Here is a 72,089-nt window from a genome sequence, read left to right as displayed (position 1 = left end):
TAACAAGAAACCCAGAATTGCTAAAACAATCCTCTACAATAAAAAATCTTCTGGAGGTATCTCCATCCCTGATCTTAAATTGTACTATAGAGCAACAGTTTTAAAAACTGCATGGTACTGGCATAGAAACAGAATGGTGGATCAATGGAACCGAACAGAGGACCCAGAAATAAACCCACACACTTATGGACACCTGATCTTTGACAAAGACGCCAAAACCATACAATGGAAAAAAGATAGCATCTTTAACAAATGGTGCTGGTCTAACTGGATGTCTACATGTAGAAAAATGAAAATAGATCCATACTTGTCACCCTGCACAAAACTGAAGTCCAAGTGGATCAAAGACCTCAACATAAAACCAGACACATTGAATCAGCTTGAAAAAAAAGTGGGAAATACCCTAGAACTCATCGGTACAGGGGGAAACTTCCTGAACAGAACACCAACAGCACAGGCTCTAAGAGCAACAACCAATAAATGGGACCTCATGAAACTGAAAAGCTTCTGTAAAGCAAAGGACACCGTCATCAAAACAAATCGACCACCTACAGATTGGGAAAGAATCTTCACCAACCCTTTATCAGACAGAGGACTCATATCCAGTATATATAAAGAACTAAAGAAGCTGAAAAGCAGCAAACCAAGTAATCCACTTAAAAAATGGGGAACAGAGCTAAACAGAGAATTCTCTGTAGAGGAATACCGAATGGCAGAGAAGCACTTAAAGAAATGCTCAACCTCATTAGCCATTAGGGAAATGCAAATCAAAACAACCCTGAGATTTCACCTTACACCCATGAGAATGGCCAAGATCAAAAACTCAAGTGACAACACATGCTGGAGAGGTTGTGGAGAAAGGGGAACCCTTCTGCACTGCTGGTGGGAATGTAAACTTGTACAACCACTCTGGAAATCAATCTGGCGCTTTCTCAGACAACTAGGAATAGCGCTTCCTCAAGATCCAGCCATACCACTACTGGGCATATATCCAAAAGAGGCTCAAGTACACAAAAAGGACATTTGCTCAACCATGTTTGTAGCAGCTTTATTTGTAATAGCCAGAAGCTGGAAACAACCCAGATGCCCCTCAACTGAAGAATGGATGCAGAAATTGTGGTACATCTACACAATGGAATATTACTCAGCAATGAAAAATAAGGAAATCATGAAATTTGCAGGTAAATGGTGGGATCTGGAAAGGATCATCCTGAGTGAGTTGTCTCAGAAGCAAAAAGACACACATGGTATATACTCACTCATATAGACATACAACATAGGACAAACCCACTAAAACCTGTGCATCTAAAGAAACTAAGCAAGAGAGAGGACCCTAACTAAAACGTCCAATCCCCATCCAGAAAGGCAAAGAGGATGGACATCAGAAGAAGAAGAAAACAGGAAACAACCTAGGAACCTACCACAGAGGGCCTCTGAAAGCCTCTGCCCTTCAGACTATCAAAGCAGATGCTGAGCCTGATGGGCAACTGTTGGGCAGAGTGAACAGAATTTTAGGTAAGAACTGGGAAATAGTAAGAGCTGGAGAGGACAGGGTCTCCACAAGGAGAGCAACAGAACAAGAAAATTTGAACATAGGGAACTTCCCAGAGACTCATACTCCAACCAAGGACTATTCATGGAGATAACCTAGAACCCCTGCACAGATGTAGCCCAGGGCAGTTCAGAGTCCAATTGGGTTACATAGTAATGTGAAGAGGGACTGCCTCTGACATAATCTGATTGGCCTGCTCTTTGATCACCTCCCTCTGGGGGGGGGGGGGAGCAGCCTTACCAGGCCACAGTAGAGGACAATACAGCCACTTTTGATGTGAACTGACAGACTAAGATCAGACAGGAGAGGAGAACCTCCCCTATTAGTGGACTTGGGGAGTCACATGCAAGCAGAGGGAGGAGGGAGGGTGGGATTGGGGATGGGAGGAGGGAGGGGCTTATGGGGGGATGCAGAATGAATAAAGTGTAATTGATGAAAAATTTAAGAAAAAAGGGAAAAAAATAATTTAAGAACCTTAAATGACTTTCAAAATTGGAGGAAAACATGGAGTTAGTCAATTGGCATGGAGCACGTCTCGCCCCTGGGGGCAATGGTCTCCTGAACCTACTCAGACCTCGGACACCACCACTGCTAGTTCTAGAACTGACGCAGGATGTTCCAACGAGGGGTTAAGGCTTCTCATAATATTTCCTATAAGCCCACACCTGTTTGTCTATATCCCCCATTTTTATTCATTATTAGCCAGATAGAGCCAAGTAATTGTGGTAATGATACTTGCTTTTTTTTAAGCCCCAATGCTAGTAAAGTTAGGTATGCCCTGGTTACTCGCATGCCTCACTGGGTGCCTATGCCCATTGATGCCCCTCACGCTATGACTCTCTTCAGACAGAAAAGGGATCTTGGAACTACAGCCACCATTGTTACTACCATCTCATTGACGGCTGTTGGAGCTACCACCAGGGCATTAGCCATGAGTCATACTGGGCAGACTGCTCAGACCCTGAATAATCATTTAGCCAATGTAGCTCATGCCTTAGTTGTACATAAAGGAATTAATGCTCAACTAAAAGGAAGCTTGATGGTGTTCAATCAGAGGATTGACCTCTTGCAGGAGCAAATTGATACCCTATGGCAAATCGCTCAATCTGGCTGTCAATGAAAGTATGCTGGACTTTGTGTCACTAGCATACAACATGAGAATTTTTCCTGCGCTGCAAATCTGTCTAAACAATTGTCGAGCTATATTTTAGGTAATTGGACTGGAGAATTCGATACTACGATGGAGCAGCTGAGAGTGGCCATTGTCACAGTAAATTCTACCGGAGTGGACGCAGGACTAGCCACAGGATTATCAACATGGATTGCTGCAGCCATGAATCATCTGAAGGAATGGGCGGACATGGGAGTGTTAGCAGGCCTTCTGGTGTTGGTCTCCTTGGTTTGCCTGTGGTATATATGCAAGATTAGAGTCTCACAACAGTGTGATGCAGCCATGATCATTCAGGCCTTTACAGCCATTGAAGCAGGACATTCTTCCCAAGCATGGTTGGATACCATAAAAAGCTAAAATGATAAGCTCAGGATGCGAGGCTAAGCACTGCACTCAGGGTCAGCCGCTTTGGACCCAGAGAAGAGCATGTCTGATTGCATGCGGGTTGATGCCCCAGGTCCCGCCTCTGAGAAAAAGGTATCGGACGGGTCTGATGCTCTTTGGGTGGATGACACCTAAATGAACATCTGTACAAAGTCCCAATTTATTTCTAATATCAGAGATCAGACCTCTACTCTTGCCTGATGCGTCTAAAACAAAAAGGGGGAACTGTAGAGAGCTGCGGAATGCTATGCCTTAAAGATGGAGCTGGTTTCCGCCTTCCACCTTCCCGATGGTGAGTGCTCTCTGTCACGAACAACTCCACATTTGGCTAAGGCCGAGGATCTGGCTTGCTTCCATGTAGGTGGACCTATCTGCATTGCCCCCGTGGCACGCCTGGGTTGGCTACCCAGAGGCTATTTAAGCTGTGGGCTGGCTTTCCCCGGGGTCCGAGGATTGTTCAATGTTCCTGAATAAACTGCATTGAAAAAAAAAATTAAAATCTGCCACATACAGATATAAAAAGTAATTTTAACTTTGAGGCTCTGAGAAACAAGTCTTCTATAATGAAGAATCTCCCAGATTGATGACTGATCAGAATTTTGTAAACGCATAGAGTTGGAATAGTGTATACCCACAGGATATTTTATCTTGGGTTGTCTTTATTTCCCATGGCAGCTGCTCATTGTTTACCTCTATGCCTGATCTAATGTTGTTTTGAGTATTGGGCAAAACCTTTGTTATATATAATAAACAATTGTATTGCTACAAACAGTATCCTGGTAGTCTCAGTGATAAAAATGAGATCATCAGGCCTATGGCAAGGTTTGAAAACAGAAGGAGAAAAGATAGACTAACAACTGTACAATGTATTTTTTAAATTTTTTTTTTTAATTTTATGTATATGGGTATTTTGTCTGCATGTATATTTGGGTACCACATTGCCCACTTAGACCAGAAAGGATAGCGAATCCCACGTAACTAGATTTAAAGAAAGTTTTATGCCACCATCTTGATGATGAGAATTAATTCTGGATCCTGTGGAAAAGCAGCCAGTGCTCTTAACCACTAAAACATCAATCCAGCCCCCAAATAAAAACTTTTTAGAAGTACTGTCATAAATATGCATAGATCCTGAGTAATCTAAATTTTCTAATCTCATGTATTTTTCTCTAAGCTTGTCTTGTTATCACCTCTTTTACACCCTCTCCTTCTATCCCTGTTCTTACCATGTACACAGAACAAACTCTGCGTCAAAAAAAAAAAAAAAAAAAAAAAAAACTGCTATTAAATGTTTTAATCTAAAGGTTAAGGGGAGAATTGATCTTGGCACTCTCTGGACAAAATACTGGTTAAAATATGCTTGGGAAATCATCTGGTGCTTTCTCAGAAAACTGGGAATAGTGCTAACTCAAGACTCAACTACAACACTCCTGGGCATATATTGGAGAGATATTAAACCATACAACAAGCACATTTGCTCAACTACATTCATAGCAGCTTTATTCATAATAGCCAGAATCTGGAAACTACCTAGGTCACCCTCAACCAAAGAATGAATACAGAAATTGTGGTACTTGAAATTTTTATCATACAGGTCTTTCACTTGCTTGGTTACAGTCACACCAGGATACTTTATGTTATTTATGGCTATTGTGAAGGGTGCTGTTTCCCTAACTTCTTTCTCTGCTCTTTTACCTTTCATATTATTATTATTATTATTTAGTTAATTTTGTATCCATTCACTTTGCTTAAGGAGTTCTCTAGTATACTATCATATCTTCTGTTAATAGTGATACTTTGGATTCTTCCTTTCTGATTTCTATCTCTTTTGTTTTCTTATTTTTTAGCTAAGATTTCAAATACTATATTGTAGAGATAAGGAGAGAATGGGCAGCTTTGCCTTGTCCCTGATTTCATAAAGTATGGGTCAAATATCTTTAAAAATAAATACTGTCATAAAGAGAAAAGTAATGAGACAAGGACTACAAGTGACCAATATCTTAAATATATAATAATAAACTTTTATCTTTTTTTTTTTCAGAGTGTAGCTCACAATTTACTGAGAGAAAAGGAAATGCTTAAGACTGGAATGAAAGAAACGCTGGAAGCTGTTTGTGACTGGCCCTGGAACTTCCCATTAGTTATTTGCTGACTGTCTCTTTTTTGCTTAATTTTTTTCTGATGCAGAACTTTGCAAGAGTAAAGATGCAGGTAAGCATGATACAGACATCCTTGGTAGGGAAAGCACCAGACTTCAACAAAGAGCACCTGAGAAGGTCCTTGAGGACAATTCTGGCCTATTCAGAAGAGGACATGGTCATGCAGACTACTCCTTTTTCATGGAGGTAGACCCGTGATTATACCTTTTCTTAAGCCTGAGTTTGAGACTGACCAGTTATAAGCATAAACATTTGTGGGTTTGCATATGAAATTATATATTGTATATACATTCATACATATATATTGTATAATACACATAATATACATGTATAATATATATATATATATATATATATATATATATATATATATATAACCTGTCCTGTATTTGTATGTTCTCAGTGCTTGAGAAATGGAATACACACAGTGCTGTCCTCAACTTCAGACACCAAGAATCTATTGGGAGAGCATAATCCCAAAACAATAAGAGCTTTCACATGAAAAGTGGTAACAAATATTGTATAAGATTTCAGAAAGGAAATAAACTAAATAAGCCAGACTTCAGGGGCTAGAGAGAAACCTTAGCAGTTGAGTAGTGCATGTTGCTCTTATAGAAGAACTGAAGGTCTTTCCCTATACCCTCATGCTGTGGCTAATGACTGACTGTAACTCCAGCTACAACGTCATCAAATGCATCTACCCTGGGCAATGTATCTATCATGGGCAAGTGAATTCAAAGCCATGTACCTGGGAAGGGACACACATCCACATATTTAACTAAGATAAAACAAACAAACAGCAAGGCATTGTCATACATATGTACAATTCCAGTTCTAGGGTAATGAAGACAGGAGGATCAAGACCCTGTGGTCATCCCCAGATACCGAGACGTCCAAGATGAGACTTAATTTGACAATATAAAATAAAACCAAGAAATATAAGTAATTAATCCCTTGAAGGATATTATTCACAGCCATCAGGGTCATTACATTTCAACAGTATTAATTTCTTAAAACTATTATGGTGATTAGATTTTTCTTTTTAATATTTAAAAGTTTCATATATTTATATGATATATATTGATCACATTTACCTACTTTCTTTCTCTCTAGCTTTGCCTACTACTTTAATCCTTTTTCTGTACAAATTTTTGTCATCTTTTTACTATTGTGAAAATGTCAGGAGTCTACTTAGTACTGCCTCTCTGTGAAACCCTAGTTTCTGTCTATTACTATAAAGAAAGTAGAGCAGGAAACCTGTGATGTGGTGGAGCATCTTTTGGTGTATACCCAGAGGTGGTATAACTGGATCTTGAGGCAGAATTATTCCTACTTCTCTGAGAAACCTCAAGATCAAAACCTCAAGTGACAACACATGCTGGAGAGGATGTGGAGAAAGGGGGACCCTCCTCCATTGCTGGTAGGAATGTAAACTTGTACAACCACTTTGGACATCAATCTGGTGCTTTCTCAGACTGATGTCCAAAGCAGTTATACAATTTTGACTACCCTTAGAATGGAGGAATGTTGCTTTTGCTCCAAATCCTCACAAGGATGTACTGTCAATTTTGTTTTTGATCTGACTGGGGTAAGATAGAATCTCCAAGTCATTTTGATTTGCATTTCCTTGATGACTAAGGACTTTGAACATTTCTTTAAGTGCATCTCAGCTATTTGATATTCCTCTGTTGAGAATTCTCTGTTTAGCTCTGTACCCTATTTTAATTGTATTGTTTGGGTTTTTTGGTATTTAGTTTCTTGAATTCTTTATATATTTTGGCTACTGGCCCTCTTTTGGATGGAGGATTAGTGAAAATCATTTCCCAATCTGTGTGCTGCTGTTTAGTTCTATTGACAGTGTTGTTTGCCTTTCAGAAGCTTTTCAGTTTCATAAGGTCCCAGTTATTTTTTGTTGATCTTAATATCTGAGCAGTTCAGGAAGTTGTCTACTCTACCAATGAATTCAAGGCTATTCTCCACCTTTCCTTCTATTAGATTTAGTATATCTGATTTTATGTTGAGATCTTTGATCCACTTGAATTAAGTTTTGTGCAGGATGATAAATATTGATCTATGTTGGGGTTTGGTCTGGTGCTAATTTTAATCATTTTTCTCTTCAAGGTCTGCTTGCTGTCTTTCATTAGCAGATACTAACATACCCATAATGATACGGTCTATCCTGTGCCTCCAAAACTATCCCTGATAGGCTAAATAAAGTTGTCTACGTGCCTGGCAGGGCAGAAATGAGGAAGGGAAGCCAAAGCTCCTAGGCTTTAAGGCCAGAAGGATCATGAGGAGTGAAACATATATGAGAGAGGAGAAGAAGAAGAAGCAGACCCATCATGGGTTAACATGAACAAGTAATCACATGGCTACCAAGAGGCATTTACTCAGAGGATTCCTGATAGAGAGAAAGAGCTCAGATGAGAAATGTGCAAATATTTGTAAGTTATTGGGTGAGAAGAAACACAACTAGGAATTTTTAGAGCAATTGACATGGAATATGAGGCTGGGAGGTAAAAGATGATTTAAGGGGGCAATTTCTGCCCAGGCCCAGTGTATAGGTTTATTGAAAATCTAATAGGTAGTCGTTGTCTTATAGTGATAAGATTGCAGGTTAAATAATTAACCAATTGTAAAGTTATATAAATTAATAGTAGATATCAATAATCAGTTTTCTACAGCACATCTATCTGAATACTTCCACATGCTCACAAGCAGCTAGATCACCACCATTTGTTGAAGATGCTTTCTTTATTCCATTGTATAAATACATGTATTCATGTATTCCATTGTTTTGGTGTCTTTGTCAAAAATCAAGTGTACATAGGTGTTTGGGTTTATTTCTCAGTCATCAATTCGATTCCATTTACCATGTCGTCTATTTTATGCCAATGCCATGTGGTTTTTATTACTATTGCTTTGTAGTACAACCTGAAATCAGGGATAGTGATACCTCCAGAAGTTTCTTCAATTCTGTTTTAGCTTTCTTGGCTTTTGTTTTATTTTGTATGTTTTCTTGTTAGGTTTTTTGTTTGTTTGTTTGTTTGTTTTATTCCATATGAAGTAGAACATTGCTTTTCAAGGTCTGTAAAGAATTTTGTTGGGGTTTTGATGGGAATTGCTTTGAATCTGTATACTGCTTATGGTAAGATGGCCACTTGTACCATGTTAATCTTATTGATCCATGAGAATGGGAGATTATTCTACCTTTTGATATCTTTTTTCAAAAACTCAAAAACTTGAATTTTTGTCATACATGTTTTTCATTTGCTTTTTTGAGTTACACCAAGATATTTTATATTTATTTTGACTACTGTGAAGGGTGTTGTTTCCCCAATTTTTTTCTCAGCCTATTTATTATTTATGTAAAGGATGGCTACTAATTTTCTGGAGTTAATTTTTTAAAAATATGAAAAAGATAAATTAGCATATTTTATGTTTTATATCTTTACTGGTTTTAATCCTTTACCCTAGAATGGAATTATATCTCTGTATTTATTTTATTTTTCTACAGTTGCATCTTATGGATCTCCTAAGCACTGATCTATTACAATTGAGCTTGCATGAGCACAGTTTTACAAGAATTAGTAAAGCTCTGTTTTCTACATTGTATTTTTTTATACCCTATCACCTCCAAAATACATTCTTAAGAGTTTCCTCATTTATTAATCTTTTTTAAAATTTAATTTTTATTCCAACAAATGGCTTCCTGGCATAGGAAATGGATCAGTTAGTCTACACCACCATCATGAGGACCTGAATTTGAATCTTTTACTATGGCTTTACATTTGTATATAACTGTAATGTGAGGTAAAGGCATGATAATTCCTTACCCTTTTTAATTTCCTCAAATGAATAAAGCAGAGAGTAAGAAAGACAGACACCAACATTCTCATCTAGCATCAGTATTCTCATGCATGGGTGAATGCAGATTCACACATATGTGCACATAGACCACATAGATACACATTATAAACACACATGCACACACAAATACACAGAATTAATTTTTCAAGAGACATTCTTTTCTTTTTCTATTTTATAATATACATCTCAAGAGTGTTAGTTAATACTGAATAAATAGAGTAAGTGTTATCACCCTTCAAAAGTATAATAGTATCATCCCGCATTTGGAAAACTCAAAGTAGTCTGATACTCGATAGAACTAGTGAGAATTGACAGAAAAAAATTAATGAATTGTATCAAACCAAATTTATTTTCAAAAATCCTTATATTATTCACATTACTAACTTTTTACATTGTAATTTGTTATGATTTATTTTCTGAGATCTTCACTGAACTTTCTACTATTCTACAGGCTGTTGCTATTTTAGCCAATGGGATTAAGTTTATCTCATTTTGTTACAGCAATTACTACCAGGTAGTCTCCTTTTGCTACATTTCTAAACTTGTCATATAATCTTGATATTTTTCTTGTTCCTTCTTTTTCTTTTAATTCTTTCTGCTGTTGTCGTTTTGACAGAGTTTGAAGACTGAGCTTAAGTAAGCAATTCTAGTCACTAATCCTTCTACTTCTACCTCCTGAAACTGTGAAAGTAAACAACCAAGCCTCATTTACTGGCTGCTGGAGATTGAATCAAGAGTCTCTCTATCATTACTCTTGTCCTATACCAACTAAGGTATGTGCCTAGCCCAGTTTCCTAGTATCCAGATAGAAATTAAAAAGGAGAAGTTGGTAAAGGATAGGTTCAATTACAATTTGTCCATAATGGAAGGAGTTTAATTTTCCCCCATACTGTGCCTGTAACCATCTTATAATTTGTAGAATGCCACAAGGCAAAGGCTAAAACATTAGTAATTTCCACTGTGATAATCTAATTGTCCCTTGTCTAAGGAGATGGCCTGTGTCTCACTTTATCTCTGTTACAAAATATGGTTTTGGGAATGGAAAATTACTTCTCTAGCTTTTCTGTTAAACACATTAATTTTACAAGTCAATATAGACAAACATTTGATATCAAAGCAAAGTGCCATTTGCTGGAGTATCTCCTGTCCCATGAAAGCACAATTACACTGAAATTTTATGCATATAAACTAACCACTAAGCATAAATGGGCATTTCATTGAAATAAAGACTATTTCTGATGAGACTAGATAAGCTAGGGTCAAATGGAAGGGGAGGAGGACCTTCCCTATCAGTGGACTTAGAAAGGGTCAGGGAACAGATAAGGGAGGGAGGGTAGGATTGGGAGGGAATGAGGAAGGGGGTTACAGCTGGGATACAAAGTGAATAAACTGTAATTAATATAAAAATATATAAAATAATATTTTAAAAAGAGTAGGAAATGCATATGAGCTCATCAGCGAGCTTATATCTGTTAAAGGAAAATATCAATCACTCATTAAATGCATACTTATTGAGCACCTATTCTGTATCAAATATCTCAGTTATAGAGTTCATTGGAAAACAAATACATAAATATTTCTTATAAAAGAAATGAATAACAATCAAAGACTTATGTTATAAATAAGAAATTTGAAATAATTCTCAGAATGATCAAAAAAAGGAAATATTGGCAGGTAGAAATCAAACTATCAGATATAATTTTGCTGAATAACAACATTTTTAAGATATTTTTACTTTTACTTTTATTAATTACAGTAATAACATTTTAACATGTTTATTCACTTTCTCATTTAATTCTCCTTAACAAATATATTAAATTATCCTGTGACGGGGTAATGACTCTAATAAGCTTCAAATTTTTGACAGTAGATTTCTTAAGTAGAAAATATAGTACACTGAAATTTATAGCAGCTCATTTCATGTATACATACTTATACATGTATGTATGTATGTATGCATGTGTGAATGTATTACGATGGTCACAGATGACAGCACCTTACCTTTCAGATATATGAGAAATAGGGATATTATAAGATTAATGAGATATTCTGCAGTGTTATGTCCCAAGTAATTTAAATTATTCATTTCATATCCTAGTTTTTCCCCACATATGCTGTTTTATTGTTTTAAACTAGTTGATTTATAAAAGTGTCATCAGAGTAGTGCAAATTAATGATTGTAGCAAAGCACATTTGCAATACCTTAGGTATGTGACAGGCAATTAAAAAAGGTTGTATTGATTTGTCTAAAATGTTAAATGACATAATAGCCATACAGTAAAGTATTGAATAATTTAAGTAAATCAATGTTTTCTGAATTTTGTAGGAGTACAAACTGTCTTGGGTGCTAAGGTGAATCAATATGATAAAATAAAAATGAAGCGGTTTATAATGATGAATGTAGAGGTTGATAATAACAAGAGGTAGAGTCTCATTTAGCTATTGTAACAAACAACTTCCAGGCATTCTTTGTGCATTATTCCTATCAGAAAACATGCTATTATATAGTCAATTGATTTTAGCACTTAAATAGCTTTTCATTTGCAAGACACCTAGCCTCAGTCTAAACCAAACATCTCACAGAGTGTCATTAGTTATATCTTGATTTAGAATGACAATACATGTTTACCACCATTAGAATTATTTTTTGTGTGTGTTTAGTGTGGTCTGTAAATAATGTAAGAATTTATTTAGATATAAATGTCCATTCATCGAGCTGTTATATGTATGAGATTTTGAAGTCAGCATTATTGTACTCTTACTGATATTTCACTCTCATTTCCTGTGTCAGATTTCTATTTACTTCTCGTTTCACCTCTGTGAAACTTATGCACATTTCCCTCCTTGTTTTGCTTAGAAAGCAGATGTGTGGCAAAATAGAAACACTCAGGGCCTTGTTTCTTAAATAATGTATTTGCAGTTTACAGTAATTTTAACAACCAATGCCATCTGCTGACCCTTTCTATTGAGAACACATTGAAACCTAGACACAGTGTTGTACGAAAGTTAAGAGAATCAACTCATATTTTAGATTCTAAAAAGTAGGAAAATGATCAGGAACAGCAGAGCTCTACAAGGACCAAATACATCTGTGCACAAGGGTCTTTTGTGAGACTGTTTCTCCAACCAAGGACCATGTATGGATATAACCTAGAACTCCTGCTCGGATGTAGCCCATGGTAGTTCAGTATCCAAGTGGATACCCTAATAAGGGGAACAGGAACTATTTCTGACATGAACTCAATAGCTGGCTCTTTGACCTCCCCACAACACCAGAGAGAGGAGCAGCCCTGCTAGACCACAGAGGAGAACTTTGCAGCCAGTCCTGAAGATACCTGATAAGCTAGGGTCAGATGAAAGGGGAGGAGGTCCTCCCCTATCAGTGGACTTGGAAAAGGGCAGAAAGAAGATGAGGGAGGGAAGGTGGGATTGGGAGGGAATGAGGGAGTGGGATACATTTAGGATACAAAGTTAATAAACTGTAACTAATATTAAAAAAATAAAATTTTAATTAAAAAAACAGCAATGATTCTGTCTACTGGCTCAGTTCAAAACGATAAAAGTGACCAAGTCTATGTGCAACATCTGAAAAGGGGTTTTACGTCTTCTGGATGCTTTGTCCTTGGTTGGGACATTGTCCTTGCTATCATTCTCTTCAGGGCCCCCAGGACTTAGTTTATTTGGTTCTGTTGATCACCTTTTGGATTTTCTATCTCCTCCAGGTCTTTATATCTCCTCCTTCTTTCATAAGACTCCCTGCACTCTGCCCAAAGTTTGGCTATGATTCTCAGCCTCTGCTTCGATACCTTGATCAGTAGAGTCTTTCAGAGGCCTTCTGTGGTAGGCTCCTGTCCTGTTCCCTGTCTTCTCTTGCTTCCAAAGTTTTCCCTGCTGAATCAGGATTGAGCATCTTCCCTACAGTCTTCCTCGTTGTTTAGCTTTTTTAGGACAGATTTTAGTATGTTTATCCTATATTGCATGTATAATATATGCCCATAGACTCAGTGTCTAAGTGGGCTATCTAGGAAGGGGAGCGGCCAAGTGGGGTATCTAGGAAGGGGAACAGGGGTTTTCTCTGGCTTGAACTTAATGACAGGCTCTGTGATCACCTCCCCCTGTGGGGTGCAGCCTTGCCAGGCCACAGAGGAAGACAATACAGCCACTCCTGATCAGACCTGATAGGCTAGGGTCAAACACAAGGGGAGAAGGACCTCCCCTATCAGTGGACTAGAAGAGGGGCATAGGGAGAGAAAAGGGAAGGAGAGTGGGATTGGGAGGAGACAAGGGAGAGGGACACAGCCAGGATACATATTGAATAGATTGCAATAAATGGTAATAAAAAAAGAAACAGAACTAATTACAAAATGATAAAAGCGTCTAAGTTAACTGTTACAGTACCTGCCAGGTTTACCTACTGTCTAAACCAAGGGTTCTCAACTTGTGTGTCACAACCCCCACATGATTCACATATAAGATGTCCTGCATATCAGATATGTACTTTACAAATCATAACAGCAGCAAAATTGCAGTTATGGGGTAGAAACAAAGTAATAAAATGGCCAAATTTTACCACAGCATGAAGGGTATTAAAGGGTCATAGAATTAGAAAGGTTGAAAACCACTGGAAATGGTTCAGTACTGCCATGAGAAGATCACATGGAAAGAAAAGAGAGTACAAATGAATCCTTCCTGCGTAGAGAGCAAAGTGACCAAAGGCTTAACATAAGCATTACAGACATGAGGCTGAAACAGTTCCTGAGCCTTGGTTGTGAATCACGGCAGAACAGGCAAAGGCTCAGGCTGTAGCCTGCCTGGGACTGGATCCCAACAAACTACTTTATATTTTCCGGTGAAATTGAATGGATGACTTTGCCCTCACTTTCAAAGTCAGGCTAGTGGAAATTATTTCATATACCTAATACTGGAATAAAGTGGTCAAATCTATGTGAACACTTAGTACATGCTCCAAGAATTACATGAGAATATAAGTTCTGAACTCCAGAAATATTGTTATTTTTGTTTCAGCCTATACTTTGGGAATGGCTTATTTTTAGATAACAGAAGAATTATGAAATGTTTCTTTGTAACTCTCTTCTTCACTTTTTTATAAGGAAGACAACTATAACAATCTTTCCAATGGAAGCAGAAAAAAAATATCTGCATATGGATACAAAAGTCAGGTGGACTCAAAGTTTTTGGGAAAAATGAAAAGTTTCTGTGACAAGGGCAGTTATAACCATGGCTTTCTTTTCCCAAATCCTTTTGTATGCAGGACAACTTAAGCTTGGTTGATCCATATAAATCAGGATAATAACAGGTCTGTAACTAGAATCTGAGCATAAAGCCAAAAGTAGAGAAAAACCTTCTAGTAAGAAAATTCTATAAATCTAAGAGATCAACTCAGAAACAGAATATTTAAAAACAATAAATCCCACCATATAAAATGGATTATACACATTATGTTATACATAAATAATAAATATACTTGAATGACTTGAGGTGAGAGGATTGCTATAAAAGAGTACATAATAGTCATTTAAAATTAAAATGCTATTGTGAGAAATAGAGCAAGTTTAATAATAGTCTGAAAGGCAAAATGAGAACAAAGAAGATTTAAAAGTACAGACACAAGAAAATTCTATGTTCAGAAGACATTCAGAAAATAGAAAAAAATCATAGGTATGAAAGAAGCGTTATAAATACCTCTTTTAGGTACAATGAGGTCAGGAGTAGCAAAGCTTAAAATCAGAAAAATAGTTAATTTAATCTTTAACATCCACTATATGAGACTATGAGTATAAATACAATATATTAACAAAAATTACAGAAACGGTAAATTATTGATATCATTTAACCTTCAGCTCTGCCATTAAAAAGTCTATGTTTTATTGATCAGCTCCACGTGTACAGCTCACGTACCTCTCTCTGTTATAACACTGAACACAGATGTGGGTGAGCACATATTTATTTGCCTTCCTCTGTACCTTTATGATTTTATATATTTTATTATTTCTTCCTAGAAGCATCTCAACATATCATTCTTTCTCATATTATAAGAAGCCAAATTAAATAAACAGCAGCAAAATCTTTCTCGGCATTATTTCTTCTGTGAAACTACAAGCCAAGATATTTTCCCATATTTTCCAAGCCCCTTCTTGTTCTTTTCAATTCACTCAAAATTGACTTTTCTACCATTAACCTACTAGAGTACAATTTTCAGGCATAGAGTAGTTAAATCACGGTAAGAATATTAAAAATATTCCTTTGGTTTCTTTCCAAAGCTTCTTAACTGATAATTATACATTAAGTATAAGAAATTGTATAAGGAAGATTAGGAATTGGAGTAATGTGCCTCATTCATCATACATGTCTAGGGATATAGAGAAATAAAATATTTGATTTTTGTCAAATGTCAAAAGAAACAAGACATTTGAATATTTATTTATGTATTGCACACTGTTCTTCTGACTTTGGAGGAAAAGCTGTACAAGTCAACAAATGTGATAAGTGATGTGATATCCTTTCCTAATTTAATTATGTCCAAATAAAAATATGAACATATATATTCATATATTTACATCCGCACATATACATATAAATAGCTCTATGTGTTGGTCAACAGTATTTCATTAATATCAGTTCATTTAAAATGTGTGAAAAACAGAAATTCATATGTTAATTGTGAAACCCATTCAGGAGCTGAGGTAGTCTTCAGATTTCTACTGCTCAGTTGCTTAGTGCACAATGCATAAAGCTATCAGTCTCAAGGTCCTAGTTTCAGTCCAGATGAGCAAACATAGATCCAGAAATCATTTATTTCTATGTAATACAACTATGCTTTTCCCACAGCCACACCCCTACAAGGGCCTGATAGAGCTAGTTAGTCCCTTGATATTTGTTCAACTTTAATAACTTCTCAGAAACAACTTATCTTAATAGCAGTATATATGTTCATTTTCCCAATTAGAAATACTTAAAAGAAAGGAAAATTTTGGGAATTTCATTTATAACAAATTTCTTTTATGCTTATAATATATAAAAAGCTGCACTTTTAAAGTATCTGAATCCCACTAGGTACCTTGAGAGACAGATGTAATCTTAGTAAATACTCTCATTTAAAAAGATTTAAACATTTCTTATGTTTGTCCTACATCTGAATTTTTAATCAAAATAGATGGAAAATATGCATTTAAATTCATTTTACCTTTAGAGTCTAATAAAACTGTCAGCAAATAATCAAAAAGTGAATATGTTTATAATGACACTGAGTTAAGTAATTTCCAAATGCTACATTTAGCTCCAACTTTTATACATTGTTGTTTAGAACATTTAATAGGGCTCCAGAAATAACTAATTTTTTTTAAAAGGCATGGAATTTACTGACCTAGATATACAAATTTAAATTTTCAAAGCCTCATGAGGAAAACAAAACAAAACAAAATAAAAATCATATGTTAAAAAGAAAGAAAAAACATAGGTAGCTCCAATATTGCATGGGATGAAACAATGAAAACAATTTTGTAGGAAAGACTGAAAATTAAAGGGGCATCAAGCTGACGCTGGCAATCAGGTCTGCTAGATTCTGTGTTGACTGGCAAATATCTTTTAAATTGCACAACTATTGTAGTTTTCTGTCATCTAAGAGATGCTGAAGGACAAATCACAGGCAGAAAAAAAGAGAAAAACTTGACTACAGAAGGTGAGGGTGCTCACGTTTAATTTCTGTGACCAGATGGGCTCTCTGTCTGGGGTTATTTGCACAATAAATTGACAAAAAGCAAATAGATTGGAAAGCTGCTTTCTTTTAGCTTGAAAATGTAATTTTAAAGAGACTGCATGTTAGACTCTAGAAGCCTCTGAGTATTCTCTCTCAATCTGCACCAGGAAACACTTAGCATCAAATGATCTGCACATCTCAAAATGGGGACAGAGGATAATAGAAAAGGAAGGACCGCTTACAGAGCAAAATCAAGGTCAGTAGACAATGGATGGAGAAGTTCCTCCCAGGGAGCAGAACAAGGCTGACAAATGAGCTTACCAGGGAAATAACCTTGCCTTTCCTAGAACTCTTCAAAATTCAAGTCCAGAAAAATATATGAAGGCCACTTTTACTAGTGATGTTGTTGTATTATTTCTTTTTTTTAAATTTTTTTCATTTCATCAAATGATATACTTCTTGTAATTTTCGTACCCAAAGTATTGCATAGTTGGTATGAGTAAATAGTGTGCGATTATCCCATCTTTTTTCTTTTTGTTTGTGTTTAAAAATAGTGTGTAAAATCATTTCTTTTTTGTTTGTGTTTAAAACGTTAGAGTGTATTCAAACCACATGAATGTCAAACAGCAACAAGGAAACCCCAATAGAAACCGTACAATGAGAAAGTATACAGTGGCTGCTGTGGGAATATAATGATATTTAGGATTTCTTAAAGGTTCTAAAGACAGCAAACTACAGTACAGACAGACAAATACATACCCTATATGATTGCTTGTCACAGAAGAGCTCTCTTGACTAAAGAGAATTTCCCAACTCTCTTGTAGGTGGGTTTAGATCTGAGTCTACGTTTTGACCATAACACTATAATATAATTTCCTTCTTAACACTGGGCAAACCTTCTTTAAGCTACCTTCTTAAGCATCTTTTCTTTCTTTTGTACAGAAAATTATATAGTATAGAGAATTGAAGTCGATTACCAAAATATGTGAATGGAGCAATGTGCTCAGGATATCAGAGCTATGTGAGAGGCTCTCAAAATTCTGAAGTTCCTGTATCATCAAGCACCTGTCAGGAATTATGTGCCAGGCTTCTATAGTTTAAAATCCACTGCTACTGCATGCAGAAGAGCATGTCTATAATTCTATCATTCAGAAGACAGAATCAGGATTGCCATTCAAGTCAAGGCTACTCTGGGATATATATCAAAGCAATTCTCAAAATCTAAATAAATACAAGATAAAAATCTATTCGGTTAACATGAAAAGTATACAAAACATTTCATGATACAAGAATGATAGTCATATGCTTTCTTTGTACAAAAGCATTAACTAGACTCAGAGAATTTTTATTTTAGAATATTTTGTAATATTTTTTCAAGTAGTTATATTGTGACTGGAACATAATTTGATTATTTAATTTTCTCCCCGCCAAGTGTCACAGTAACTTCTGGCAAATGAAGCTGGGAGGGAGTTTCCTTGTCAGTTTGAAATTCATTTCTCTATGTCTTTTATCTAAATGAAATGTTTCTTTAGCAACAGGGATTCATCATCTAGTTACAGTGAGCAGTCCTCTCTGACTAAAAACTCATAATAAGGTAACCTGTGCCTGGCACTGAAATTTTCCCAGTGCTTATTTAGGTATTCCTGAGAAGCACTATTCACCCACAGAAGATACTTCTGTTCAAAATCTTCCTTTTCATGTAGGAAATATTTAAATTATATTACTAACTAGTTGATTTTCCATAAGGATTTTCCATGGATTCTTAGTTTGGGATTATGTAACCATTACTGTCTCTTCTCTGTTATTCTTCTTTCACAAATTAAAATGTTAACCATGATTATTCCTCCCATTTCTTTTTATGTCACATTTGTTCTATTCTTCCCTTTAATTATATTTTGAGCAGACTGAAAGATCTCAACTGACCACACATTTTTTTTTTCATTTGGGTTTATCCTTCTGCCTATAGTTAATTTCCCCATCTCATTTAGCCTCCATCCTGGAAACTTCTGTTGTCTAATATTTTTCCTATTTTCATTTTGCTTGTATTTTAGTGTTCCACCTATCTTGAAATGTCCGCGGCCAATGGCCCCTTTTTTTGTTTGTTTGTTTGTTTGTTTCCTGACTGTCAGATGCATTGCACACAAAATAAAAGATTTTAAGCTAGGATCCACATATGAGAGGATGTACGTGGCATCTTATTTGGTACTGAACCCTATTTGTTACAAGACTGACCTGCTGAAATTTATATGCAGTAGTGCCATGATGACTCTGGGGTAACCAACTTCTTCTGTATTGGATGTGAAATGCTTCAAAAGATGAATTTTGAGCAAGAGACTATAAATTTACTCAAAGTCCATAAGGGGGTGGGCGATCGTAAGCTCCAGGGGCAATCTAGCTACTGCTGTTTCCCAGATGGTCGTGCTGTCAAACAGCATGTAAAACATTGATGTTTATACCCATGAACTTGTGCTGCTCTCAATCTTGAGTGAAGAAATTCCTTTTTATAGTAGGTAGTGACTAATTCTCAAACTCATAACCATTCACACTGACAATTATATTATACATAAAAAAATGACTGCTCGATTGTAATCATGTAATTTATGCAAACATTCCAGCACCCATGGCTCAGGGAACTTTCTAGAAGAGTGGGTGACAACTGTAAACTAGTGAGAATGGAGAGGAAAGTTATCAAAGTCTGACTTCTGGACATGACCTGGCGTTTCCCAGACATCAAATTGTCGGATCCACAGTTACTAGCACTAGACAGTAACAAGATCTAGTCTTAAAATTTTCAACACCAGGGAGAGGAACCTCTGATGCCTATTGGAGTATGGACAGGTGATTGTGGCTGAGAAAGGGAAAGTCACTGTTTTTTGGAAACATAACCTCAGTAGGCTGCCCATTCCCCAGTATACGGTCACAAAGGTATGCGCAAAGAGACAGTACTAATTAAACTCATGACATTAATCACAATAATAAAAAGGTGAAAAAATGTACAGAAAAAGAATGAAAGTACTAGGCAAAGCTAGAGAGAGAGAAAATTGTAGGCAGACATGATCAATATACATTGTATAAATATATGAAACTTTTTTTTTTTAGTTATTGTTTGTTACTTTGTATCTTGGCTGTAGTCCCTTCCCTCTTCTCCTCCCTCTCCTGCCACCCTCTTCTGCCCTATGCACCTCCCCTAGTTCACTTATAGGGGAGGCTCTCCTCCTATTGTATCTCACCCTAGCCTATCAGGTCTCATCAAGGCTGGCTGCATAATCATCCTCTATGGCCTAGCAAGGCTTCACCCTCCCATGTAGAGGTGATCAGAGAGCCTGCTTCTGAGTTCATGCCAGAGATAGCCCCTGCACCCCTTACTAGGACACCCACTTGGATACTGAGTCTTTAGACATTTATGTTTGATGAGGCACATCTATGCACACATAAGACTGACTGAAGCCCAGAAACTGATTGTAAGAGAGAGAAAGACAGATGCAGAGCAGGTAAATTCACTGTGTATAGTGCATGGTCTCTTAGTCCAGCCTTACTTCTTCCTGAGGATTGCAGCTCTCCTCTGCAATGTGGTTTATTCAGAGGCAATATAAGGGGTGATATTTTAGGATCCATAACTTCCTCAGAATGAAAGTAATTATAATTTCTGTGACCATCAATGGTGATGAGGGATGGTTTCTGAGACTCTTAGAAAGAAAAAAAAAATTAAAAAAAAGGAGGTCAAAGAAATTTGCCCAGGGTCCTTATGACTTCCTTTTGTTCAAAGAATTCAGCTTCCCTGGTGACACACATAGGTTATCATTTTGATGAGCACCAAAGTCGGAAACCTTAACTGCAGCAAAACAAAAATAAATCAGAAAGTTGTAGAAAGCACAGTTATGATTATTCCTTTTGTTGGTGAGGGAGAAATAATGAATAACATCAGTAAGTGAATTTATCTAAATCTTATGAATATTTAAAAAAACTAGAAACTATTTTAAATGAACAAGGTATCTGTAAAAGAAACCGCAAATAATATAACTCACACATTTTGAAGAGGAGGAGAAAGATAAAAGCTATGCTAATTTGACTTATGTCTTTCAAGGTGTTCCTTTCAGAAACAATAACAGTGGGCTGATTTTTACCATGTGGCACAAATAGCTGAAACGCTTTGTGCATGCTAATCTTCAATTTCATGCAACGACTTATAGAATGTGCAGTCTGATGATTCAAGGCAAGAACTACAGAATATAGAAACAGAGCATTTGACTATTTTCTTCAAGGCCCACACTGTCTCTAGAGTATACATGTGTATGCTTGCTTGCTCTAAGAATTGAAAGGCAATATGCATAGTTTAAAATTCTTATATTGAATTTTAATTTCATTTATTAAAATTATAGTGGTAACGTGCAAATCAACTACAGGATATTTTAAGGAGAAGTATCTAGCAATGTTGCTATCATTTGGAGATTATGGAAGCAAAATGGTTCTAGCTTTATAGTTTATTTTTACATGATTAGCTAACATTCTTTTACCACATGAGTATGAATTATGGTAATCAATATTGCTTAGGCTCTATTTTTGGAATAATACTATATTTCTTGTCATTTATGTAACAGTTTTTGAAATTTCAATGTTTCATATAACAGCAAACATTTATCCATGCTAATTCATGCTTTACTTTTTTAATTACAAATACTAAATTATTATTTAAATCAAATTTAAATATAATGGAACTCAAATGTACATTTTACTTTTCAACAAACCTACTTTTCAGACAGGGAAAGGTAAGTAAAAAAATAAGTTAGGTAGTTTGGGCTTCTAAAATAAAAATCTTCCATCTGGCTCTCTAAAGGACTAACAACATCAAGATTAATATATATATAGATATAGATATGGGTATATCTATACCACTGAGAGAGAGAGTGGTCTCAGATAACCTGGCGCGTTCTTACTGGGAGGAAGGCTGAGAGAACAAACCATGTGACCAACTAACAGAGATTGTGATATGTAAGTATGCAATATTAACACTCGAATATCAGGCCCTGAACACGACAGAAGGTGAAAATGCTGAATTGGTCAGAGTAGTGCCAAGAACTCTGTGAATTTTTTACCTTCTGCTTTCACTAGGGAAGGAGATGATGTTTCTTTAAGGATGTTGCTTTCATAATACCCTATATTAACTCTTTGAGAATTCAAATAAAATGGACACTACTCTAAATATTTACCACTCTCTAAATACTGTTCTGCTATGTATTATCCAATCACTCAGTCTTGAATATAATTACATGTTCACAACATAATCTTTGCTACCAGCTAGACAATAGATATTATAAAGAAATGACAAGTATACCCAAATCTACTACACATTTGAATCTGGAAAAGAAAAGGTAGCTAGACTGTCTGCCTCAATATAGGCCCAAGTAAAAAGGTCTAGAGAACTTGGAATTCAGATCTCAGGAACCAAAATTGATACCAATGTTAACTTTTTAAAGCAAATGGTACACTTACTCATGATGTATGACTACACATACTACACATACACATGACTACACATACACATAACTACACACCAAGATAAATGCACATAAGCTCTGAGCATTGACTACAGACATAGTAAAGACATGATTTCAATTTTAACACTTGTTAATCAGACCTCTCCCTACTAAGGTTAATAGTTTTTAATTTCCCTATATTTCTCTAGACTTACCTTCAAACTTTGGTTTGAATGCCTTTCTTTAAAAATAAAAGTATACCATATGCTTCTTTCTGCTAAGTACTATTTGGATAGCATTAACCATCAGTAATGTTAAATTTAAGATGAAATCATTTATCATTCTTCTGTTCTCATTGTTTTCATTCTGTGTATATGACAATGTATCGATCAACATCATTACCCCTTCATGGAAATTTTAATAAAGTTCAGACAAATGAGCAGCTTCAAAAACATTTTAATTCCTCATTTATTCGCTTTAAGGCTGTGTCTAATTTTGTAACTGGTACTTGACAGGGCAATGAGTCTTTCTGCTAGCCTGCTGCTAAAATATTACTTTTGTGTGAAATTCCCATTGGAATGATATGTCAAGAAATAGGTTTCAAATTTTCATTTTTTTCTATGATGGAAAAAATTACTGTTTCAAAATATTTAGCTACAGGAAATATGGAGCATTAATATTTTCTGAGACAAGGTCTCATGCAAACTTGTGTTGCAGCTGAGGCTAGGTAAGACGTCTTGCTCCTCGTTGATTCTGCTTTCAGAATGCTGGAATGTGAGGCATGTACCACCATACCTGGATGGAAAATCAATTATGCTTCAACATCCATGTAGGGAGTTTGAAGATAATCTATTGATTTCTGAAATCACTTCATACCTGACAAAAGGCCCACAAGTGAGAAAGAGTAAAATATAGTAGAACTATATATTCTACTTCACATCAGTGTATGGACACCCAAGTGCATTGGTCTCACGCTATCCTCATTAGCAGTGTAATTTTTTAACCCAAAGGTAGCTGTACAGAACGATCTGAATTGGAATAATCAACAGTGCACTTTTGGTTATTTTTCTGCAGTTTATGTTCACATGTTACTTTGTGATTGTGCGACCTCTCCCTCTCTGAGTGGTGTGTGTTTCACACAATCATTAGTACGTTAAAATCATCACATTATGCTGTGTTCATATAAGCTCAGCAAAATTCTATGATAAATTTTATACAGCATTAACCCTGCATGGCTTAAAATATATTAATTCTTATTTATGGAATTTTTTTTTATCCACAGGAATTTATTGTGGATACTAGGCTCTGGGTGAATGACAATCCATATTATTTAAATTAGTCCTCAAAATAATAAGCATCCTCAGGTTGTAAGTAAGGAAATTTAGATGCAGTAGACCAAATAAATTTGGTCCATGTCATAAAACAAGAGGCTATGGAGATATATTTTCACTTAATGCCTTTGGGGACTCTATATTGTTAACCACAGCAGCAGAGCCATAAGTGTAGAAGAGAAAATTAACTTGCTCTCTTGGATGAAAGGCTGCATATTGTCACATGCCAAGACACATTGAGGAACTGGGCATCTTCACTTTTTAGGTCAGGCAGAATTTTCCATACAATCTTAAATGGCTTTGTTTTCCTAGATCCTATTCACATATCAAATTCATAAATTACAGGTCATAAGTGATTTCTAGCATCATGTACTGAGATTCAAAGTTCATGTACTGATACAGGCTTTGTAACACAAATGTTTTTGTTTGTTTGTTTGTTTGTTTTAATCTTCTATTCCCAGTTTAGTTATACCCAACTAACATGCACATATATTTTTGGACACCTAGAAGTTCACTTTAAGTACTAAATCTAAAGACTAGACTCCCTTACCAGGCCACAGAGGAGAACAATGCAGCCAGTTTGGCTGAGATCATGAGATCGGATAAGCTAGGGTCAGAAGAAAGGGGAGGAGGACCTTCCCTATCCATGGACTTGGAGACAGGCATAGGAAGAGATGAGGGAGGGAAAGTGGAATTGGGAGGGAAGGAAGGAAAGGCCTACAGCTGGGATACAAAGTGAATAAACTGTAATTAATAAAAATAAAAAGACTAGACTCAATTAGAATTAAATAGTCAAAGAGATGTTTTAAACTGATTAGGAAAAAGGGAAATAATAATAGGCTCATTCCTCCTACACACCTTCCACTATATTCTGTCAACTCATTTCCTTTCAGTTCTATCAATTTCCACTGCCAAAATTTTAATGCAACTTTTCACTTCCTCCTGCCTGGAAAGACTTCCATTTGTCAGCTCTTCTTTATTTAAAGAACAAACATGCCTACCCATCCTGCACCAGATGTCTGCTAAACTACCAAATAATCAGAGCACATACCCTGATTCTGAAATTTGGAAGGGACTGAGCTACAGTGCAGGGCAGGAGATAGTGTGAAAGGCACTGTCATCCAAACTCATGAACATAAAATTGATTCTCTTATTTACTATTTTATCTTGCTCACGTTCCTGCCCTAGAAAAGTTCTGTCTTGAGAGTAGTTGAAAAAAGCAAAATTTAGGTGTTTTGAAAAAGTGCCTTGAGCATGGCAAGTGTACAAGTGTGATGGTGTCTTTGTAGTGTGTGTGTGTGTGTGTGTGTGTGTGTGTGTGTGTGTGTGTGTGTGTGGAAGGAGCAAATCACCTGGTGCTAAAGAGAAAACAGTGGAAGTTTCACTGCCCTCATCTGTAGGGTACCAAAAACCTTGAAAGCACTAAAAAATAGCAAAAGCAGATTAAATGAACTAAGACAAAATTAGAAATGCTCTACTTTTAGTATTTTAGACACTAATTTGCTTCAGTAATTTAGGTGTTATATTTCATTTAAAAATTATTAATGCAACATTCAATTGCCTTTAAATTTACCATTTGTCTTCCTCAAGCAGCACCTACACTAGGAAATAATGTTTTTTTTTCATGGAGAGTAAGAAATATACTTCTTGTTTTGTTTTATTATTTTCTGTTTTGTTCTCTTCATTCTGTAAGTATGATCTTTAGTCCTTTCAACCTTAATAGTACAGTGATACAAAGGTGGAGCAGAAAAAGGAAGAGAGATTTGAGCTGACAAGACTTCTTTCGCTTTGTTGTTTCTTCCTGTTGCGTAAGAGATATCCTCTGAGAATTGGTCTCCTCAGACACAACGTGAGAAGTTTTTTAGACTGGCAAATTAATTTTCAGAAACATGACTTAGATGTTTTGAAATTTCTAATTTATTACAACTCATTTCTTCATGAAAGAGAGCAAATTAAATTCTTACTAAGGCAGTAGTAAAACTTACAATCTTTTTTTTAAAATTTTTATTTAACTTTTATTAATTATACTTTATTCATTTTATATCCCCCAGAAGCCCCTTTCTCCTCCTCTCTCGGTCCTACCCTCCCCCCCCCTTTCTGCATGCATGCCCCTCCCCAAGTCCACTGATGGGGAGGTCCTCCTCTCCTCTCCTTTCTTTTTTTTTTTTTTTCTCAATGCAGTTTATTCAGGAACCTTGAACAATCTTCTGACCCTGGGGAAAGCCAGCCCACAGCTTAAATAGCCTCTGGGTAGCCAACCCCAGCGTGCCACGTAGGCAATGCAGATAGGTCCACACACATGGAAGCAAGCCAGATCCTCAGCCTTAGCCAAATGTGGAGTTGTTTGTGACAGAGAGCACTCACCATCTGGAAGGTGGAAGGCAGAAACCAGCTCCATCTTTCAGGTGCGGCATTACGCAGCTCTCTACAGTTCCCCTTTTTGTTTTAGACACATCAGGCAATAGTAGAGGTTGGTTGATGCCCTAGGTCCCGCCTCTGAGAAAAAGGTATCGGAAGGGTCTGATGCTCTTTGGGTGGATGACACCTAAATGAACATCGGTACAAAGTCCCAATTTATTTCTAAAACTTACAATCTTAATAAAACTATTTTATGACTCATTGAAGATTTTTTGGTGGGGCATCCATATAGTATTATATTGATGTTATTATTATTCATTTGAGAATTTTATATATGAGTCCTGTATTTGCATCATTTCCAGGTAATCTTCCCCTCTTTTCAAATTGTCCATATATCCTCAACTCCCTCTCAAATTAATGGACTTTAAATTTAATTAAATTCTTAAGTGTGTGTGTGCATGTACAACCTGCTAGGTCCATTTACTATTGCATATGTGTATATGTGATGAGGGATGAACACCCCATACTGCATAACAATTTAATTGGCTGATCCCTGGAGAAAACTGAGTCTCTCTCTTTTAGTAGTCATCAATTGTTTATAGCTTTTCATCTAGGGGTGGACCTTAGGATATTTTTTCCCACCTACTTTTTCATGTCAGCTGGTGTCATCATTCACCTCTTGTATAGATAAGCAGTGTGTTTATTGTTATTTCATGAGTGAAGCTTCTTCAGGTCTTACTGTGTTGAGGCTCTCTCTTCTATAATGTTCCCTGAGCATTTGGTGTATGGGTTGTGTTACAGATCTATGGACTGTTTCAGGGTAGTTCACCTCTGCGTTTTGATCAGTTCTGCGTTCCTGTTAGAGTATCTGTCTGCTGCAAAATTAAGCTTTTTGTTGTTGTTGTTTTTCTGTGTTTTTTTGTTTTGTTTTGTTTTTTTTTTTTTTTGGTAAGGAAAGACTACTACACTTATCTGTAGGTTTGTTTAAAAAATAGAAGTAAAAGTGGATAAAAAATATATCAAAAAGTGTTCAAAGCCCTTGGCAATTAGGCCAATGGAAATTAAAATGACCTTGAGATTTCATCTTATCGCAGGAAGGATGATAAAATTATAAATGTCAATAAACAATGTGTGGAGAGGCAGAGAGAACTGTTCCTAAATTGCAAAGGAGTGCAGCCGTTCTGGAAACAGAATAAAGAAAAATCAAACACTAAAAGGAAGTCTGCCATATGACCTAGCTATATGCTCAAAGGACTGGATAGGTTACTCCATATACACTTTGTTAGCCATGTACATTACCTCTGTGTTCAAAATACATATGAAACAGAAATGTCTCTCAACAAATAGGTGGATAACAAAAAGAGTATATACAAGCAATGAAATTATACTCAGTTGTCAGGCAAAATGAATTTTTCAGGTAAATTGATGGAACTAAATGTATTATTTTGGTGAAGTAATTTGACCTAGGAAGAAAAACACCACATGTTCTTTCTTATTATACCTGGACTTTTAGAAATGACTAAATAACCTGGAAAGACCTCAGAAGTTATGATGGTTAAAGGGTTCCTTTTAGTGGTGGTAGGTATCTATTGAGGGAGAAGATATGTGTGAAGAAGGAGGATTGGCGGAAAAAAACTGGGTGGGAGCTTTATGAGAATTATGGGAAGAGAGATTAATACTGGGTAAGTTGTGGTAGAGAAGATAAGTAAATAACATCAATGAAAATCTGAAAAATCAGAGACTTGTGTTTTTTCAACTAGGTCCTGAGAGCTATAACTTTTCTTTTGAAGTCTGCATTTTAGTGTGTGCCAGAGGTTTTGTGTATTGGGTTTTGGTTTATATTTACTCCAGGAATTATTTCATTTTTTCTTGATTTCTCTTTGATAAGTTCATCATTCAGAAATGTGTTTTTTAATCTCCATGATTTTATGTGATAACTAGAAATTCATTGCTACTTCTATTAAGTTTGAACTATGTTTTCTCAGCTATTTTTTTTTTTTCAATGCAGTTTATTCAGGAACCTTGAACAATCATCTGACCCTGGGGAAAGCCAGCCAACAGCTTAAATAGCCTCTGGGTAGCCAACCCCAGCATGCCACGTGAGCAATGCAGATAGGTCCACATACATGGAAGCAAGCCAGATCCTCAGCCTTAGCCAAATGTGGAGTCATTCGTGACAGAGAGCACTCACCATCGGGAAGGTGGAAGGCGGAAACCAGCTCCATCTTTAAGGCGCGGCATTACGCAGGTTTTCTCAGCTATTAAGGTAGTTATACTTACCTGCTTCTTGTTCCAATTTACTTAGCATATTTTTTTTCATATGATTACTTAAAATTGGTATCTTTTTCTTAAGCTAAGAATAGTTTCTTTGGCCTGGTAAGGCTGCTCCTCCCTCAGGGGGAGATGATCAAAGAGCAGGCCAATCAGATTATGTCAGAGGCAGTCTCTCTTCCCAATACTATGTAACCCACTTGGACACTGAACTGCCATGGGCTACATCTGTGCAAGGGTTCTAGGTTATCTCCATGAATAGTCCTTGGTTGGAGTATGAGTCTCTGGGAAGTTCCCTGTGTTCAAATTTTCTTGTTCTGTTGCTCTCCTTGGGGAGTTCCTGTCCTCTCCAGCTCTTGCTATTTCCCACTTCTTACATAAAATTCCATTCACTCTGACAGTTGGCCATCAGGCTCAGCATCTGCTTTGATAGTCTGTAGGGCAGAGGCTTACCAGGCCACAGAAGATGACAAGGCAGCCACTTCTGATGAGAACTGATAGTATAAGATCAGAAAGAAGGAGAGGAAGACCTCCCCTATCAGTGGACTTGGGGAGAATCATGCATGCAGAAAGGGGAGGAAGGGGGGATCGGGAGGGGAGGAGGGAGGGACTTACGGGGGGATACAAAATGAATAAAGTGTATTTAATAATAATAATAAAAATAACTCTAAAAATTTTTTAAAATATGTTAAAAAAAGAATAGTTTCTTTTAGAAAGCAGGAAGACATATTTGTTTACTTAATACACTCAGCTAACCTGTGGTATTGGACAGAAAGTGGAAGTCATCAGCGTTTAAATAGATCATCTAGAGAGTGTATTAACTGTTAGCATCTCACTGTTGTTTTGCTATATGAGTTCATATTTGGATTCTGTGTTTCTGTCATCAGAACTCATTTGTTTTCTTTTTTTAATTAATTTTTTTAATATTAGTTACAGTTTGTTAACTTTGTATCCCAGCAGTATCCCTCTCCCTCATCCTGTCCCAATCCCATCCTCCTTCCCTCATCTCCTCCCTGCCCCTTTCCAAGTCCACTGATAGGGGAGGACCTCCTCCACTTTCATCTGACCCTAGCTTATCAGGTATCTTCAATACTGGCTGCAAATTCCTCCTCTGTGGCCTACCTCGGGTGCATGGGTGGGTGGGGGAGGTCAAACAGCCAGTATTAGTTTTCTTTTTACGGTCACTTACTCATGTGTTTTCCTTACTTTTTTCTATAGTATAGTTACCAGTATTCTCTTTAGGGCTAATTAGAGACATGAATTCTATTAGTCCATTTATATAGTAGTAAAATTTATTTCTTCAACTATTGTAGATAGTTTTGTTGGGCACAGTAGTCTCAATAAGCATCTATGATATTTTAGAACATGGTAATATTATTCCAGTTCTTTCTAGCTTTTAATGTTTTCATTAAAAGGAGGACATTGCAGCCAGTCCTGATGAGACCTGATAAACTAGAGTCAGACGGAAGGGGAGGAGGACCTCCCCTATCAGTCAATGGATATTCTGAAGGATTGTCAATTCAATATGATATTTTTTTCCTCTTGGAACTTTCAATACTTGTTCTTTCGTATATTTAGTATTTTAAATATAATATGTTGTAGGGAATTTCTTATCTTGTCTATTTGGTGTTATGTGTGTTTCTTTTTTTATTAGTGAAAAATGGTAATAATGGTATAGTGGTAATTCATTCCTTATTTTAGGAAGTCTTTTACAATACAATATTTTTGAATATCTGTTTCATGCCTTTGACCTGGTAATAATAAAAAAAAAATGTATCAACTCTGGACCCCAAAAACAAAGTTTTCAGATCATGTTCTCAGCACAAAGGAGAGAGGGCAAGAGCAAAGGATAAAAACTGGAAATAAAGGAAGAAGGAGAAAGAGAAGGGAACAAAGGAGAGTGGAGAAGAGAAGAAAAGGAGATTAGTGTGGGATATTTGTCCTGGAGTGGGACAAATAACTCCCTCTAAATAGAGAGGAGACAGACATGATACATAGAAAAATGGCAGTTTACAAAGGTAAAATAGAAAACCCAGTATTAGGAAGAAGTGTTTAATTTTATTTGGCTATGTTAATTAGGTGAGACAAAGGGAACATTTTTAGTTAACATTTTTTAATTATTTTATTTTTATTAATTACAATTACAATTTTATTTTAATTATTAAAATTTATTACAGTTTATTCACTTTTTATCCTAGTTGTAGTCCCCTCTCATGTGTCCTCTCACTCCCACCCTTTCTCAGTATTTTCCTCTCATGCCCCTCCCCCAGTCCACTGATAGGAGAGGTCCTCCTCCCCATCTTCCCTCTGACCCTAACCTATCAGGTCTCTTCAGGACTTGTTGCATTGTTTCTTCTGTGGCCTGGTAAGGCTGCTCCCACCTTGGGGGGAGGTGATCAAAGAACCAGTCACTGAGTTCATGTCAGAGACAGTCTCTGTTCCCCTTATAGAGTGCCCACTTGGACAATGAGCTGCCATGGGCTACATCTGTTCAGGGGTTGTAGGTAATATCCATTTATGGTCTTTGGTTGGAGTATCAGACTCAGAAAAGACACTTGGGCCCAGATTTTTTGGTTCTGTTGGTCTTCTTGTGGAGCTGCTGTTCCTTCCAGGTCTTTCTATCTCCCCATTCTTTCATAAGATTCCCTGCACTCTGCAAAAGTTTGGCTATGAGTCTCAGCATCTGCTTTGATACCCTGCTGGGTGGTCTTTCAGTGGCCCTCTGTGGTAGGCTCCTGTTCTGTTCCCTGTTTTCTCCTCTTCTGATGTCCATCCAAGCCATTTACCTTTCTGAATTACAATTCATCATCTTACCCAGTGTCCACCTTCTTGCTTAGCTTATTTAGGTGTACAGATTTTAGTATGTATATCATATATTTATATGTCTAATATCCACTTATAAGTCAGTATATACCATGTGTGTCTTTCTACTTTTGGGAAACCTTACTCAGGATGATCTTTTTCCCACCATTTCCTGATAAATTTCATGATTACCATGTTTTTAATTGAGGAGTTGTTTTAAATTTATGGTGGGAATGTAAACTGTATAACCACTTTGGAAATCAAACAGGCACTCAGAAAATTAGGAATAGTGCTCCCTCAAGCACTATAACACTCCTAAGCATATATCCAAAATATGCTCAAATATACAATAAAGACAGTTACTCAGCCTTGTTCTTAACAGCTTTATTTGTAATAGCCAGAATTTGGACACAACCCAGATGTCCCTCAACTGAAGAATGGATACAAAAATTGTGGCACATGTACACAAAGAGGACTTTTGATTGCTGGTTGTCAATATATTGATAACGGGACCTTGGTAATCGGCATCAAGAAGGAAATAGACCAAATAAGGAAATAGACCTTGGCCAAATAAGGAAGTAGACCTTGGGGGCTAGCTTGAGGAATGTAATATAATGTTTTTTAGCATAGTAGAGGTAAGTGGGGAGACGCCTGCCAGAGCCATGCTCACCTAGGTCAAGCTCGCCGGAGTCCCTTCACGATAATGCTTTATCTATGCATGTAAGTCAAAGAATCTGTCTTTTCATGGTATCCTGCTTTTCTTACATAGTCTATTCCTTGTTTTCTTTTTCTCTTTCCCTCTCTCTTAATTTATTTCTTTATTTTTTGTGTACTTGAACTTTATATTTGGGTTTTTTTTCTATTTCATGTCAGGTTGAGATAGTTTCAGAATTTCTATCTCTTTATAAAATCAAATTTTTAAATCCAGGATTGTGTTTGTAGAATCACACAACTACAGTTGTGTTTTCATGGACATCAATGGGGCATTTTTTGTTATCCCCTTCCAGTTTGTTGAGCTGTTTTTTTTTTTCTTTGTTTGATGGTTTGTTTGTTTGTTGTTGGAGTTTGGTTTCTTTATGTTTTGTTTTGTTTTTCCCCTATCTTCTTTAAACTCCCTGAACTTATTGACGAATTTCATAATTGTTCCTTTCCATTCTGTGTCCTGGATTTCATCTGGGTAATTCTCATTGGAGAACCCTTATATGGGCTTGTTAACTTTTGGAAGAGACACACTGTCCCCACCCACCCCCTTTTTTTCACCTTTGACAAGAGATGTGGACTTCTTTATGGTTTATGTTTCTGATTATAGATTGTTTCTGTTGAGACTAAGGTTTGTTTGTTTTATGTTGTTTATACCCAAACTTGGATAGCTTCACCTCAGATATGAGGAGTTCATAAGTAAGTCCATCAAATACTCTATGTTGTTTCTGAATTGGAAGAACAGAAATGATCCCAATGGGCCCAAAATCTAGATATTTTCAAGAAAGATCTCCAAGAGGTACTACATGAGCTATACCTAGTATACTCTCTGGGGGTCACAGTCTTGTTCTGTTATGAGGTAAGGATAGTGTAAATGATGTGTACTAGGTACAAGCCTCAGGAAAACTAGGCAGGAATGATCAGATTGGGCCTATGCATAGGAGGAGCAACCTGGACGCAGACTTGGGGTTGAGAAGGTGAAGTCTAGACTAACCAGACATATTGGAGGTAAAATATGTGTGCCCTGAGGGTTGGCCTTGACACTGTGTGGGGTTCAGAACATGACAGAATGGACTTTGGCAGAGGTGTGTCCTCATAACACTTAGAGGTTGGACATTTGAGTAGACACTGTTTTCTCCATTCTAATCATTATTATTTGCCTTCATCAATGGCTTTGGAAACATGTTTGATATTTTAACAGTTAGTGCTCATTTATTTGATTGTAAAGTTAATTTAGTGATTTTAAATTTTTCTTGATTTTTAATACATCAATAAATTCTCAGTATTGCTTTTGGGGAATACAATTTTTGGTAATTTTTATTAAAATCTATTGATTTATAATATATGTGAATATATAAACAAAATTTAAAAAGTGTACAGTGATTTTTCTCATATTCATTATGTGTTTTAAAATATGATCAAGAATTTTTATAATTTGATGCACTTTCTAAGTTTTAATTTCATAAATGACTTTTACTTTTATGCCTGTAGTACCAGACAAGGTAATTTATTTCCCTATATTAATTAAATTCATATTTATGTTAATTATAATTAAATATATTAATTTATTGAGGATGGGCAGGTGTCTCACAGGTTAGGAAGGCCTGTGACTCTTAAGAGGTTATAGATTCAATTCACAAAACTCACATGACAGCTTTCAGCCAATTTCCACTCCTTTTCCAGAGGATTTGATGCATTCATTTAGCTTCCATGGGCACCAGATGTGTATGTGGTCCACATATATAAACGAAAGCATAAAATTCATACACATAAAATACTAAAGAAGTTAATCTATTTAAAAATAATTTGTGGCTCAAGATATGTTCAATACAAAAAAAAAAAAAAGCTGCTCATGATTACCGGAGAGCCTGAAATTAAAGTCTGCATTGTTATTAAAAGGTTTGGTGAATGTTCTTTAGTGTCCTTTAGACCTTGTCATTTTATCATTTAGTTCCCCTTTCCCTTATTTATTTTATTTATGGATGCTCTACCATTTTTTGTGGGTGGAGTATCAGGTAGTCAACTGTCATTGTAGAACTTCTTTCTTTAGTATTGTCACATTTTGATGACATGTCATTAACTCTAGTATACTTATGTGCCAGAATTTATATGTTAGGTCTGGTATACTTAATATAATATTCTATTAATGATTATTTCTCTATTGAACATAAATTACTAATGTGTAATGTCCTTTTGATCTCTTGGAAGTTTTTCCTTATGGAAAAAGTTTTATGGGCTCCTATATATAGGTATGTACACAGGAGTGTTAGGTTCAGGTTAAGCTAAAGCTTCTTAGTACCTTTCCAGAGAATGGAGAAATGTGACCCTATCTGTGAGGACAGATATAAAAAAAAAAGCGAGCAAACAATGACCTTCACTCAGCAAAAAGAAGGACCAGACCCTTGTCTTCGAGATAATGTTTCTTAGCAACCAACCCAGATGGCCTCAATCCTTCTGAGTAGCTACTGACCTCCAGCCAAGAGCCTGCAGCCCTAATCTTCAAGGATGAGCTAACCACCTCCACCTTCATTTGCAGCTGCATCCACACTTGGCAGGACTGGCCAAGCCTGAGCACCTAAGACTAACCAATTATCTTACTTTATAGCTTCCTCATCCGATCCTAAATTGCCAAAACTGCAACTTCAAATTTCCCGCAATTTTTCTTTTAAAAACCTAAGGCTTTTGTCTCCCAGTGTCACTCTTTGCTGACTGGCAGGGGTGACCAGTGATTAATAAACCTCTTGCTTTTGCAACGAGTTGTGGTCTGCAGGAGTTTCCGGGAAGGGCGCGATCTTGAACTCCTGAGCTGTGAGACCCCAGGTCTTATAATTTGTACTACATATAGAAAAAAAAAATTACCTGTAATTTACAATGAACATTATTTAGCATATTTTAGTAAATAATGTTTTAATATTTATTGGTGAAATTTATGACAGAGTTGCATACCACATATATTTTATAGCAAGCAAAGGACAGTGATGAAATTGATGAGTTATTATTACCATTATTATTATTTACAATTACTTCACTATGTATCCCAGTACTAGCCCCCACCCTCATCTCCTCCCTCTCTCCCTCTTCATCTTATCATTTTTCCCTAGTCCACTGATAGGGGAAGTCTTTCTCCCCTACTGTCTGACCTTAGCCTATTAGGTCCCCTCAGGACTGCCCAGATCCTCTTCCTCTGTGTGCTGGCTTGGTCACCCCACTAGAAAGAAGTGATCAAGGAGCAGGTAACTGAGTTCAAGTTAGAGACTGTCTCATCTCCTCTTACTAAGAAACCTGCCTGGAGACTGAGCTGTCTATGGACTATATCTAAACAGGGGGTCTAAGTCCTCTCTATGTATGGTCTTTGGTTGTCACCCCTGGGTCAAACTGTTTTTTCTTTTATTGGTCACCTTGTGTGACTCCTGTCACCTCTTGGTACTTCTATATACCCCTTCATTCTTAGGAATCCCTGCACTCTGTCCAAATTTGGCTGTGAGTCTGTGCATCTGTTTCAATCCCCTTTTGGGTGAAGTCTTTTAGAGGAGATCTGTGGTAGACTTGACTCCAGATTCCTCTCTTCTATTGCCTGAAAATTTCATAATTCCCCTATATTAATAGCTGAGTATTATTCCATTATGTAAATGTACCACAATTTCTGTAGCCATTCTTATGTTGAGGGACATCTAGTTTTTTTTTTTTCCAGATTCTGGCTATTAATGAACAAAGTTGCTATGAGCATAACTGAGCAAACATCCTTGTTGTAGGGTTGAGCATCTTTTAGATATATGTCCAGGGGTGGTTTAGGTGGCCTTGAGGTAGCATTATTTCCAGTTTTCTGATGTTGATAGATATTAGTGACCAAAGATTGTTAGTTCCTTTTATTGTAGAGTTGGTGGTGGTCTTATGTTTGTGTGTCTGTTTTTCCTTTGCTTTTTTTTTTTTTTTTTTTTTTTTTTTTTTTTTTTTGTCGTGAAGGTATCTTTATCCTGTGTTTTCTTGGCTGTAGTTGACCTTGTGTTGGAGTTTTCCTTCTAGTACTTTCTGTAAGACTGAGTAGCTGCGTATAAATTGTTTAAATTTAGGTATGTCATGGGATGTTATTTTTTTCTCCATCTCTGCTGATTGAAAATTTTCTTGGCTATAGGATTCTGGATTGACATCTGTGGTCTCTTGATATCAGCCCAGGCCCTTCTGGCTTTCATAGTCTCTGCTGAGAAGTCTAGTGTGATTTTGATTGGTCTGCCTTTAGATGTTACTTGGCCTTTTTCCCTTGCTGCTTTTAATAGTTTTTTTTTTTTTTTCTTTCTATAGATTTAGAGTTTTGATTACTGTGTAGCAGGAGGAATTTCTTTTCTGGTCTAGTCTATTTAGTGTTTTGTAAGCTTCTTGATGCTAAAAGGCATCTCTTAAGGTTGGAAAATTTTCTTCTTTGATTTTCTCAAAAATATTTTCTGGGCCTTGGAGCCTAGAATCTTCTTCCTCCTCCTCCTCCTCCTCCTCCTCCTCCTCCTCCTCCTCCTCCTCCTCCTCCTCCTCCTCCTTTTCTTCTTCTTCTTTTTTCTATTCCTATTATTCTTAGGTTTCATCTTTTCAGGGTTTTCTTGATTTCTTGGATGTTTTGTGTCAGGAACTTTTCTGTTTTTATTTTTTCTTTCAGAGATGTATCAATTTCAACAATTATATCTTCAGAGCCTGAGATTCTCTCCTTCATCTCATGTATTCTGTTGGTGATCCTTACCTATCTGGTTCCTGCTTTCTAAGTCCTCCAACTCCAGGGTTTTTCAGTTTGTATTTCCTTTATTGATTCTAACTCTGTTCTCATGTCTTTAAAGATTTTATTAATTTCTTTCACGTGTTTGATTGTGGATTCCTGTTTGTTCATGATGAAATTTTTTTGTTCATTTCCTCTTTATGTGCCTCTAATAACTGTATAATCATAAATTTAAGAATATACTTTGTGTTTCAGGTACATCATAATATCCACTGGTTTGGGGAGATTCTGGTGAATACATGATGTCTGGCTTTTGTTGATTGTATTCTTATGCAGGCCTCTAGCCATCTGGTTTTCTGTAGCCTTTTCTGTTCCTGAAGCCTGTACTGAACACTGGGCCCACCTGTCTCTGGAGTTGAAGGTGAGAGATGTCCAGAGGCTCAAGAATGGATGCTGGAGATTCAGATGCAGGAAAGGTGGTCTGCGGAGTTCACTGTCTCTGCTAGCTCATTGTTTGTGACCTATGTAGGCCATGCAGCTGGGGTACAGGTTGAATGATCTCTAAGTTTGGAGCTGCTACGGTGTCCCCCAGGCTTCTTTGAGATGGTGAACAACATGACTTGTGTCCCAAGCCTATCTCAGCTCCAGTGGGTTCACTGTCTGTGCTAGGCTCGCTGTTTCTTATCCAGGTGGGGAGCAGGCAGAGTGGAACCGTGCCCCATTTTCAGTACAGGAAGTTATCCACTCCACAGGATAATGAGAGTGAGTATCACTGGCTGCTGTGACCAAGATGGTGTCCACAAGACCATGAGAGTGGGAGTCTGGGCTTGGAGTCTCACCCCCAGTATCAGTGAGATGAGTTCCCAAGGTCAGAGCTGGAACCACTGGTAAGAGGAAGGTAGCCACAGTTGGTGGGCTTAGGCAAGTGGCATAGGACTGTGGCTGTGCTGAGCAGGAGCCCAAGAATTTTTCCTGGTATTAGCTGGGTGGCCTGAAGATGGACCCTAGTGTTCTCCGTGGGTTCTCCTCTCATATGAGAAACACAGATGTTGGAATTTGGGGGTCCACAGTACAGCCTGCTGGTCACTCTGCTCTCACTGCTGAGCTGCTGTTCAGATACCCTGGGTGGTCAACGCTACTGTTTTGGATCTCCTGAACTTGGCCTTTTCAGTTTTTACTTTGGGAAAAATAAAACAGACATTTAGCTACAGCCTCTTTCTATGAACTAATAGTTATTTAGTCATACAATATAAAATTAGCAATCATATGGCAAAGTAACAGCTTTGAAGGAACCATAAATAAAAAAGCCACTTGAAATAAATATATTAGCTAATAAGGAGAAATCCATGATTTTAAGTAGTATGTTGTTTGGGTAACTGTGACTTTCCAAACCTTAACTTTGTAGATTCTGACATTGAGAAGCCTTAGAATCGTGCAGTTATTTTTGGTTGTGTTTTACACAAATGTGTTTCTCCATCTGGCAGTAGACACTGAAGTGTTACCACATTCTTCTCAGTGACACCCCAATTGTTAGCTTCCTGCTGATAACCCTAGCATAAGCTTCACCGGGAAACCCCACATGTTTGAGAATAATCATTATTTCAATTACCCATCGGAAACAGGTGGTAGATTATTGTTTCAGTGTCGGAAATCTTATACTTCTATAGAACATCAATGAAAATATTTAAAAAGTGGTATTCTGTTTAGTAACTTGAGGTGAGCAAAATAAAAATAAACCTCATATAGCAATATTTTTTGATATAGAATGATGATTTTTCTTCTAAACCTTATTCCTCTTATTTGATGTTTAGATTTTTATAAACACTGAAATCTATTACTTCCCATTACAATTTCTTAAAAGGTTAGACTTTAAAAAGCTTCTTTATCAGCACTTGATCTGAATTTATATCAACATGTTTATCATTTAATAATTAATTACTTCACATCAGAAGCTCATGATGTATATATAAATTATCCTTATAAATATGATCAATTATTTTTGTTTAAGTATGTATCACTTAGTTTTTAATTTTGTATAAAACAAGTCATTTGGAAAATTAACATTAAATGTATTATATATGCACATTTTTGAAAAACATTGGTAGTTTTAAATGTGCTGTTTTAATTAAAAATACAAACTCTTTATATTGATAAAATTTCCCATAAACAAATATCCAACATTCATTTTTATTTTAAATTAACAAAAAATAAATAATTTAAAGTAATTTTTTAAATGAAAAGTATGTTCTTAAAATAAGTAAATGCTTCTATTTATGTTTCTAAGAACATCTTATTTGATGTCTAAGAGATATGCCAAATTAAGCAAATATTGGATATAAGCATTTTCAATTGCTTGCTACATTCTTCTGTGGTAACTATATATAGGTATATAATACAATTCCCTTTTTAGCTTATTTAAAATGACAATTCATAATACACAAACTAGTGCTAGCATTTTAGTAGTATTCTCTATTCAAAAGCCAATAACGCCATGAGTTATTAATTCATAGCAATAATATATGTTTCAGTATATTAAGAAGATAAATATTAAGTAGAATTATTACTTTTTAAAAAATGTGTACTTGAGCATCTTTTGGATATATGCCTAGGAGTGGTATAGCTGTATCTTGAGGAAGCACTATTCCTAGTCTGAGTAAGCTCCAGATTGATTTCAAAGTGGTTGCACCAGTTTACATTCCCAACAGTAATGGAGGAGGGTTCCCCTTTCTCCCTTTCTCCACAACCTCTCCAGCATGTGTTGTCACTTGAGTTTTTGATCTTAGCTATTCTGATGGTTGTAAGGTGAAATCTCAGGGTTGTTTTGATTTGCATCTCCCTGATGGCTAAGGACATTAAGCATCTCTTTAAGTGTTTCTCTGCCATTCTATATTCCTCTACAGAAAATTCTCTGTTTAACTCCGTACCCCAGTTTTTAATTGGATTGCTTGATTTATCACTTTTTAACTTCTTTAGTTCTTTATATATTCTGGATAACAGCCTTCTGTCAGATATAGGGCTTGTGAAGAGCTTCACAAGGACCTAATATATCTGGGCACGGGGGTATTTTATGAGACTGTATCTCCAACTAAGGACCATATATGGATATAACCTAGAACCCTTGCTGTGATGTAGCCCAAGGTAGCTCAGTATCCTATTGGGATCCATAGTAGGGGGAATAGGGACTGTTTCTGACATGAACTCAATATCTGGTTCTTTGACTTCCCCCCTCTACTCCTGAGGGAGGAGCAGCCTTGCTAGGCCACTGAGGAGGACCTTGTAGCCATTCCTGAAGATACCTGATAAGCTAGAGTCAGACAGAAGGGGAGGAGGTCCTCTCCTTATCAGTGGACTTGGAAAGGGGCAGGGAGGAGATCTTTTGGGAGGGAGGGTGGGATTGGGAGGGAATGAGGGAGCGGGATACAGCTGGGATACAGAGTTAACAAAATGTAACTGATAAGAAAAAAAATAAAATTAAAAAAAAAAAGATCTTACTTTTTCCCACTTCTTTCCTAAGATTCCATGCACTCTGCCCAACAGTTGGCCATAAGTCTCAGCATCTGATTTGATAGTCTGCAGGGCAGAGTTTTTCAGAGACCCTTTGTGGCAGGTTACTAGGTTGTTTCCTGTTTTCTTCTTCTTCTGGTGTCCATCCTCTTTGCCTTTTGGGATGGGGATTGAGTGTTTTAGTCAGAGTCCTCCCTCTTGATTAGTTTCTTCAGATGTACAGATTTTAGTAGGGTTATCCTATATTATATGCCTATATGAGTGAGTATATACCGTGTAGGTCTTTCTGCTTCTGGGACAGCTCACTCAGGATGATCCTTTCTAGTTCCCACCGTTGACCTGGAAGTTTCATGATTCAAAGTGGCCATCTTTTATGATGTGTACATTGATCTGTAACAGGAGATGTCATAAGAGAATGGCACTTCCCATCCAGAGGAATGACGGAGGAATCAGGCTGCTGCTGAAAGACTATTGTTAATCACAATAAAAGATTCCACTCTACTTGTTTATTCACACTCAGCAAACCAATTTTACTCAAGTGTACCCCATAATTTTAGATCTTATTTACTAATATATTCTTTTCTGTATTTGGAATGAAATGCTCTGGCAGCTTTCTAACTCACCATATCTAACTCTCTTTCAAAGTTCTGCCAAAAACTGAAGCTGAAAATATTTCTTCTAATATATCTATCATTCTGTACATTGTTTCTTTGTATGATAAAGTACAGCATTTTTGAGGATGAAAAAATAAAAATAAAAAAATAAAAGGCAGGTAGTCATTACTAAATACAAATTGGTAAACCAACTTCTGAATTGTTAGAAAAATTTAACAAGGTGTTAATATTGATTACTATTTAAATTTCTTGGTCAATTTTCACTATTGTAAAGCTTTCCAAATTCCTTTTTAGTCTAAAGACTGATGAGAAACAAGTAAAGTAATAATCAAAGGGAAAATGTTTAGAAAAGACTACATAATATACAAAATACTTTAAAATTAATATAAAGTTCTGCATTTATATTAACTATATATCATAAAACATAAACGTCTAACAATAAATGAGAATTTTTAGAATAAAGTTCCAAATTAAGTGAAAAGAAAAAAAAAAAACAAATCTTAACCTTCAATACACAGAAAAGAGAAAATAAGTACAAATAAAAGCATGTACTAAAACTAATGAAATCTCACTGAAAAGCTAGACTGAAACAAACAGCTGGGTTAACTCAAAACAATACAACATAGCTGGTACCAGTCAGAAGAAAAATAAACTGACACTTTAAGTTCTAAATTCTTTGCAAACATACAAACATATTAAATAAGACATAATAAAACACATAAATCTAAAGAACCCAGTTGTGAAAGGTAAATTAAGAAAAGTATGAAGAATCTGCTATCTGCTTTAAAGTACAATTTGATATTAAGTTCTTTTCCCAGATGACGTAACTTTTAGGGTCAAGTGTTTCATATTTAAAGGAACAATACAATCCTATTTGTGTAAGCTCTACCATGTACAGAAAGATATAGCAAAAAAAATCTCATTCTGAGTCAAAATAACTTCGATATTAAAATCTTACAGGATGTCACTTGACACAAAATATCAATTCTGTTATCTTGTTATAAAAGATACAAAATTTCTAAGCAAATATCAGCAAAACAAATCTAGTGATATATTAAAGTAATATGCTTGAAATAGAAGTCATAGAAAGACCTAACATGACAAAGTCAATTGATTTGATCACTATATTACAGAATAGGACACATATATAATACATATATAATTTGAACCTTACAAAAATTTGGGGAAAGAAATGAAATGGAGTACTTTCTTGAAGAAAATCTTACCAAAGAGAAGTAGAAAGAGGCAGAAAAAGACAAAACAAATTGGATGGCTATTACTGTAGCTGAGATGTACTCTAAGCAGGCAAGCCTCTGTGTGCTCCTGTGGTTAGGCCGAGAGCTCCATTTGATGATTCCTGGCCCAAAGCCTGTGAGTGAAGCATTTACCAGCTGGAGCATGATCCTCCAGTTGTCCCGCTTTCACACAAGCAAACAGAAGTTTTGCTGTAAGATGCAAAAATCACAACATTCAAAAGACCCTGCTGAGCTATAGTGAACTTTCGTATTATTTCTGTTAGCTGCTCAGAAAATATTTTCTCACTTTAATCTAGCACAGCAGAGAAGCAAATTTTCTCAGTCACTGGGTTTATTTTGTTTACGTTTTCTTTTAATAAAATATTACTTGCATAAAATTTGAAACCATAGCTAGTGAGCATATATACAAAATAACAGCAATACCAAAAGAATAAAGAGGGGACAAACTATTAGCATAAAAATTTTTAACAATGATACATAACACAAGTGATCAATCATCATAGATATTATATTATAATGTGGATTATAAGATATGATAATGTGGATTTCTTTCAAATGTTGTAAAGCAATATGATCAGAAATTGTATCCGTATAAATAGAAATAGCTTTTCAAATTTGCATTTTAAAATCTGTATGTAACATAGGATATATAACATATTTGGGACATATAACATAGGATAAACATACTCCTAAAGAAGCTAAACAAGGAAGACCTTAAGGAAGATGTTCAATCCTTATTCAGATGGACAATCTCAATAAACATCTGAAACACGAGAACACAGGGAACAGGAATGGAGCTGACCACAGACAGTCTCTGAAAGACTCTACTGATCGAGGTATTGAAGCAGAAGCTGAGTCTCATAGCTAAACTTTGGAAGGAATGCATGGAATTTTATGAAAGAAGGGGTAGATAAAAAGACCTGCAGGAGACAGGAACTACAAAAGGAGACCAACAGAATCCAAGTGGATCAAAGACCTCAACATAAAACCAGATACACTAAATCGGTTAGAAGAAAAAGTGGGGAAGAGCCTAGAACTCATTGGCACTGGAGACAATTTCCTGATCAGAACACCATCAGCACAAGCTCTAAGATCAACAATCAATAAATGGGACCTCATGAAACTGAAAATCTTCTGTAAAGCAAAAGACACTGTTGTCAGAACAAAACGACAGCCTACAGCCTGGGAAAGGATCTTCACCAACCCTATATTTGACAGAGGGCTAATATCCAGAATATATAAAGAACTCAAGAATTTAAAAAGCAACAAATCAAGTAATCCAATTAAAAAATGGGGTACAGAGCTAAACAGAGAATTCTCTGTAGAGGAATATAGAATGGCAGAGAAACAGTTAAAGAAATGCTCAAAGTCCTTAGTCATCAGGGAAATGCAAATCAAAACAACCTGAGATTTCATCTTACACTCATCAGAATGGCTATGGTAAAAAACTCAAGTGATAACACATGCTGGAGAGCATGTGGAGAAAGAGGAACCCTCCTCCATTGCTGGTGGGAATTTAAATAATAATAATTAAAATTTAAAAAAATTAAAAAAAATCTGCTTGGTCAGTGATAAAACATTGGCATGCACATATAAGGTTGTGGTACTGTACCCAGCACGGAAAAAAAAATTCTATTCAATTAAATTTAAAAACCTGCTTAGCATATCAAGTTGCATTAAGACTAGGCACATCTTCTATGGAGACTGTTTGATAGCCATTGGAGGCTTCCTTTATATGAGGGGAAGCGAGGAGAGAGGTGGATGCAGAGAAGGGGACGGGAGAGGAGAGGAGAAGCTGTGATGGCAATATAACGTAAAATCAATAACTTAATAATAAAAAATAATGGAAAATCCTGCTTACTTTGCATTTACTTTATCTTTCATGTTCTATACAACTAACACATGCAAGATTAGATTTTTTTAAAAGGCACCCAATGACTAGACTAGGCTCCTAACACAGGAAGGGGAACACCAACCCACCTACAAAAACTTAGACCCCACATTTACCCTGCCTCCAAGATGTGCAATGATAAAGATAAGGCAGGTAGAACAGAGATTGAGGGAATGCCCAAATGATGCTTGGCTCAACCAAAGATCCACCCATTACAGAGTGCGAACCACTGACACCATGAAGGATACCCAGCTAAGCATGACCAGAGCCTGTCAGATTTGTCCTCTGAGGGACTACCCAGCAGCTACTCAAAGGACATGCTAAGACTGAGCCAAACATTGGGTGATGAGTAGGGATTCTTGGGGAAAACCAAGACATTTTTCTTCTCTAATAATTCTCTTATTTTAATATTATTATTATTATTTATTACAATTTATTCACTTTGTATCCTGGGTGTAATCTTCTTCCTCATCTCCCCCACCTGTCCTATCCTCCCTCCCTCTTCCCCTCTATGCCCCTCTTCTAGTCTGCAGATAGGGAAGGTCAAGTAATCTAATAGTTCTCTTGAAGTTCCTGACCTGATTAGTTCTAGAAGTTTTCATATATACTTCAGTTTAATTCTACAGGAAATTGCCCACACAGTATATATACGCATTGCACTGCTAGTATCTAACAATACTCAATACTTGGCTCTCTGATTATAACATTCTATTTTTCTAAGTGTCTCAGATACTTAAGAGAATGATTTGCTATTGATAATCTCATTCTAGTCTTCAGGACATTGATTCTTCGCTGCTTTTCCACCACACTGAATCTTTATTTCCTTTGCCATTTGCTATAGTACAATGTGCATTGTTTCTGACTCTTTTGAATGGATACTTAAAATACTTAAAATGAGATACTATACATTGTCAGGTAGCTTTGCTATAGCAGAATGCCCAATAAAACCATCATGAGAGGGAAAAAGATGTACTTAGCTTAAAGTTTCAGTGCTTAAAGTGGGGATAGCTCACATCATGGCAGAGAGGGAGCGACCAGGATGACTATTTCAGCTATTTCGTGAGTACTGTAAGTAGTGAGTATATATCAGGTTTATACATGTACAAACACATATCTATGTTCATATCTATATCTATATATTTAGCTAATATATATTTGATCACAAACAACCAAAAAATCACCAGGTTTTCCACATTTTTCTTACTTATTTATAAAAAGATAGAAGTAAAATACAGATGAAAGGGAGTGAGTATTTTGGTAGTTATACAAATTATTTTCTAGGATATTACTTTTAATACATTGATCTGTATTAATTGACAAGGGGCTTGAAAAATGTGTAAGCAACATACAAAAGGCCTGAAGTTAAATATCCAAGTATGAACAAACAAACAAACTAACTAACTAACTAACTAAACAATCAAACAAACAAATAAATCTAATAGCGATGTTAACATTATCACAAAAGACACAGGCAAGAATATACATATGGACACAAATACAAGGTCTGCTCCCACTCTCCCTCTCTCTTCCTATCCCTCTCCCTTAGTCCACTGATAGAGGAAGTCCTCCTCCTCTACTGTCTGACCCTAGCCTATCAGGGTCCATCAGGACTCCTTGGATCCTTTTCCTTTGTGGGCTGGCTTGGTCACTCCACAAGGGAGAAGTGATCAAGGAGCAGGCAACCGAGTTCATGTCAGAGACTGTCTCTTCTCTTCTTACAAGGGAACCCACATGGAGACTGAACTATCTATAGGCTACATCTGACTGAAGGGTCTATATCCTCTCTCTGTATGGTCTTTGGTTGATGAAGCAGTCTCTGCAGTACCCCCCTCCCGCCCTGATTTTATTTTTATTTGTTTTTATTATTTTATTTTTATTTGTCTCCTTATGGAGCTCCTGTGTACTCTGGGTCCTTTTATATCCCCCTTTATCCATAAAACTCTCTGTGTTCTGTCCAAAGTATGACTGTGAGTCTCTCCATCTGCTTCAATCCCCTGCTGGTTGGGGTCTTTTAGAGGTCTTCTATGGTAGGTTCCAGTTCTGTTCTTTCTCCTCTGCTGCTTCCAGTGTCTATCCTGTTTACCCTTCTGAATGAGAATTAAGCACCTTCCATAGGATCCTCCTTGTCATTTAGCTTCTTTTGGTCTATAGACTTTAGTATGTTTATCCTATATGATGTGGCTAATATCCACTTATAACTGAATATAATACTTCCCATGTGTGTCTATCAGCTTCTGGGATACTTCACACAGGATATTCCTTCCTAGTTCCATCCATTCGCTTGAATATGTCATGATTTTCTTGTTTTCAATAGCTGAGTAGTATTCCATTGTGTAAATGTGCCACAATTTCTGTATCCATACTTTTTCTGAGGGTCAGCTAGGCCCAAAAAAATCATAGAAGAAAACTTCCCTAACCTAAAGAAAGAGATGCCTTTGTACAGATGTTCATTTAGGTGTCATCCACCCAAAGAGCATCAGACCCGTCCAATACCTTTTTCTCAGAGGCGGGACCTGGGGCATCAACCCGCATGCAATCAGACATGCTCTTCTCTGGGTCCAAAGCGGCTGACCCTGAGTGCAGTGCTTAGCCTCGCATCCTGAGCGTATCATTTTAGCTTTTTATGGTATCCAACCATGCTTGGGGAGAATGTCCTGCTTCAATGGCTGTAAAGGCCTGAATGATCATGGCTAATGAACATCTGTACAAAGTCCCAATTTATTTCTAATATCAGAGATCAGACCTCTACTCTTGCCTGATGCGTCTAAAACAAAAAGGGGGAACTGTAGAGAGCTGCGGAATGCTATGCCTTAAAGATGGAGCTGGTTTCCGCCTTCCACCTTCCCGATGGTGAGTGCTCTCTGTCACGAACAACTCCACATTTGGCTAAGGCCGAGGATCTGGCTTGCTTCCATGTATGTGGACCTATCTGCATTGCCCCCGTGGCACGCCTAGGTTGGCTACCCAGAGGCTATTTAAGCTGTGGGCTGGCTTTCCCCGGGGTCCGAGGATTGTTCAATGTTCCTGAATAAACTGCATTGAAAAAAAAAAAAATGAAAGCATGTCCAAACTAAAAAAAAAAAAAAAAAAAAAGAAAGAGATGCCTATAAAAATATAAGGAGCTTAGGAACACCAAACGATTGGAGCAGAGAAGAAAATCCTCCCTTCATATAATGATCAAAACACTAAATACAGAGAACAAAGTAAGAATATTTAATGCTGCACAGGAAAAAGGCCAAGTCACATATAAAGGCAGACCTACCAGATATATACCTATCTTCTCACCAGAAACTCTAGAAGCAAGAAGGGCTTGGGCAGATATCTTCTAGTCACTGAGACCACAGATGTCAGCCCTGGCTACTATACCCAGTAAAACTTAGAATCATCATAGATGTAGAAAACAAGACATTCCGGACAAAAACAAATTTAAACAATTCTTATTCATAAATCCTGCCATAGAGAAGATACTAGAGAGAAAACTCCAATCAGCGGAGGTTACTCACACCCAGGAAAACACAGGATAAATTAACCCACAACAGCATAACCAAAAGAAGGAAGAAACACACACCACACACACAAACACATACTCTACCACGATCAACATCAAAATAACAGGAATTAACAACCAGTGGTCATTAATATCTCTCAAAATCAATGGCCTCAACTCCCCAAGAAAAAGACACAGGCTAACAGAATGGATGAGGAAATAGGACCCAAAAAAGCTGGGCTCAGAGTTCTTTCTTAAGATTGATTCTCCAATCAAGGACCATGCAAGGAGATAACCTAGAACCCCTGCACATAAGTAGTCCATGGCAGCTCAGTCTCCAAGTGGGTACCCTAGTAAGGAGTACAGGGGCTGTATATGACATGAACTCAGTGGCTGGCTCTTTGATCACCTTTCCCTGAGCAGGGAGGTTAACCTTACCTCTACAGAGGCTACAGAGGAAGACAATGCAGCCAGTCCTGATGAGACCTGATAGGCTAGAGTCAGATGGAAGGGGAGGAGGACCTCCACTATCAGTGGTCTAGGAGAGGTGCATGGGAGAAGAAGAGAGGGAGGGTGGGATTAAGGAGGTTACAGCTGGGATTCAAAGTATAAAAGTTATAATAAATGAAAAATAAATTCCAAAATATTTTTAAAAGGTGCAGAGATAAAGAGGGAACAGAGATTGAAGGACTGTCCAGACAATGATTGGCCCAACCTGAAGCCCACGCCATGGTAGACAGTCATCCCTGTGTGCTATGCTTGCAGACAGGATCCCAAGTTAACTGTCCTCTGGGCCACTCCACCCAGCAGGGCATTGAGCTAGTAGATACTGGAACTTGCAGCCAGGCGTGGAACAGTTGGGGGAACAATGGAAGGACTGACAGGATAAGAACCTCACAAAAGTACCAACAGAGACAAGTGACCCAGACCCATAGGAGCTTATAGAGACTGAGACATCAGCTAAGAAACATGCATGGTATGGAACTAGGCCCTCTGCATGTATGAGGGATGGGCAGCTTGGTCTTCATGTGGGCCAGGTGGTGAGTAGAGGAGGGAGGCTTCTTTCTTTCTTTCTTTCTTTCTTTCTTTCTTTCTTTCTTTCTTTCTTTCTTTCTTTCTTTCTTTTTCTCTCTCCTTCCTTCCTTCCTTCCTGATTTATTTATGTGTATGAGTGCTCTATCTGTATGTACACCTGCATGCCAGAAGAGGGCCTTAGATGACTTATAGATGGTTGTGAGGCTCCATGTAGTTGCCGGGAATTGAACTCAGGACCTCTGCAAGAGCAGACGGTGCCCTTAGCCACTGAGTCATAGCTCCAGCATGTTTCTAACGTAGACTCTATTGCCTGCTTTTGGATCAACTCTCCCAGGGCTGACTTGCCTGGCCTTAGTGGATGCGGATATGCTCAGTCCTGATGTGACTTGATGTGCTGGAGAGGATTGATACTGGGGAGGGCAAACTCTGCTTCTCTGGGGCAGAGGAAGAGGGGATGCGGGAAAGAGAAGGAGGGCTGAATAGGAGGAGTTCCAAGACACCTATAGCGTGTACTGGATTAAATTTCTTTTGGTTTGAATTTGTAAAATTCACTAAACAGTTTCTGATTTTTCCCACATAAATTATATACATTAGCCTTGTTTTCTGTTATTTTCATTTTAGAAGTAATGGCATTTTGTTTTGCCAAAACATTGATTTTTTTTATAAAGCATTTTTATCAATTATAAATTTTGAAAAGTTTACATCATATATAAAAAAATCTGTTTTTATGATCACTTGTATGTGGTGAGTGGATGAAAAAATGGTAACTAATAGTAACAAGAAGCAGATTTATTCAGAAAATTGTACCATACATAAATTGCACTGGAGCGCAGCATTTATTTCTTTTTAATTCGTTATTATTTAAAAATGATAACAGAAACTATGTTAAAAAATGTATGCTTGCCTACACGGGTGGAAATTGACATGAAGCCAGTAGAAGCAAACATTTTGTTTAAGGAAGCCGTACTTCTGAGAAGCTAAGAACAAAATAAATATAGGTAATAATTTTTCTGTTTGCGACCCTACTTTTCATGTGTGCTCACGCACACATATATCATTAACCATTACATATGGATATTAGAATGAGAAAAATATATTTATATATGGAGATTCATTTAAAAACACATCATTCTGCATTGACAGATGATGCAGTTGGTTATGAATTTGTAATAGATAATGGGATTTATACTACTGAGAATGGGGTTGTTCAGAAAGTAGCTGTGTGGAAGCATTTAAGATATGAATCTATTCACTTTTAAATATTAAAACCCTATTTATCAACTGTTGGAGTTAATGTAAGAAATATATTCCACTCATTTCCATATATGATAACATTTACCTTTATTTATAACTATGTTCATGTTCATAATCAGTTGATATGTGACATAGCATCACATCCACCTGCCCACCTGGTAAACAGGTGATTTTATTTGGATGGCTCTCTGAAAAAATCTAGAACATAAATTTGCTACAAAAATAAATGTGTCTATTTTATTGTGCTAAATAGAGAAATTCTTATTTAAACATATAGAAGGTTGTTATTTTTACATTAGACATAAGTCAGCTGAGGCCAAGATTCAAAGTGGGTCTATGTTTAACTTTATTTTTTTGGTCTTTATTGTTTTATTTTTTATTATTTTTTTATTTTTAAATAATTTTATACACTCAGTTGTATCCCAGGTATAGACCTCTCACTCTTTCCCTCACAATCCTCTCCTCCCTTCCTCAGCTCCTCCTTGCCCCCTTCAGAGTCCACTGAGATGGGGTGTCCTACTCTCCTTCCATCTAGCCCTAGTTTATCAGGTATCTTTAGGATGGTTGTAAAGTCCTTATCTGTGGCCTAGCAAGGCTGCTCTTCCCTTAGGGAGGAGGGGAAGCTCAATGAGCCAGACATTGAGTTCATGTCAGAAACAATTCCTGTCCCACTTACTAGATAACCCTCTTGGATACTGAGCTGCCATGGGCTATGTCTGAGCAGGGGTTCTAGGTTATATCCATGCATGGTCCTTGGTTGGAAAAAGTCTCAGAGAAGACCCCTGTGCCCAGATATATTTGGAACTTGTGGGGCTCCCTGTCCCCTCTAGGTTATACTAATTCTTCCTTCCTTCATATGATTTCCTACACTCTGCTGAAGGCTTGATTATGGGTGTCAGCATCTGCTTTGATACACTGCTAGGATTATTATTATTATTATTATCATTATTACAATTTATTCACTTTGTGTCCTGGCTGTAGCCCCCTCCCTCATCTCCTCTTGATCCAATCCTCACTCCCCCCTACCCCCTGTGTCCCTTCCCCAGTCCACTGATAGGGAAAATCCTCCTCCCCCACCCTCACTATCTGACCCTAGCCTATCAGGTCTCATCAGGACTGCCTGAATCCTCTTTCTCTGTGACCTAGTAAGGCCACCTCACCAGAGTCCATGTCATAGATAGCTCCTGCTCCCCTTACTAAGGATATCCACACAGGGACTGAGCTGCACATGGGCTACATTTCAGCAGGGTGTCTAGGTCCTCTCCATGCATGATCCTTAGTTTATTCATCAGTCTCTGCAGGACCCACTAAGCACAGATTTTAGGCTCTGTTTGTCTCCCTATGGAGCTCATGTTCCCTCCAGGTCTTTCTGTCTTTCCATTCTTCCATAAGATTCCCTACACTTGGCCCAAAGTTTGGCCAAAGTTCAGCATCTGCTGTGATACCCCGATAGGCAGAGTCTTTCAGAGGCCTTATGAGGAAGGCTCTTGTCCTGTTCCCTTGTCTTCTCTTACTTCAGATGTCTATCATGTTTGTCCTTCTGAATGAGGGTTAAGCCTTTTTCCTAGGGTCCTCCATGTTTTTTAATTCCCTTATGACTATATATTTTTGTATATTTATCCTGTATTATATGGCTAATATCCACTTATAAGTGAGTATATACCATATGTGTCTTTCTGCTTTTGTGTCACCTCATTAAGGATGTTCTTTTTTAGTTCCATCCATTTGCCTGCAAATTTCATGATTTCCTTGTTATTAATAGCTGAGTATGATTCATTGGCAAACGTGCCACAATTTCTGTATCTATTCTTCAGTTGAGGGACATCTAGGTTGTTTCCATATTCTGCCTATTATGAAGAAAGCTGCTATGAACATAGTTGAGTAAATGTCCTCTTTGTATGTTGAGCATCTTTCGCATATATGCCCGGGAGTAGTATAGTTGGAACTTGTGGTAACACTATTCCTAAACTTCTAAAAAGCACCAGATTTAATTCCAAAGTACTTGTATAAGTTTGCATTCCCACCAGCAGTGGGGGAGGGTTCCCCTTTCTCCACATCCTCTCCAGCATGAGTCGTCCCTTGATTTTTTGATCTTAGCCATTCTGATGTGTTTTGGATGAAATCTCACGGTCGTTTTGATTTAAAGTTCCTAGGTGACAAAGCAGTAAACCCATTGGAGTCACTAACTTAAAATTTTTAATATTTATTGAGCTTTTCATTGGTGACCCAGTGCATACTTTGGTATAATAATTTAACGTATCTATTCAGTCATTCTTACAGACCTTCATGGATTTGAGGAATTTTTCTTTCTTTCCTCAATGTTTTCATAAATAAGCCAGTTTTAAAGCCCAGAGATGAAAATCTCCATTTTTCTCTGGCCATGAATTAAAATGAAAAATAATTTACAATGTCATGTTTATGGAATTGTGAATTTCTACATTGGTTCACCATGCAGAGGAGCTTGTTTATTAGTTTTCAACATTGAAGAATATTTTTACTTCGTGAAGTACAGTAAATATTATATGCAAAGAGTGTTGCAGACTCCATTGTTGGGACTCTGGGTCTCTGTGTTGTTTCTACTATTTGGACAGGCTGTAAAACATTTAGGGTGATCATCCTTGCTGGAGGAATTATGTCACTGGGGTTAGACTTTGAAAGGTTGTAGCATCCCCTACCTGCCTGTCCACTGTCCTTAGTTTGTGCTTAGAATTGGGGTTCATAGTGCCTTCCTTCTCCAGTCACCGTCTGTGATGCTTCTGCTTCCATTATGAAATCTTCCCCTGAAATCATGAACTCAGTTAAACTTTATTCCCCTATAGGTTGCCTTTAGCTGTAGCAGTTTATCACAGGAACAAAGGGAGAACAAATACATGTGGTCATAGAAAAATTCATATAAAAAATATTTGGATCCATCTGAAAGGAACATTGTTCAGCAATTTTTTCCATGTTAGAAAAAAAATACCTAAGATATCCTATTACTTCCTTTCAGGAAAGCTTAATAAATTGTGGATAAGGTAAGAAAACAGCCTAACACAACTTGAAATGTTAGGTGACATGAGGGAAGAAAGTCCCTCCCCCTCCATAAATTCTCCAGCATTCATTTACTAGTATGAAATAAGAGTTTTCTGACCTTAATATATACAACAAGATTATGAAATGTTAGCAGGTGTGTTTCATGTATCTTACATTCTTAAATGAAGGGAAATAGAAACAGAAGGGTTACTCTTTAGATCTGAGAAATCATATCAGCTTTAAATCAGCCTGCTCCTTATCTGTTAATAAAGTTAAACACCTCACGTCAAATGCCTTTTTTATGTGCCCTCACACTTCTTTCATCTTTTTTTAAGTGAAGGTATTAGTTTAATTTTTAATTTATTGAATCATTTTCCTAGCAGAGTGTCTGGTATCTGAGCCAGTATGATTCTCAATGGGGGGCTAAATCAAAGAGTTATTACTGAGAAGATTATCGTGACCAGTCAAGACAGTTTTAGCCTCAAGTACATTTTTGCAGGTCATTGGTTCCTACCTAAAGTAATCTCTCTGAAGTTCAATTCTGCGCAGCACAAACAGAGACACAAGTAACTCTTTTCCATTTATAAACCAGCCTTAATTGATCTCAGCAGATTTCTTAATTGAAGAGGTTACTTAGGGTAGGTCATTCATTTCCTCCTCTGTAGAGTCTCACTGCCCTAACCAGCACTGCAGGTGTACACGGAGGCATCAGAAAGCCCTTCCTAATGTAGGCTACAACAGAGAACTGTTATCTCTTATTCTTACATTAACAATTTTGTCTTAGAATAAAAGCCTTAGAGAAAAAATGTGTCAGAATTTTAAATACTTTTGTAAGATAATATGAGCAAAAAGAAAGAAAGGTGTTTTAGCAATCAAATGCTATTTGCTTCTTTTTGCATTTGAAATCTATTGTCTTCTTTGGAGGGAGTACTTAATGCCATTCAGTGGAGTACATTTTATCATGAATCTGGAACATTGTTTTATATTTTAATCTTGTCCTGATTTACCTCTAATCCTAGACTACTAATTAAAAATAATTTCTATTGCTATTTATTTATAACTTAACTACCAGTAGATATCAAATAGTAGTAAATAATCCTATACATCCACATTTTCTCAAATATAATTTTATTTGTCTCTGAGATAAAGTTTTATTTACATTTTCAGTTCTTGGTGTTATAGAACTCCAATCTAACATTTTCAAGTGTATTGTACCACTCCATATTTTGACCTCTTATAGGTAAATAAGGTGATTCAGATGATCAAGTAACATGCACTGCCTTGAAGTCCTAATGACAAGGGCAAACATCTGTTATGTAAACATCTGCATTTACCATTGGTCCACCAGTAGTCATAAAATGAATAATTAATTTGAAAGAAGAAACTAATATACAATTGAAATTCTGTAACCATTTCCAAATCTAAATAGTTCTTCCTAATACATTTTATAAATATAAGAGTAAATTACAAGAAGAATGAAATACACTCCTCAATAAAAAAAAAATCTTACCTTATACTCATAGGATAAAACCAGCAATGATACAATTTCAGGACATACTGAGTAGTATCTGAGAAGCTACATCCTGCAAGGGACAATTAGGTAATTCTCCTTTTAGTCACATGTTATTGATGTGGTTATTTTCAGAGGTCTCAAGGCAAAAACTTGGTCTTAAAACCTGACATAGAACCAATTCAAAGTCGTGCCTTGAAAGGCAAAGTTAGATGTAATGTGTTTCTTAGTTGTCATTTAATGAATACAGAGAACGGGTTGCATTATATTAATAGTGTCCTGATTTACCTCTATTGCATTCCTTTCAACTTTTCAGGACTATTACAATTTATTATTATTATTATTATTATTATTATTATTATTATTATTTACATTTTATTAACTCTGTATCCCAGCTGTATCCCGTTTCCTTATTCCCTCCCAATCCCACCCCCCCTCCCTCAGTTCCTCCCTGCCCCTTTTCAAGTCCATGGATTGGGGAGGACCTCCTCCCCTTTCATCTGACCCTGTTTTATCAGGTATCTTCAGGACTGGCTGCAAAGTCCTCCTCTGTGGCCTAGCAAGACTGCTCCTCCCTTGGGGGGGTAGGGAGGTCAAAGAGCCTGCCATTGAGTTCCTGTCAGAAATAGTCCCTGTTCCCATTACCATGAGAAACCAATTGGTTATTGAGCTACCACGAGCTTCGTCTGGTCCGAGTAAAGGTTCTAGATTATATCCATACATGGTCCTTGGTTGGAGAAACAGTTTCAGAAAAAAAAAAAATACAAAACAAAACAAAACAAAAAACAAAACAAAAAAAAAAACCCCTGTGTCCAGATATATTTGGTCCTTGTGGAGCTCCTATCCTTTCCACGTCATACTAACTCCCCTTCTGCTGAAGGTTTGGTTATGAATCTTAGTATCTGTTTTGAAACTCTGCTTGGTAGGGTCTTTCAGGAGCCTTCTGCGGTAGACTCCTGTCATGCGTCCAATGCACATCCCATTTGTCTTTCTAAGTGAGGATTGATCATCTTACCCCGTGTCTGCTTTCTCGTTTATCTTCTTTAGGTGTATAGACTTCATTATGTTTATCGTATTTTGTAGGTCTATATAAGCAAGTATATACCATGTTTGTCTTTCTCCTTCTGGGATACTTCACTCAGAATGATCTTTTCTAGATCTCACCATTTGCTGCAAAATTCATGATTTCCTCCTTTTTGATTGCTGAGTAGTATTCCATTGTGTAAAAATACCACAATTTCTGTATCCATTCCTCCACTGAGGGACATCTGGGTTGTTTCCAGGTTGTGGCTGTTACAAATAAAGCTGCTACAAACAAGGTTGAGCAAATGTCCTTGTTGTGTACTTGAGCAGATTTTGGGTATATACCTAGCAGTGGTATAGCTGGGTCTTGAGGAAGCACTATTTCTAATTGTCTGAGAAAGCGCCAGATTGCTTTCCAGAGTGGTTGTACCAGTTTACATTCCCACCAGCAATGGAGGAGGATTCCCCTCTTTCCAAAATCTCTCTAGTATGTGTTGTCACTTGAGTTTTTCATTTGGCCATTCTGGTGGATGTAAGGTAAAATCTCAGGGTCATTTTGATTTGCATTTCCCTAATGGCTAATGAGGTTGAGCATTTCTTTAAGTTTTTCTCTGCCATTCAATATTCCTCTATTGAGAATACTCTGTTTAGCTCTGTTTCCCTTTTTTTTTTTAATTGGACTACTTGTTTTGTTGCTTTTCAGCATCTTTAGTTCTTTATATATACTGGATATTAGGCCTCTGTCAGATAAAGGGTTGGTGAAGATTTTTTTTTTTTTTTTCAATGCAGTTTATTAAGGAACCTTGAACAATCATCTGACCCTGGGGAAAGCCAGCCCATAGCTTAAATAGCCTCTGGGTAGCCAACTCCAGCGTGCCACGTGAGCAATGCAGATAGGTCTACATACATGGAAGCAAGCCAGATCCTCAGCCTTAGCCAAATGTGGAGTTGTTTGTGACAGAGAGCACTCATCATCGGGAAGGTTTAAGACGGAAACCAGCTCCATCTTTAAGGCACAGCATTATGCAGCTCTCTACACTTCCCCTTTTTGTTTCAGAAGCATCAGGCAAGAGTAGAGGTCTGATCTCTGATATTAGAAATAAATTAGGACTTTGTACCGATGTTCATTTAGGTGTCATCCACCCAAAGAGCATCAGATCCGTCAGATACCTTTTTCTCAGAGGCGGGACCTGGGGCATCAACCCGCATGCAATCAGACATGCTCTTCTCTGGGTCCAAAGCGGCTGACCCTGAGTGCAGTGCTTAGCCTCTCATCCTGAGCGTAACATTTCAGCTTTTTATGGTAGCCAACCATGCTTGGGGAGACTGTCCTGCTTCAATGGCTGTAAAGGCCTGAATGGTCATGGCTGCATTACGCTGTTGTGAGACTCTAATCTTGCATATATACCACAGGCAAACCAAGGAGACCAACACCAGAAGGCCTGCTAATGCTCCCATGCCCGCCCATTCCTTCAGATGATACTAAGATGGAGCAGGTGAGAGTGGCCATTGTCATGGTGAAGATTCTTTCCCAATCTTTAGGCATTCGTTTTGTTTTGATGAAGGTGTCCTTTGCTTTACAGAAGCTTTTCGGCTTCATGAGGTCCCATTTATTGATTGTTGCTTTTAGAGCCTGTGGTGTCATCACTCATTTATGAAGTCTGTCCTTCAAATGCTAGATTTGCCCCTGAAATTTTCTTTCTTCAGGCAATTACTGTAACATGAGGTGAACACCAACATATGTTGGGGTATTTCTACTTAATTTTCTAATGGTGCAATCACTTAAGCACTTCCTATAATTTCTAAATAAGATGCATAAAAGGTGTTCTTTTCTGCTTCATGGGAGGGATGAAAATTTTCCCACACAACTAATGCAAGATTTTACTCAGATCTTTGTTCAAACATTCAGTCGGTGTTGTATTAGGTCCTCTACCTGGAAAGAAAAAAAAAATCAACACATTAAAAAAAAAAAGAAATTATAACATTTTAGTGATTAATTAATGAAACAAACATAATACTGGGAACTCACTACTTTCTTTTCAATGATAGGTTAACCATTGAACAAACTGAGCTTCTTCTCTTTGTACTTCACAGAAGGCAGAAATTTCCTGTCTGTGAGGCTATTATTGTAAGGTGAGTTTAATACTTACATATGTTGGGATATTTCTACTCTATTTTCTAATGAAGCAAATTATTGTTGTTGACCCATAACCCCATAGTTATTCCCAAATTCTGTGATAGCCAGTCATGTATTTAGTTAGCTGTCATTGATGATTTAAATGAGTGTGGTATATGGGTTACAATTCTAATCATCAATACTTACTTATTGTCAATAACTATTACTATACTTTCAGATTCCTTTTAAATTTTAAGTACTATGGGATTCCATTCAGCATATAACATCATGTGTAGGTTATACAATTCTGGTTTTCTCGCCCTGTGAAAGTTCATCAGAATGTCCTTATTTCTGATGGAATTTGACAGCATTGGAGAAGTACTAGGCAGGCATTTTGCAAAATGTCCCTCCATTGGCTTTTGCCCCAAGGCTTCTTCATAATGATTTCTGTGATAAAGTGTCTTGGAAGGAAAGATTAGAAATGTAAAGTGCTATTTTTTTTTCACATTGGGTGACATCTAATCATCCTGGCTTAGCTCTGCTCTTACTGACCTTGACCATCTTACTGATACAACAGAGTTTCTTAAGACTTCTTGAAGGTATCAATTACTCTATGCCTTTTCTGAATAGGACATATTATTTAGAACCCTTTGTGTGTACCTGGAACTAAAGTGGTGGGAATTACGTAATACCTTATTGAAGTCATTGTGTATGGAAACAAATACCTTGGAATTCTTTGGCACAAGTTTGTTCTATGCCTACCTCTTATTTATATATTCAATTTTTTATTAATAGGGACTGAGATTTTCTTTTATATTTTATATCATAATCTAAAAGCTACCATATTTTTCTGTCATTCAAGCTGTTTACTTTTGGCCTTAAAATCTCTCTCTTTGAGTTCATGAATCCTTTCACATATGTTTCTTAGTCAACTTTCAGTTAACTCAAAGCTTTAAAGGGTCTAAGAAAAGAGAGATTTATCCTTATTGTGTTGTGTCTGTGAGAAGACAACAGATGATTGCAGAACTATATGGCAAGTAAAAAGAGTTCACCCCATAGGTCAGGAATCATAGAAATAGAAAAGCACAAGAGCCCCATGATCACCATCAATGGCATGCTGGCCATGACCTTGAAAACCTGTTAGTAGGATTCCATACCTAGAAGTTATATATCCCCTAAAAACACTGATGAAAACATGAAATAAAAAGACAGTATTAAGGTAAGGATCCCCAAAATAAGTAGTTTTAATTATAATTCATACATATATAATACTTTATACAAAAATATTAGAATAAAAATATTATATATACACATAAAATAGAACTATGTAAATTGACTTTAGTATTGCAAGAACACTCAGGAAACCCTGAACAACAAAATAAACAAAACAAAGAAAGCAGTGACACATTGTGCATTGTGCATCCAAAACCAGAGTTGAAATATGTGAAAATGAGTAAATATTTAAATATTTCTGAAAAGTAAGTTATGTATTACATGGTTTATACTTCAGAATTTCTTGCTCTCCCTAATCTCTAGAGATCCCATAACACACACAAATATGTTAATGAGGGCATTTCCACATTGATTATGAAATAAGAAAGATGTTGTGCTAACTTGCCAGACAAGAGTTTCCAATAAAAGTATGATGACCACAGGAAACCTTATGACAACCATTACAATTCAGTTCTGATAAGAAAATAAACCTTCCAATAGAAGGACTTATTTGAAATATACTATGCCTGGAAATAGAATCATCAGAAACAATAGAAATGTGGCCAGTAACATTTTATTAAAGGTCTGAGATGTTGGAAAGACAGATTAGAAATATTGTGGGGAAAATGCACACGTGATTTACATGTGGCTGGACTTTAAAGTAGACTATCTTGTAGAAAAAAATAATATATTTTACAAAACAAAACTATTTTATTATTAGATAACACTCGGTGTAGAGGGGAGCTCAGTACTCAATTAGAAAAAACAAACCCTCTCCTCTCCTCACTCCAGTGTGAGTCAATGCATTTGAGGAATAAACAGCATAGGTAAAAGGGAGAAATGGTGCAATGCTACATAATTTACACAGTGCTTACCTTAATGCTGTGCCCAACATGCTAATGATATAACTGAAGACCATCTCCAACATAACATCATTATTATTACTTTTGAGTATTAACAAATGATGTAATGCCAATAGGATTTCAGTGAATCACTTTCTTTACATGAAGGACAATGATTTTTTCTTCAATAACACAATCACTTATGCAGAAAGTGGGCTTTTTGTGCCCACCTGTGTTTAACAGAAATTTAATCTATGATGCATAAAACTGTGTATGCACTGACCTATTATAGGGTACAATGTCATTTCTGAGGAAGGTTATAATATCACTGTAAAGGAGCAAGAACACAAACACTGAGGCAATGAAAACCTAAGAGTGTCTCAGTCTAAATTATCACACTGAAATAATTAGCCTTATACCATATTTTAATAGATTGCTAAAGTTGTCTTTCAGATTTGGAATCCTATTCCATGGGATCTTGAAGGTACAGCAAATATATATATATATATTTATATATATATTTCTGTGTTTCTCATATAAGTGCTAAACGTGGTTGAGAACTGTCAGGGCTGTATTTATTTATTACACCTAATTGTACTCTCATGAAAGTTGTCCCCCAATACCCAATATTTTTTTACATTTGCCTCTTTGATGTTCTAAGCACGCACAAAAAAATAAGTGTGTCAATCAAGTAGTTAATAATGGATCAATTGAACTGGAAGTTAACGTATCATTTTATCATTATTTTTATCTTCTCATGCCTCTGAAATAACACTTCAATATTTACCTGCTGCACAGTCATTTTTACAATCAACAGAAACCAAATTACTGCTGCTGAATGGAAATGAAAAAGAATAAAATAAACCACTAGTCATTTCTGGACTGAAATGCATGACATCTCTGTTTATGGTGAAGTCTTAATCTCCAACTTGAATATATTTTTAATAATTCATATATACTTCTGTTTATGGCTACTCAATCTGCATGTACATATGTGTGCCCCATATGCCATTTTCCAGAGGTCAGAATAAGATCTTTGGTACTGGCATTAGAGAAAGCTGTAAGCTATTGTATGAGTGCTGAGAATCAAACCTGGAAGAGCTAGAAAACTTCTTAACCCCTCGACTACCTCTCCAGTGCCATGACTGTATTTTCATGTAAATTCACCTGTAAGTAACCTAAATAAGAAAATAAGAATCCATGGTATGATAGAGATAGTTTCAGTATGAGGAAAAAAGTAGACTGTATATCTTTTCCCACAGATATGGATAGGAAAAAGGTCACATAAAACACAGTGACAATCTAGAAAGAGTGAATTCACCAGAAACTCAGGTTAGCATGATTTGATCTTGAGCATCTAGCATACAGAATTACGAAAATATATACTGTAAACAAATAATACTACAGAAATAAAATAAGTTCATATTTTGCTTCTAGTTATGTGATGTGTGATCACTTTTCGTTCATAAATTATAAATAGCAGTTAATGGCAATTACAATCATTTGCTTAGATTATAGCAAGTTGAGATCTGATTTATAGGGAAGTATAATTGCCATCCAACAAGGAACAGAGTGATAGATGATCTTAGGGCTCATCATTTGAGCTCAGGTTATATTAGGCCATAGCATGTTCTCTTTCTAATGGAGTGTTATTCAAGATAGGATAATATAATCTCTTCTCAATTCATTTTTAATGTTAAAAGTGTAGATAGATGAATGTTTATGGATGTTTGTTTAGATATTAAGTATCCTATAATTTATAATTAAATTCTTCCTCTCAATACCAACTATACTGGTTGCTTTATGATACACTCATTTTTTTAGACACATTGTTGGAGTATAGAAGATTTATTGTTGATGTGACATTCTCCTTCCTGCATTTTAATGGCCATGTGCATGCTTAGATTAAAACCTATAAATAGAATCCTGACTACAACTCCTTACAGTCCACATTCAAGTCTTTCAGTGGTGTTATATAGGGCTTATTTTCTCATATAAAGTGTAATTTTAAAGTGCTTTAATGTTTTTTAATGCTACAAGAATTTTCTTACCCACAGAAAAATTAGCTTGATATAAACAGAAAATATAGAGGAATATATACCATATTAGAAAGTCAAACCAGAAATAAACATTGATATTATTATACTACTGAAACATGGAGAAGCATTGCAATTAAAGCTATCAATTTCTTTTCCAAATATGTGACACAAGAGTGTCACTAAACTTGACAACTTTAGTGAACATATTCTGAAAGACAAACAAACCTACCAAACACTTGGAGTAAATGGTGCTAAAAGAGAGTTGTTCCTGAGGAATATGTGAGATGTTTCACAATGGATAGAAAACAGTATTTTTCAAGAGAGTATGCGTTAGGCCTCACCTTCTTCTCAACCATACCTTGGATCAGACATGTCCTCATTTATCATTCAATATGAATCATCCATAAATATTTTAAATTTTCTCCTTGGAAGGAGGGAAAGTATACTGAGGTTTCTGTTATAAGAAATCTGAGGGAAGTCCCATTGGAGTTGTTATGTGATATTGAGGAAATCGGGTCCCTCTTGGGATTCTTAGTCTGATTAATGAAAAAATTTAAGGACAGATTAAAATGGAAACTCATTGATAATTTTGTTAAAGTTTAAAAGAAAAGCCCTAGGGCAAGACAGCTGTAAATCTAGTCAGTTGTCCAGAGAAGGGGGATATAGAAGAGAAAGAGCAAAGGCACTGTTGTTTGCATTAATCTCTTTTGGAAATCAGCCACATCCTGGAAATGCTGTCACAAAATGGGAAGAGAGACCTTTAAACAAAGACGGTAAAAGGCCAGCTTGCAGTGAAAGCATACTTAGGCTCTTCCAAGCACTAGAAAGAGACAGAAGAGAAGGAGGAGAAAAGAGGGAGAGGAAGGCAACATCTTTCTCAGTAGCCTCAGAAAAGTTGAAAAAGCAACAAAACCTCCTGGCCACTTAGAAGGGACTGGAGTGGGCACAGGAATATTGAGAAACAAACAAATAATAAAACAGAAGTGCATCTTTTCACCAAAAGTTAAGGGACAGGAGCCCCAAAAGGATACCAACAAAGCTAAAGGATCTGAGCCCAGGTGGTGTGCAGAGACTGATTCACCAATGGAGGACCATACATGGAGAGGACCTAGATCCCCTGCTCAGATGTGGCCAGTTGTTAGTTCATTCTCCATGTGGATCTATCAGTAAGGGGAGCATGGCTGCCTCTATCATGAATTCAGTTGACTGCTCTTTGATCACTCGCCCCTGGTGATGTGGCCTTCTCAGGCCATGGAGGAAGAAGATCCAGGCAGTCCTGATAAGACTTAACAAACTGTGAGCGGATGGCAATGGCGGAGAACTCCCCCTTCCAGTGGACTAAGGGAAGGGGATAGGGAAAGAGGGAGAGAGGGTGGCACTGGGGGAGTTGAGAGAGGGGGCTTCAGTTGGGTTATATAATGAATAAATTGTGAAGAAATAAAAGTAAAGTCTCATTTATTAAAAAAAAATGTGTAATTATTCTTTGTGTCTTCTTTAGTATAGTTTAGGGTGAAACCACCTTGCTGGGTAATGGCTCTTTGGTCAGATGAAAGGTTGTCCAAATTATTAACTCATACAGAAGGAGACCATGGAGTGTTTCTCCTTAGAAGGAGACTCCATTCTTTTCGACAGGAAATAGCATCCTTTCCTTAATGGGCTTAAAATTTGAAGGCTTATCTAAATGAGGAAACCCCTTATGAATGAAAATATCATGGCTTAAGAGAAAATGTTATAATCTTTTCTAAAAAAACAAATTAATATAAGGGTTGACAAGACAGAACTGATCAAGCAGCTAAAAACCCGAGTCAGTATTGTGTGAGGATGTGTTAGGGCTAGAAAGGAATGCCAGCAATCTTGCAAATTTTGAAAGTGGATTAAATTTCAATAGCTTTAAAATGTGCCTCTAGTTGTTCTTCCCCTGTAATTAGACAGGTCTTATACAGTCATGTTACCTTTAAGATACTAAATATTGTTACCCATGACCAGGAAGTGAGTTACAGTGTTGAGTTACACTGTAGTGACAATGGCATCAACACATGTAATATTATCTGACTCTTGGGTCTCCTTAGCGCTAAGTAGAAGGTAAGATACCTCTTCAATACGTAAGAAGGGAAGAAATTAAAGTAAGAGTTAATGACTAACTTGCCTGAGGCCTTTGATAATTAGTTAGAGAATTAGACAGAGCAACTTGGATTCTTGATTAACAGCTCTGTGATCTCCCCACTTGCCAAATCAGTTAAGAGCATGGAGTCTTTTGTCTAGTAGCTATGATATTTATTATGATACCTCTTACTCACTGTGTGACCTTGGGCAAAATGTTCAGTTACTCTATGCTGCAAAGTATTCCAAGAATAAATGAATGAAATAGGTTGTTTGCACATTTTTCCTTTAATAGAAATCAATCAAATTGTTTACAAAGTGGTTTCTTAACCATTTTCCTGCATATCACTGACTGCATGTTGTAATTAAAAAAAAAATAATGATGAAAAATTTGCCTGGGTATTTCTCACACACCCTCCTATTTTTTTTTCTTCTGATAGAATGACTTTTTTCATTTATTAGTATATCCTAAAGTGATTTCAGAGTACCCAATATGTATCATATTCATTAATGTATATAGGAGACTCATTAAGTATAGAAAATGCCGAGGTTGCCTTCACAAAATTAATAACTTAGTAGATAAAAGGTGAAGGTGTATCATGTTATTACCAAAATTACTAATGGTAACTTTTAAAAGATATTTCAATTGTTTTTGAAATGCTACATTAGTTGCTGGAACACAGTGGGTTTTCTGATGAGAAAAGTACATTTTCTCATTAACGGAATTTCTCCCTTTACTTTTTTTATAGTTTATAGTGAATCAATATTTCTAAGGCTTGGTCTCCTAGCCCTGGGATCAACAAGCTTAGTTAAATCAACCTTTATGTTCTGGGTATGTTGAATGTTAGATCTCTACTGACCAGATATAGAAATTAGGTTGTTTCTTTCTTTCCTTCCTTCCTTCCTTCCTTCCTTCCTTCCTTCCTTCCTTCCTTCCTTCCTTCCTTCCTTCTTTCCTTCCTTCCTTCCTTTCTTCCTTCCTTCACTTCTTTCCTTCCTTCTCTTCCTTCCTTCCTTCTTTCTTTCTTCCTTCGTTTAGGGAAAAATGGCTTTTGATCAATATTCCTCATCAGAGACCTGATCAAGACTATTGTAATTTGGGCCATTGTAACTTGGGCCTATCTAAAGAGGTACACCCAGAATCGTCTACAAGATGATCTGAAATAAGGCAATGTGTAATAACCATTTTCATCATGAAATTCTGTAGTTTTAGTTTGAAAACCATTCACAAGAAGTGACTGATAGCTGTGTTGCAGCCTCAAACATGTAAAATTCTATGAAGAATTTAGAAAATGGCATTTTGGACCTGAGACCCAAGGCTGTTTTCTGTATTTGGCTAAAGTCAACAATGAAAGTATTTATTTCTGGAGGTAACTGCACCAAAGTATTTCACCAGTTTATAATGCCTCTCTTCATCATCATGGGTCAGGTTCCTACACAATGGGCTCTTTGAACCTTGCCCACTTCTATTTCCTGAGGTTAGTCCATTTTGTGTTATAATAAGCTCTATTTTCTATACTCTATTGAATGTGTCATGCCTGTGTTCTTTAAACAGAGATCACAAAGACTAAGAGAAGCAGGGGGGTTTAGAATGAGATTCCAGCAGTAATATTTACTGTATAATTTTCCAAAAGGTAATGATAGCTTTAAAATATTAGTTTTATTACATCATGTTTTATATCTCTTCTGCTAGAAGCCATTAAATAAAAGTAACTAAGACTCTACATGTAATAATTAACTACAAACCAAGAAAAGCTTAAACATGGTTAACAGTGGTTTATTTATAAATATCTTAAATGTTGAAAATAATTATTTTAATAAGTGTATGCTTCCCTATATTTTACTGAAATATATTTATTTATTTATACTGAGATAGTGTTTCATATTCCCTAGACTGATCATTTACTGCTACTTAGACAAAGATGAACTTGAACCTCTAATACTCTGAGCTTTCAGGAGTGCAATACCTTTCACTACAGGTGTACAATACCACACCTGCTTTCTGTTATGTTGAGGATTGAACCCAAGACCTCTGCATGTCAGGCAAGCACTGTTCTTACTGAGTTATATCCACAAGGCTATTATTTATTGGGTTATGAGCATAGCTTTAAAAGGCTGAGCCTTCTTACCAGCCCAAATCATTCTAAATCATTTCCTGAGTACAATAACAACAGGCCTATTCTATGTCACATGACTTATTTTTATTTCCATTTAAAATTTATATGACAGAATTGAATGATATTAATTCAATATCTGCAACAATATTTTTCAATTTAATTTTAGTTTCTTATTTTTAAGGCATGTCTCCAATGTTTCCAGTACTTCAGGAACTATGGCACCATGTGGAAGCCTGAAGGAAAAGAAGATATCCTAAGGAGAGAAATTGTCCGTATTTCTTTTGCTATCAAACTATTATTTTATTCCACTGGCAAAATCAGTATATTCAACAAGAATGCAAAATTCAGGGTTTATCAATCATTCATCTCCAAAGAAATGACAAAAGAGAATTTTTACTATTCACTACCCAGGGAATGGACTTCCATAGAAACAAGTCTACCAGGTCTGTAATGTGAAGGACTCTTACAAGTACAAAAGAAAAGTTGGGTTTTTGTTTTGTTCCTCTTCTTTACAAGATGGGAAACATTTAAGACTGCAGTTTCTTGGCCCATACTTTAATAAAAGAAATAACAATAACAAAATATGTATTATATAAAAGAGAAGGGATAAGAATCCTGGAACCCCTTCTCCCAAGATATCATTTATTCTGTGTGTCACAGCTTACTGAATTTGATCTACCCTTGGTCACAGGAATTTTCTGTAAGAGGGATATGAAAATAATTTGATTGAATTATAATTACATGTATTTCTCAGTACCAATATATTTGCTGTTTAAAAAGCAGTTCTAATTTACAAATAATAAATTAAGCATAATATTTATTAACACAGAATGATTCTTTGGCAACTTATTATAATTACCGTTACTATAAAAGTTTTTTTCTGTCATGACATATGTAAAATATTGTCCTTAATATACTTCTCATGCTAACAATATAGATCATAGTATAAGTGTTTGCATACATGTATATAAACATACATATTCATGTGCATGTATGCGTATATGTATATGTACATATTTTTATTTCATACTTTACATGTATAAAAGAGAGGCCTACCTGTACTGTAGAATTAAAAAGAAAGTTTTAATTGATGTATAATCTATAATCTATAGGCTATCATTTCATTGTATATATATATATTATAAGCAGTACTATACAATTGTTCTTCTTGCATTAGATAAGTGAAAAGTAATACACACTCCACCTATTGAAGACATTCAGAAGTGTTCACTGGATTCTCTTAATATTCAAATAGCTCTATGTGAGTACAAAGAGCAGTCACCATATTGTTAGGTTGTGGAACTAAAAACAAGATATCAGCCCCTCTCTTATTGTCTATGTGGTACCTATTTTACTTTAGATACATGAACCCAAAGTATTTCCATAATAATGAGAATGATTCATCTTTTATATGGTTTGAGAATTTGTTAAAAATATATAAGGGCAAAAGTAACAATTTTAAATCCAAATAACTCACATAATTATATATATATATATATATATATATATATATATGAATTTATTATTAAACAAATTAATCATCCCCAAAGCTCTGGCCTCAGCCTCTTTTACAGTATGCTCTCCATCTCATCCACACTCTCAACGTTTATCCCCAGATGCACACACAGTAGGAAATAATCACACCCTCTGATAATTGCTGCCACTGTGAATTTATGTCTAGCAGCCACAAGGGAGCCCTTGACGCTGCTTCTAGTTTCCTATTTTCCATAGGGTTGGATCAAAAATCCCCTCCTGTCTTCTCACAACCCTGAATTCTACCTTTGTTAATTGCAACTCAGCCTTGTGTTCTTTGAGCTGCAGAGTCAGAAACTGGGTACTCCCTCCATTTACACGTGTCTGATTACAAAACACATGGGCCTCCTGTTGCAAAGGGACTTCTCATAATTTCTTCAAGTACTCGAAATAAATCCATCCTGTCAAGAATTTTTGTATTGTGTAAAATCTCTAATTACTGTAGTTCCTCTTTCTCTTCCATCTGTGGCAATTTCCAGTTGTGCTCTTGTGTCTCCCACCTTAAATAGAGAATACATTATTTTTTTTCCTGAAACCGTCAGGGCTACCTCTAGCCAAGGAATTCATGAAATATTCTCTTTAGTTGACATAACAGTGTATTATCTTTATCATTGAAAATTGTTTGTTTGTTTGTTTTAAATAGTCCTCAGATCCAACTACATTATCAATTGCCTTTCTGGGATTATTCATCTTCATGGGAGTCTTCCCAAGTTTAGAATAAAGAGGATCACTCTTTTTTAAAATTTATTTATTGTTCATTTTACAACCTTTTAACCCCTTCCCTTCTTCCCTCCAAGTCCCACCCTCTTTACCTTCCTCTTCCTCTTCCCTTTTCCTCAAAAAAGAGGTGCTCTCTTTTCTATACATCCCAGCTCATTAGGTTAAATCGTGACTGAGCATGTACTCTTTTCCTGTGGCCTGGAAAGGCAGTTCCTTCAGGGGGAAGTGATCGAAAAGAGAGCAAATGAGTCCTTGTCAGCAGCAGTCCCCACTTCCCTTGCTAAAGGAACGACATGAAACCTTAGCTGCCCATCTGCTACATCTTTGTAGGGGACTTAGTTATAGTTCATGCATGGTCCTTGATTGATGATTCAGTCTCAGCCACCCACTCTGGGCCCTGGTTATTTGGCCCTGTTGGTCTTCTTGTGGAGCTCCTGTTATCTCCAGTTCCGGTTCGGTTCTCTTTACTCCCGTTTTTACATAAGGATTTCCTAAACATCACCCAAACTTTGGTTGTTAGTCTCAGCATCTGCTTTGGGGCTCTTCTGGGGAGAGTCTCTCAGAGGACAACTCTGTCAGGCTCCTGTCTTGAGCTTAGCAGGGGACCATTCATACTGGCAGGGGTTAGCACTCTCCCATAGGGTGAGTGTTTGGTTGGGGCAGACTTTGTTGAGCATGCCTTCATTCTTATAGAGCCTAAAAGACAAATGAAGACCAGGCAGGATCCAGAAAAGGAGGCAGGAGCCAAGACTCTAAGGAGAATGAGGGAGGCAAAGATGTATCAGGGATATGACCTTTGGGAGCAGAGGCCAGAGTCCATGAACCACTTTGGCTCAGTGGATGATGTCACCCTGACCTCTGAACTTTCACCTTCTCCCTTGTAAGCTGGGTATATGGAGAACAGCGCTGCTCCACAGAGCTGCCATGAGGAGCATCTCTGCTCTATCTGCTCTATCTTTACCCCAGAATGTCTTGTAGGCATGGTAAATTTTGGGATGATAATTTTTTGGGCTGGTTGGTGTTCCCCTACCTCAACTAGGAGGCTAGTCTAGTCAGAAGGTGTCCTCTTCAGTCTCTATGGCCCCTGCTACTAAGAGTCTCTGCTTGATTCCCCCTCATATCCTCCCAGGTGTCTAACCTGATATAGATCTCCAGCTTACCACAGAGACACCCACCCTCCATTTCTCTTTTTTCTACAGGCCTTCTGTCCTCTTGCCCTCTCTCCCCAGATCTGATCACAGCCCTTTTAAATCTCTCCTTTCCCTACACTACCTTGTTCCCTCTCTGTCTTTTCTATCTCCCCTATCAAGTGTGATGTATACATACTCCCTTGGAATTTCCATGTCATTTATCTTCTTTGGGTCTCTGCTTCATAGTATGCTTATCCTGTACTATATGGTAAAATTCCTCTTAGAAGTGATAATATACCATGTATGTCTTTCTGGGTACCGGTTATCTCACTCAGGATGATCTTTACTAGTTCCATCCATTTGCCTGCAAATTTCATGATTTCTTCCTTTTTAATAGCTTGGTAGTATTCCATTGTGTAAATGTGCCACAGTATCTTTATCAATTCTTTGGTTGAGGGACAATTGGGTTGTTTACAGATTCTGCATGGATACAACCTAGAACCCCTGCTCAGATGTAGCCCATGGCAGCTCAGTAACCAAGTGGGTGCCCTAGTAAGGGGAATAGGGACTGTCTCTGACATGAACTCAATGTCTGGCTCTTTGACCTCCCCCCTCCCCCTGAGGGAGGAGCAGCCCTGCTAGGCCACAGAGGAGGACATTGCAGTCAGTTCTAAAGATACCTGATAAGCTAGGGTCAGATGGAAGGGGAGGAGGTCCTCTCCTATCAGTGGACTTAGAGAGGAGTATGGGAGGAGATGAGGGCAGGAGGGTGGGATTGGGAGGGAATAAGACAGGGGCTACAGCTGGGATACAAAATAAATAAACTGTACCTAATATAAAAATGTAATTGAAAATAGTAAAAATAAAGTTGTATACTAAAAACAATAAGATGAGGTCCCATTTATTAACTGTTGATCTTAGGGACTGAACTGTTTGTGCTCTGTTCAGGAAGACGTCTCTTGTGCCAGTGACTTTGAGACTTTCCTCACTTACTATTCTAATAGGTTTAGAATATTGATGTTATTTTCAGGTCTTTCTTTGATCCATTTGGATTTGAGTTTTCTGCAAGGTGATAAATATGGATCTATTTGCATTTTTTTACATGAAGATATACAGTTGTTGAAGATGCTGACTTTCTGTTTTCATTGTATGCTTTTGGATTTTTTGTCAAAACACAAGTGTCCATAGGCTGTGGGTTCAATTCTGGGTCTTTGATTCAATCCCATTGATCATCCAGTCTATTTCTATGCCAGTACCATGCTGTTTTTATTACTATTGCTCTGTAGAATAACTTGATGTCAGGGATAGAGATACCGCCGTAAGTTCTCTGATTGTATAGCATTGTTTTTAGCTATTCTGGGGTTTTTGTTTTTCCCTATGAAGTTGAGAGTTGTTTTTTCACGGTCTGTAAAAAACATATTTGGTATTTTGATGGAGACTGCATGGAATCTGTATATTGCTAGGTAAAATGTCCATTTTTACTATGTTAATCCTACCAGTCAATAAACATGGGAGGTCTTTCCATCTTCTTATATCTTCTTCAATTTCTTTTTCAGAGACTTGAGATTCTTGTCATACAGGTCCTTCACTTGCTTCATAAGAGTTACAACAAGATACTTTATATTATTTGTGGCTATGGTGAAGTGAGTAGTTTCCCTAATTTCTTTCTTGGCCCATTTGTCATTTGTGCACAGAAGGGTTACTGATTTTTTGAATTAATCTTGTGTCCAGATACTTTGCTGAAACTGTTTATTAGCTGTAGGAGTTCTCTGGTGGAATTTCTGAAGTCCCTTACATATACTATCATACCATCTGCAAATAGTGATACTTTCTCTTCTTCCTTCCCCATTTCCCATTTGTATCCTCTTTGTTTCCTCTTCAACTCTTTTAGTTTTGTTTGTTTGTTTGTTTGTTTTTTTACAGCCTTTAATATTCTTATGTATGTACCTTGTATCCTTGATCTTTCCAAGAATTTCATCATGAAAGTATTTTGGATATTGTTAAAGGCTTTTTCTGCATCTGGTGAGATAATCATGTGATTTTTTTTTCTTCAATTTTGTTTAGATGGTGGATTATATTGATGGGTACTTGTATGTTAAACCATCTACGCACCTCTGGTATGAAGCAAACTTGATCATAGTGGATGATGTATTGAATGTGTTCTTGTATTTGGTTGGCAAGTATTTTATTGACTATTTTTACATCAATGTTAATGTTCGAAATTGCTCTGAAATTGCCTTTCTTTGTTGAGTCTTTGTGTAGTTTAGGTATCAGAGTGACTGTAGCTTTGTAGAATGAGTTTGGCAATGTTCCCTCAGGTTTTATTTTGTATAATATCTTGAGGAGTATTGGTATTAGCTCTTCTTTGAATGTCTTGTAGAATTCTGCACTAAAACCATCTGGTATTGGGCTTTATTGTTTGTGATACTTCTGATGACTGCTTCTATTTCCTTGGGGATGATAGGACTGTTTAAACTCTTTACCTGATTTCTATCAACTTTCATAGGTGAAAGTTATCAACAAAACTGTCCATTTCCCTTATATTTTCTGATTTTGTGGAACACCTGCTTTTGAAGTAAGATCTAATGATATTTCTTTTTTATTTGTACATTGTCTGTTACTATATTCCCCTTTTCATTTTGATTCTTTTAATTTGGCCACTCTTGCTGTTACTTTTAGTAAATTTGGCTAAGGTTTTATCTACCTTGCTAATTTTCTCAAAGAACCAACTCTTGTTTTCATTGAATTTTTTTGTTTGTTTCCAATTTATTAATTCATTGATTTTTAGCCCTGAGTTTGATCTTTTTTTATCATTCACTCCTCTTTGGAGTGTTTGCTTCCTTCTGTTCAAGAGCCTTCAGGTGTGCAGCTAGGTTAGTAGCATGTGATCACTCCAGTTTCGCTTAGTGCTTTGAAGTTTCCTCTTACCACTGCTTTCATTGTGTCCCATAAGTTTGGATGCATTATGCCTTCATTTTCAAAGACTACTAGAAAGTCTTTAATTTTTTTTTATTTCCTTCCTGACCCAGTGTTTATTGAGTAGGAAGTTGTTCAGTATCCATGATTTGTAGGCTTTCTGCTGTTTCTGTAGTTGATTTCCAGCTTTAATCCATGGTGGTCTGATAATATGCAGGGGGGTATTTCAATCTTCTTATATCTGTTAAAACTTGTTTTGTGACTGAGTATATGGTCAGTTTTGGGGAAGAT

The sequence above is a fragment of the Meriones unguiculatus genome, chromosome 4 (genome assembly GCF_030254825.1).
Source record: "Meriones unguiculatus strain TT.TT164.6M chromosome 4, Bangor_MerUng_6.1, whole genome shotgun sequence".
In the NCBI taxonomy this organism is placed as follows: Eukaryota; Metazoa; Chordata; class Mammalia; order Rodentia; family Muridae; genus Meriones; species Meriones unguiculatus.
The sequence above is the reverse complement of the archived record's forward strand: the minus strand, read 5'-3'. Positions refer to the sequence as shown.